The sequence below is a fragment of the Carex rostrata genome, chromosome 33, assembly GCF_964058835.1.
Source record: "Carex rostrata chromosome 33, lpCarRost1.2, whole genome shotgun sequence".
NCBI classification, from domain to species: Eukaryota; Viridiplantae; Streptophyta; class Magnoliopsida; order Poales; family Cyperaceae; genus Carex; species Carex rostrata.
This window is the reverse complement of record NC_135950.1, coordinates 395,789-464,770: the sequence shown is the minus strand read 5'-3', so window position 1 is coordinate 464,770 and position 68,982 is coordinate 395,789. Positions and strand designations below refer to the sequence as shown.

The window sequence follows — 68,982 nt, the reverse complement described above, 5'->3', positions numbered from 1 at the left end:
CAGCTGCTTGGTCAAAAGAAAGGAAGATAAATACACAAGTGAGTTGGAGAGGAAGGTGCTAACCCTTCAGACCGAGGCTACCACTCTCTCTGCTTAACTTACCCTTTTACAGGTGCCCCCTCATCACTCTATTTATTTCTGATGCATTCTAGTGGTAGAAATGCCTCCACCTTTAAATACGTCTCTTTCTTGATTGCTTGCATTTAGATTTTTTGATCTGGATAAAACGCTAGTTAGTTGGTACGATCATAGCACTGATACTGGTACAATTTGGGACCATTCTGGGTTTTGGCCCCTCTGTAAAACCCATGTTGAGATCTGAAATTATTGTGTTACACCATCTTTTTTTAGATCTAATTATACTTTTCTGTTGTAACAGTAACTCCTAGTAAAAAAAAGTTACTTTCAAGTTTCAATGTATTGCTTGGCTCATTAGCACCCCTAATTACAGGTTACTCGGGCTGATATTCGTCAGCAATTAGGTACATATTAGGAGGTACCAATAAGGTATATATTTCTTCTTTGTTTTTTCATTTGTGAATCAGCCATGAGGATTGGATTGGTTTTAGGATACTATAATTAACATGCTTATCTCTTGTAAAAGCTTGATGATGGTTACCAAATTTGTTGTGTGTAGCAGTACAATACTGGAGATGAAGCTGACAGACCAATTTTAAGAAAAAGTGGGGCATTTCATAAGTGATTGGAATGAAAATTTGAAAGTAATTGTAAATGGTACTTAATTTGTGGTGGGTATGACCCCATGAGGTACATTATATATGTACTTACTGATAGGGAGATAAGGAATGGGAGATTAATTTAGTTATTTGGAGTACAGTACAGTACAGTGTCTTTAATTACTTTGATAGATACATCATACATAGTTAGTTGTGTTTAATTTGTGGAGAATGGGTGACATTAGATTGGAATTTGAAGTTAATTAAATTTGGGATGTGGGAGGTTGAAGGAAGGCCTTGTTTTGCTATTAATTAGATAGATAGAGCTTTATTTATCATATGAGAAGGAAGGAAGGCCTTATTTTGGGCTTTGTTTGTTTGCTAAACAAGCCTTTGCTGATATCAAGTCAAGTAAAAGTAGGAGGAGAGAAGGAGAGAGCGAGAGAAAAGACGAAAAGAAACAAAAGGTTAAAGAAAAGGCAGTAACAGTAAACCAAGTAACACCAAATCCATGGTACATTAAGTGTTAATCAATCGCATTTGCTGTTGCTGCACAATACAACATGCATGCGAATTGCGAATTGTTAGTCTCTCAACATGATTGATTTGATGAGAGCCTGAGAGGAGGAATTGAAATTTGAAGCTCATTCTGCAGGTACTGCTACTGATTCACAATCAATCAGCAATCAGCAATCAGCAATCAGCAATCAGCAATCAGCAATCAGCAATCAGCAATCAGCTAGGTGAAGTCTCTCTTTCTCTTTCTCTGTCCCCCACCCCAACCCCTGGGAGTCGTTGAGTCCGGCAGTACCTACCATGTCCGTCGCACCTCGAATTTCGCTCCTTCATCGCACCATCACCCAATCCCATCCTCTCGCTCCTCCACCTTTCTACCACCACCTCAAATGCAAATGCATCTCTCACCACCACCTCCCCCTCACGTCAACCTCCACCTCCACCTCCACCTCCACCTCTCGCCATCTCCGTCTCGTCCCCGCAGCTCTCTCAATAGATATACAAAAATCCGATGCTTCACCTTCCCCGAGCTCCAGCTCCAGCTCTGGCGCATTTAAGGTGCTCGATGGAATGCCCCACCCCCTGGGAGCCACAGCCTGTGATGGCGGGGTCAACTTTGCCCTTTATTCCAGCAGTGCATCCGCTGTCTCTCTCTGTCTCTTCACTCTCGATGATCTCAAAGAGGTACCTACCTTAACCTTAACCTTAACCTTAACATATATACTTCACATTCTTTTCCGTTGGAATTTTGGGATGGATTGATGGATGGATGGATCACATTCTATGGGAATTTTGCATTGCAGAATAAGGCTACTGAGGTGATAGTGCTGGACCTGGAGAGTAACAAAACCGGTCATGTCTGGCATGTCCATCTCTCTCCCAAGAATAATTCTGAAGCTGATGCTGATGCTGATGCTAAGGTGAAGCTGAAGCTGGAGGAGATGGTGTATGGGTACAAGCTTGATGGCGACTTCTGTCCCCAGGAAGGCCGCTACTTTGATTCCTCAAACCTCCTACTTGATCCCTATGCTAAGGCTGTTGTCAGTCGTGACCACTATGGTGTTAAGCCTCCTGCTGGTAATTGCTGGCCCCTCATGGCTGGCATGCTTCCTTCACCTTCTCATGATGATGATGATGTCAGCTGCTTTTCCTATTTAACCCTTTTTTTATATTTATTATTCATTTTTCTTTTCTATCTCAGTATGATTGATATTTGTGTAACTGTTGCCGCACGGACAGTTTGATTGGGAAGGAGATATGCCATTGGGATTACCTCAAAGAGACCTCATCATATATGAGATGCACATCCGCGGTTACACCAAGCATGACTCCAGCAAAGTGCAACACCCTGGCACTTATGCAAGCGCTACACAAAAACTACACCACCTCAAGGTACCTACCGTACCGTCATCTTTTTACTACATATGTAATGTAAATCACAAGATGGTAACATCTTCTTTTGAGTTTTCAGGAACTGGGGATAAACTGCATAGAGCTGATGCCATGCCATGAGTTCAATGAGCTCGAGTACTTCGATTACAGTCCAGTCATGGGTCAGAATAAGTAAGTTATCAGTTATCAGTTATGCATCAGCATTACTCAATCACTTTAAGTTGCTAAGTAAGGTTTGTGTAATTAATTGTTGTCCGGCAGGATGAATTTCTGGGGATACTCAACAGTCAACTTCTTCTCACCGATGATGAGATATGCATCGGCAGGGCACAGTAGCTGCGGGCGGGACGCGATCAAGGAGTTCAAGACACTGGTAAGGGAGGCCCACAAGAACGGTATTGAGGTCATCATGGACGTCGTCTTCAACCACACTGCCGAGGGCAACGAGAATGGCCCCGTTTTCTCCTTCCGAGGCATTGATAACAGCACTTACTACATGCTTGCGCCTAAGGCAATCATGCTCCTCCTCTTTTGTCTTCTTTATTCCTTTTTACCTTATTTTTGTTCCACTTTTATCTCAATACTAGTTATAGTTATTTCTCCTGCTTGCAAATATATATTACATCATATGCATGGCCTTGGCTTCATTAAATATTATCATATCATTCTCAGGGAGAATTTTACAATTACTCGGGCTGCGGTAACACCTTTAACTGTAACCATCCTGTTGTTCGTCAGTTCATTCTTGATTGCTTGAGGTTTTCTTTCAATTACTTATTCTTCTTTTTCAATAAACTCCTTTTCCCCTAATAACAATTTTCTTGTATCTTTCTCATTGAAAATCAACCTAACAAGCAACTTGTACCAGATATTGGGTGACAGAGATGCATATTGACGGGTTTAGGTTTGATCTAGCATCAATCATGACCAGAGGCAGCAGGTGTTTTATATTAATTGTCTACTCTTGCTAAATTTGTCATATTTTGCTTAATTAATACAAATGTCGATCACTTAATTTGTTTATTTGAAAATTTGAAGCCTGTGGGATCCCAAGAACGTGTATGGATATGCTCTTGAAGGAGATATGATAACAACCGGCACCCCCCTTGCTAACCCGCCTCTCATTGACATGATTAGCAATGACCCCATTCTCAGTGGTGTTAAGGTGCTTGCAAACATCTCAGTTACATATTTTACAAATTAATTATCTCTCTCAATTTTTCCTGCTTACAGCCAATTTAACTAATAAATTAATTACTAGTAAAATGGTGCGCACCTGTGTATGTATGTAGTTAATTGCAGAGGCATGGGATGCAGGAGGGCTCTACCAAGTGGGACAGTTCCCACACTGGAATGTTTGGTCTGAATGGAATGGCCAGGTCAGCATCACACACTTTTTCTTTCTAATAATTTTTCAGTATTTTTTTGTCTTAGTAATGTGTTTTTGTGAAAGGAGGGGGATGGGTTGTGATTAATCAGTTTTAATGGCAGTATCGGGATACAGTGCGGCAGTTCATAAAAGGAACCAACGGCTTTTCAGGAGCTTTTGCGGAGTGTCTCTGCGGCAGTCCCAACTTGTACCAGGTATCTGTTTATCTATCTATCTATCTGTCGTGCTGCTACATTATACTCTGTGTGCATTCCTCAATTTTTTTTATTCACTTTGACAATGCCTTGTGTTGGATTATAATTCAGCTTAATTGATCTGATCTTTCCTTTGGTGTCTCAGGCGGGAGGGAGAAAACCGTGGCACAGTGTGAACTTTGTGTGTGCACATGACGGTTTTACCCTTGCAGATCTGGTGACATACAATAACAAGTACAATTTAGCAAATGGAGAAGATAACAGAGATGGAGAGAATCATAATCTCAGTTGGAACTGTGGCGAGGTCAAACAAATTACCTATAGCCATTTTATTTTTTTTGTTTTCCTATACCCAAGTAAAAAAGTTGCTTTGTGTAAAGCATGCAAAGTATCTTACTATTTAATATTGATATATGAAACATCATCATATCCCTATTTTGAAATGAAAAAGTAAAATAGAAATGAATCTAAAATATGTCCTGTTTTCATTTTTGGCTTTTAATAAAAAAGGAGGGTGAGTTTGCAAGTATGGGAGTGAGAAGATTGAGAAAGAGGCAAATGCGAAACTTCATCCTTTGTCTGATGGTCTCTCAGGTATGATCGTAGTTTGTTTTTTGTATTTTATTTCTTGTCACTTGCCAGTGCATGTACAATCTGACTGGATAGCTCATTTGAAGGAATTTGTGTAATAATAATTTTTCAGGGGGTTCCAATGATATACATGGGGGATGAGTATGGTCACACTAAAGGAGGCAACAACAATACCTACTGCCATGATAATAATGTATGCTATGCTATGCAACCACTCTCTCTCTCTCTCACACACAGTCTAATCATTTTCTATTTCTAATTTAAAATGGTTGCATGTAGTTAAATTACTTCAGGTGGGACAGGAAGGAGGAACAGACGAGTGATTTTTACCGGTTCTACCGCCTCCTGATAAAATTTCGCAGAGAATGGGAATGCCTAGGGTTGGATGATTTTCCAACGGCAGAACGACTGCAGTGGCATGGCCATCAACCTGCTAAACCCGACTGGTCCGACACCAGCCGCTTTGTTGCCTTCTCCATTCAGGTATCTCCCTCTCCCTCTCCCTCTCCCTCCTTACTCTTTCTTTACTCTTTAAATTTTGTTCATGCAAGCTGCAATCTTCTTAAATTATTTATTTTATTTATTTATTGCACAACCAACAGAATGATGAGGCAAAAGGAGAGATCTACGTGGCATTCAACACAAGCCACCTCCCAGTCACCGTCACTCTGCCAGATCGACCTGGGTACCAGTGGGACCCGCTTGTAGACACAAGTAAGCCACCACCTTATGACTTCTTGTCTGAAGACCTGCCAGATCGGGCCACTGCCGTCAGGCAGTATGAAAACTTTTTGGACTCTAATTTGTACCCCATGCTGAGTTACTCCTCTGTAATCCTGGTATTGCATCCCGAAGACGCTTAAAAAGAATATGTAACAGACTAATAATATGATATGAATTAGATATAAAAATGTTACAATTGAGGATGTATATGCTGTGCCTTTACTAACTAGCTCATCGTTTCATTTCTCTATGTTTCTCGTTATGTTTTGGTTTTTTTGAAAAAAGAAAAAGCTTTAGTTTTTTGTTTTTGTTTTTGTTTTTTTCTTTGATGGAAATTGACTTCAGTTTTTCGTGGATCTGAAATTCCCCTAAATTGGGCCTGGTTCGGCCCGATTTGAAGTGCCTGTGAAGCATCAACATGCAAAGAAAGGGTTGGATTGGACATTTTGGATTGGACTGAATTATATCTTGTTCTTTTTTAATAGAAAAGTGGTTGAGAGGCAGCTAATGGCTCCCTCATGTTTCAACTTTCACTGGTACTTTGTAATGCGCGGATCGTTTCGTACATTGGATTCATATCTCCGTCTTCAAAATTTAAATAATCGATCCAAACTGCTCAACATTATTATCATATGAAAATATACTTGGAGACCAAAATTTGTATTTTTTGAAACTTCTTTTACTATTTTTTTTGGTAGGAATTGAGAAAAACCCAATCGGGTGGTAATCAATTAATTTTAATTTAATGGAGTGCTACCTAAAAAAATTCAGGTAGAAAATCAGTACTTTCGGATGGTCTAGAATTTTTAGATCAAGTGATTTTCTAATTGTTTCAAAAAATAGTAAATAATTTTCAAAAAATATAAAATTTGATCTTCAAGTATATTTTCATATAATAATAATATTGAGCAGTTCGGATCGACTATTTGAACTTTGAAATGAAGATATAAACTCAAAACACGAAACGATCCTTGCATTGCAAATTACCATAGCCTCTAAATCATTACCATTTTCTATATTTTGTTAACTTCTTATTTTTTGCTTTTAAATATCTCTTGCAAAATCTTAACCATGTAATCCATTGTGTTGTCTTAATGTCAGTCTCATAGTGATAAATTATAGATTCAATAATAATTTGATTACATGTAATATTCATAATTCGAATAAAATACGAATATAATTCAAAAATAGTTTGTTTAGCTTTATTTTTCACTTAAATTTTCTCTAGTTAAATATTTTATATATTTAATTTATGTGTTTTATTATTTAATTTAAATGATTATGTTGGTTTTTTTTTATCAAACCACCTTAAAAGATTCATCAAAGCAAGGTTGAAGAGTTTGCTTCTTTGTGTGTTTGTTAACTTGTGCACCTCAAATTCTTCTATTTGTTGATGCCAATATTAATCCAGAAAAAGTTTTCTTTTTTAGATACTTTAATCATATTATTGTGCAGCCGTGCAGGTATTCCCAGACCAAAACCATTCTTATTTTAGAACTCGATTGTAATGAACTTTTTGTTGGGTTTCGGGGTAACCAAAACTCGTTTAGGCTTAAGCTGCGGAATGACCGTAGAACAAAAATTTCTAAGGCTAACTTAAGCTCAGGATTAAACGGGGTATGTCAGGAAACTTTCCAAGGCGGTCCACCTTCAGTATTCCTTTGGCATCAAAACCCAATTTAATCCTTTTACAGATCTACTCCATGATTGATTTCTAAAACTTTAATCTACTTACCAATTAAATAGATTAATATAACATATTTATACCTTGTTTCCAAATCACAGTTGGAATGCAGACAGAGCGAGTAGAGCTACATCACGGGAATGATTCTCCTCGGAGCACCAAACGTATGGTGCCTCTATTGGTTATCCACCAGGACTAACCGGAGAGCGGTTTATTTCTTTTGCCAGAAATACTATAAACCGCGGAATTCTGCAAAAACACTATTCACAGAGAAAAAGACGAAAACCCGTAAACACGAATTTTCGGTTACTCAGTTTCATCAATGAGCAAAACTGACATACCGCGAAATTCGGGAAAACACTATTCATCGATCTCGTAAATATACTTCACAACAATCCGCAAGATTATATGTCAACTACGTATAACTTTCTTTCCTCAACCGAAACACTATTTGGGAGAGAAACCGAGAAAGAGAGAAAATACCGATTCGTTTTGACACGAAACAATACGAGTGAATTAGTATTTTAATCCTTTCATGCACCCCTCTATTTATAGCCTCTAAAATGGTGTGAAAAGACCAAAATATCCCTATGACAAGGCATGCCACCCAGGGGGTGAGGTGTCATGTGGATAGGATTGATGACGTGTCATGCGGATAAGAACGAATCTGAAAAGACCCGAATGCCCTCGGTCCGAATACAAATAATATTCGTATAATTATTCTGAACAATTATATTTCTTGCGGTTATTATTTCGGTAATTTATACAACGTGTCCTGCACATTTATAAATTAACCGGTTAACTTTTATACAACGTGTCACACACGTTTATAAATTAACCAATGTTTTTGCTTGTTATTTTTACATAACATTTATAATTTAATTATAACACGTATAATTAATTATAACCATCTTACTATTGATCATAACCAATTTATAATCAATCACAATAAGATTCTCCGATTAACTCCTATATGGTGTGACCCAATAGGATCTGTGTTATGTTGGTAAATAGAGTTAAAACTGTTTTAACTTCTATAATCATGAGCGGTATCTGGCAGTATACATCATGACCATCCAATTACACAGATGATGCTGTACAGTACAATATCACGATCCAGTAAACAATTTACTTGTGTCTGTTCTTCTGTCTCATAGCTATCAGATTAGTTTCAAGGTAGATGTGTGTCATCCTTGCTAACTGAATCTTTTCTTGATCTTGAGCAGATTATCAAATATAATTACTCTTGTAATTATACCGCTAGCAGATAATCTTACTCTATCAAGGGGCCCAGTGATGCTATAGCTCGTATAAAATGCAAGGGACAAATAGTATTCTTGGTAAACTATCACTTCCTCAGCTAAGCTATACATATGGAAAAGCTACCGTTATGATTGCTTTTTACGGACAACGTTAGATAACAATCACACATACATATTTCTCAGTGGGAACGATAAATACCTCATAATGTAGAACCTGACACTGAATGAAAACATAAATGACACGAACACAATTCTATTTAATGTTTCATTCGGGGTCTGTCAAATACCATGTTCCTAGAACATGTATCTATGTGATTAAAATGACATCTCGTGTCAGGTGGTTTGTAAAACTTAACCATCTTTTAATCCACATACTAACCTTATCGCAGTAATTAGTGTTCCTGCTAATTACCTTGGTCAATGACTTTTTAAGAGTATATATTATCTATATTATGGAGTTTCACAATTTCAGTCATGAACTCGAAATGATCCATAAATTCAATAATACTCAAGGCAACAAAATGATATATAAATAAACATTTAATTCATGAACAAAGCTTTATGATAAATTATCGTATTATTGACTTCTAGATTATTACAAACTAACACTTTTACCATATTTTACAATGTTTTATAATGCTCCATAAGACTTCAATTCATATATAATATGGACATAATTCAGAAATAGTTTACTGAAAAGAAAATAATTCAATTATAATCTGGATAGTATACGAAAACCTTGTTACTATGATAGAAATGTGATATAATTTTTAATTTTCGCTTTATTTTCAGATCGCTATCTTGTCAGAGGTCCTCTCCTATAACAAGCAATTAAACCATACAAATTTCCTAACAAAAAAAAGGAAAAAAAAAAAAAAAAAAACTCGATTTACTCAAGGGAGAATATAGTTGGAAACGTAATTAATTATTCGGATTTGAATCGTCGTTGGTGAAGCAATCCACATATTATTCGATATACCAAATTATTCGCTAATTTTATGAATTATTTGCAAATTTTACAAATTATATTCAAATTATTTTCTAGATGAAAAACTTTTTAGTTTATATTTTTTTTGACTTTCTTGTGAAACTAAGATATCTAATTCAGACTCAAAGTTAACTATTTTTGAATTATATCCGAATAATTGCTAAATCACAAATTTTTTAGATCCGGACCGTTCGAGCAGCTAAAAATTTGAGTTTAGATCCGGACCGTTCGATCAAAATCCGAGATTTTGATCCAATCCGACCGAAGTAGAATGCACAGATTACGGTATGGATCCAAACTCCAAAATTTGAGGTACCAAATTAGCGGGGCCACATTTCCCGGCATCTTTAGTTCTTCTACGACTTGAATAAGAAGAAAAAAAGTAAAAACAATTCGGAGAAAGCGAACAGTTTTATAACCAATATCCTCAACGCAACTTGCGAAAAAAAAATTTAGTTTATAGATATCTACGCCTCATAGTTTGATCGGATCCACTACGGAATTATCTCGTAGGTAACTTCTCTTTCCCTTTTATCATTTTTTTCCTATTTCAGCTTCAATGTTTGCTTCATTTAAGTTTAGCTTTGATCAGACTGTTTCTCCAGTAAAATTGTTGTTTTAAAAAAATAATTAATCAATATAGTTTAATTATGGTTGATCACGTAAATTATGTACTTGTGAAATTATTCTTTATTTGTGATCCTTATGATAATATTCATTTCAGTACGACTGAGTTTAATACTTACCAATTTTGCCATCTCGAGCTGTACCAGAATTGAATTAACATCTAGTTGCTGTCTAAATTCGCTTTCATATAGAAAATTAGAAAATTGTTCAGCTCTCAAATTGTGATTCTGTGTTCTGTTTGATTTTGGTCATGGTTTTGTTTCCAGTTACTAACGTTAATTCCTAACAGTGAAACTTAAATATGAGAAAGTATGCTTACTACATTTATTTATAGATTTGAAATTATTTTGTGATCTAATAACTGCAACTTCTTTTATTCCGTAATTGTTAGCTAACTGTTTATCCCTTGCTTCCTCTTTCAGAATTGAGATTTTCTGGTGTGAAGGATTCAGTGATGTCTTTCATGCACTGTAAGTTTGAAAATTTTCTTTCAGTTAATACAGTATTGGATTAAAAATAAAATAAAAAAAATACTGAAATAAAGTACTGCTAACAGACACTATAAGTATTTTGTCAAAATTTATTGTTCTGATAACTGGTACATTATCACAAGTTCACTAGTGAAGCTAGCAGTAGGATAAAGTTTTCACTCATGTTTTCCGTATATTAACTCATCTGTACCAGTACTGAGTTGACTCTTAATATGTTAAAAACCTGAAAATGAAAGGATTTTTTTGCAAATTGCCCCATATATTTCATCTTAAACTCTGAGGTGCCAAAACAAATTGATCGAATTAATGTGAAAAGTTAGTTAGTTGTAGTTATATCTTGTTCAGCTTGACCTTAACCATACTGTTTAGCTGTTTCTTTGCCAATGTCTAAAAATGATTAGTGTTGAACTGCATCTATGAAATATTTGGGGCTTTAACTGCAAATTGCCTAAAAAAGAATCTAACTATTAGTCTTAATCACAAAGAATACAGATCGAATGCATGATCTACATACAAGTAAAAATCATGTCAATTGTTCTTAGCAAAAGAAGTTTGAACTTAAGTAAAATTTACCGTAGGTTACTACAATTGATATTGTATTTTTGTTACAAATAGGAAAAAATAATTTCGATGGATGGTGTACATGGAAAGGTTGAGGTTTTCCCGGAGCACTTCCAGTCATTTATAGATTCTTCCGATAACTCCATTTCTGATGGAAACTCAAGAACAGATACTAAATTTAGGTTATAAATCCTTTTTAATATTTCTTTTACTGGCAAAAAATGTATTTGGAAATAGTCAATGGTGCCATCATGTACCCATTATTTTTTAGGTTTTTACTGGCACAAACATAACAGCAAATAGACAATAGCACCATCATGTCTCATTTACTATGTACCAGTACTATTAGGGAATATACCAGTAGAGAATATTCAGTACAATTTGTTGAACGGAAGTCCAAGAATAATGAACGTGATATATTTGAAAATCTATCACCATTACCATACTAATAAATTTAAATGACATGTGTAATTTGTGTATATTGCAGACATAGCAACACAGTATCTTTAAGGAGTGTAATGGGGGCGGCATCTATTTTTAATCTTCTTAACTTGTCTCGATTTCGGTGGCCTAATAGTTCTGATGAAGACGACAAGGTTATTATTAGCAATTTTTTAAATTCAAATCAAAATGTATTTGTCATCCTTCATAAACATTTTTTTAAATCTCCACTTGACATCCAACATATTTGGGGGAAATTTGCAAAGAGTTCTGAGCATTTAGGATATTCAAATGCATAATGGGTCATATTTTGATGTGGGTTCTATGATTTATGTGAATAGTATTTAAGTGATTTGGTTAGGTCAGTGTAAAAGGATTGGGACTATTCATTCAGTCACTTTTTTCTTGACACGACATTGGTTTTTCAAGAAATGCCGGGTGTTATGTGCAAATGGTATAAAAATCCTGGATGTTGTTGTAAAATATTATTTAATAAGGTTAATCGAACAGAAGACTCTAGTGCTGAAAATCAGTTTATCTGAGATTCAGCTCTTCAGCTCTCTCTCTCTGTTTTTTTTTTTACTTTAAGTTTCCATACTTGCACCCAGGGGCAAAACTAGAAAATTTAGATTGGGAGGGGGGGGGGGGGGGCTAAAACATAAAGTACATAATATGTGTATATAAAAATGTGTTGTCACTGGGATTCGAACTCAAGTCTCCATAACCATTAGACTACAAGCACACATTTGATATTTTATGAGGGGACCAAACTTTATAAAAAAATTAAAAAGACGAAATTTTAATTAAATTTCTATACACGTAATGAAATTTTTTAAAATAATGGGGGTAGCTAAGCACGCCCTACACTGCCTTAATATTCGCCTCTGCCTGCACCATATCTCAGTGAGCATATTTTGAGCACCCATTACTTTGGAGGTGGGACCCAAGGCATTGTACTTGAACCGTAAGTAGTTTACCTTTTTCAAGTAGAGGTGGAAACACTTTGATCTGAAATTGCAGATGCTGAAGAGAGAGAAACTCATCTTAAAGCTCAGTAAGATTGACCGAATTTATATTTGTTATCTTTGATTTTACTTTGGTTATTTGCTTATACTATGCTTTCCTATTCAGTTTAAGAGAGTACATTAGCTTTTTAGGTAAATATTTTTCTGTTTTTATATTGCAATTTCACCTTTTCGATGGATATTTATATTTTATTGTATTTTTGTTTTAGCTTTTTTTATACTGGCATATCTAATATTTCTAAAACCGGAAATCAGAATCTAATTTCTTTTTTCTTGTGATTTGAAAATGACTTTTCCACATTTTTTAACATTGATGAATCAGGCTGACATGATGTTATCAGGGGCCCGCTAATTACAACTGCAGTCTCTTTTATGCAAATACAGCAGCAATCGTTTATCCGGCTACCTCTACATTAGAACTGTATAAAATCTCTTCTTGAAAAATAGTACTTCTATTTTCTTTTATTTTTCTTTGTTTATTGCTGCACAGTTTTAACTTGAAGCTAAACTGAGGCTGATTTAGGTTAAAACGAGAACAGTTGAAGTTACATGGAAAATTCATGGTTAATTGAACCAAGTCTGTTAAATTCAGGTTATGAGTGAGGCTATGGTACTATGCATAGCGCATATTGGTCCGTATAATGGATCAATATCTTCGTTTTCACAGTCCAAATAATCAATCCGATCCGTTCAACATGATCTCCATTTGAAAATGTACTAACAGACTAAATTTTATATATTTTTAGATAGGTAGAAAATCACTACTTTTGAATGGTCTAGAATATTTAGATCAAGTGATATTCTACCTATTTAAAAAAAGAAGAAGTAAAAGAATTCTACAAAATATTAAATTTGATCAACTGTTTGAACTTTGAAAAGACCAATCTGCGCTATGCCTAGTACTGTAGCCTCACTCTTCAGGTTATAGTTACTAGGTAAACCAGTAAATTCTGTCAAGTTGGAGCAATCAGTGTCATGCTTTTATTGCCTTTGATATTGATCCATCTTTCCCTTTTATCCTAATATAATTAGCTTTGTATAAAATTTAATGTTTAATTAATATTAAATATAGTGATGGACACAGTTACTGGGAGAACCCCCAATCTTAGAAGATTCAGATATTGACAGTTTTCTCCCTTGATTTGTTGTTCTTCAAGGCTCGTGTCTCTACTATTTTCTTAAATCCACTGGTGACTAGTCTTTGCCTTTGTAATTTGAAATTATTTTCTTTAATATTTTTGCACGGTTTTCCAAGGAGGAGACCAAATGGTGATTAAATGTGACACTTCTGATTTAGATTTAAGCCCACAAGACACAACAATTCTATCTGATGTGACATAAATTGGGACCCGGCCAAATTTCAAGCAAGAAGATGGCCAGACTAGATACGCCTTCTACATCCTCACTAGTCATGGCTTGCGGTTTGAGTGTTGTAGTTTATCTGAAATTCAGGTACAATTGTTGGTCTAAAATACCATGTGCCCCTGCAAAATTATATTACCTTTATGACTTTATTTATTGTTTCATTATATTCTCGTCATTTCGATAACATTCCAGAAAGCCTATATACATCAAGAAATTGCAAATAATAAAAAACATGTCCTCTTGTTGGTTTGTTAGTGGTAATTGTGAGATCAAGAATTATTAATTAAGAACCAGCCATAATTAAAAATGTTTATCATTGGTGTTTACTGTTGCTTCCGAAAACTTTTTTTTATAAATTAATGAACAGATCTTTAGCGTAGCTTAGTTGTTATTCTTATAAAAAATAGTTTGCATCATTTTGCTATTAAATTTGTTTAAAACTTTTCACTGATGATGTCGAGGGGTTCTTTTACAAATATCAGAATAAGTATAGACTCTCTTTGCAATTCTATTAATTTTGCAAATATTTTGTTCTATATTAGGTGGAATTATGGATGAGGGCATTCAGAAAAGATTGCAACTTAGATGGCGAGACAGCTATTAAGTCTGAGTCATAGCAAAGGATTTGTAGATAAACTTTGCAACTTTGTAAAAATCAAATAATGATTTGTATTAAAGGGCTTTATAAGGGACTTTATGGTGTGGGATTTAACTCTTTCTTGCACATAGTTAATAGCATAGTTACAAAGAATATTTGACTTTATGCATGGGATGTAATTTTTGTAATAGTGTACGTATTAGATCTAACCTTGTGAATTTACCAGTGATATTTTATAAATTTAGATCCATTAAGTATATTCAATACAGTGTATTATTCATGAAAGTGTGATATTGATGGTGCTCAATACAGTGAATCACTTACGTACTAAGTAGCTAAATTGTTAGCTTCCCTTCCTACCGAACTAATTAATTCAAGAAGAACAAATTGTAATGGAAATATTGCGCTAGGAATTTCTTTACCCAAAATCTATGGCAGCAAGTTGCTACCAGACTAACTTAGTACATTAATTCTGGAATTTACATACACCATAAATAACAAATGTAACAAGTAGCTACACAACCTAACAAAACACCAACTCTCCTACCAACTCATTGATCAAACATCCCAAAACCCCGCTCGCCAAACATACTGCTACTTCCTGTTGCTCCTCCTCGAAGCATCTAAATCGGACGATTTCGCCACAATTGTCCCGTTGCTCCTCCCAGCAGTTGCTTTGACTTTCAATCCACTTGTTTGCAGCATCTACCAATTTTGTTGCAAAGGAATCATTTCGAGTCTTACAATTTAGACCTTCTTCATTAACATCATCATCATCGTCTGATGCTGGATTTCCACTAGATTCTTCATCAACATCCGAAAATTGGTTGTTAAGGTTCACAGGTACCAGCTCAGCTAGACTCTCGAACCGCCGGATCTTCTGTAGTAGTGCTTGCCTTTCTCCTGATGCAAAAAAAAAGAAAAAAAAAAAGAAAAAAAAGAGAAGTTAGATAAATTTTGAGATTAGTTTGTAATTTCATAATGCAAATAATATGTCAAAATATTAATATTATTACAATTAGAGAAGAGACAAAGATGTACTGTAGGAACAGTAGAAATACAAAATAGGTTGAACTGTGCATGGAGAGGAAGAAAACAACGTAAGAAAAATTGTTTGGTTGAAGAAATATTAGGTCACATGTGAAGGGCATTAATTAAGAGAAAAAAACAAAAAGAGGTGCTGGGTGGGTACCACTTTGATTATGTATGTATTACAGTATTAGAGTAAATGACAAATAATCATGTACTCTAGCTATAATTAGACCCAATCAATCATGTATCCGAATCCATTCAATTTAAAGTTACTTTACTAAATAAAAAATATATAATGACGCTCCATTATCAAATAATGATACTTAACAGATTATAATTATATTTTTAAAAAATTTTGGTAGCTTAGATAGATGGCAGTGCGCATGCACGTACAGTGGTACAGACATGATATAAGAACAATAAAGGCAGATCCATTAAGTGGAAATGGCAGCGATTTGTGTGCTTAATGGGCTAACAAAGTAAGAAGCCTGACACAACAACAGAGAAAAGAAAAGAAAAAGGTGAGAGAGCTCGGTTCTAACTGCCCAATAGAGAAGCAATTCCCACAGTAAGTATTCGAAAATATAGATAAGGGTAAGATTTTTTTTTTTTATTTAGATTATCGGATACAAGTACGAGTAACATTTTTTTTCGTTATTTTACCATTATTGTATAAGATAATTTTTAAAAATAAAATTATAAATACAGATATATATTTGTATGAAGATGAAACATGGTACAACAAGGTTTTGTATTTGATTAAATTTTCATAATACAAATTAGTTGTATTAATCATTATTCTTTTTCTTTTTTTTCTTGTTTCGAAAAATATTTTATCGAAAGCACAAATCGTATGTCAGTGGTATTTTTTTATCCGTTTGCCCGACCCGTACCTTATTAAAAAAGACGGTAATGGTAAATATTTTTTCATTATCATAACGGGTACGGGTTTGAAAATGCCTTCACCCGACCCTCAATGGTACTTTTTTATCCTTTGCCCAACCCGTACTGTATTAAAAAAGACGGTAATGGTAAAGATTTTTTTTGTTATCATAATGGGTAAGGGTATGAAAATGCTTTCACCCGACCCGTACCCGTATCGTACCCATTGACACCCCTAGGAACAGAGAAAGAGAGGACACTTTGCGTCTCGGAAAAGTCACAATGGCAGTTGTTACAACTGTTGTGTTCACTGTATTATTAGAATTGCACACCAGCTACAGCTATGCTTAAATTTGATGTGTATCTAAACAACTGTACTAGGTTCATTTTCAACTTTCAAATTAAAAAGGTGGAGAGACAATTCAAGGAGAGAGAAAAATGACGTACTCTCTATGCTGGCAAGGTTTTCTTGGAAGGAAGAAGAATCAGAGATACCCTCCTCTGCAGTTTCTTCTTCTTCTTCTTCGTATGGAAAATCCATTACAGATATTGGACTGAGTTGATCTTTCTCTTCCTCCTCCGTGTTAACAACCTGTATGTATGTTGTGCAAACACATTAACATCATTTCATTTTTTTTTCCAAACTATGCATGTATAACAGTAACTGTAAATGGCTGCATATTCTCTAACCTTTTTGTGGGTCCCGCTATGGCTGGCATTGGTGATATCGGGTATGAACTCTGAGCTACCATTGGATGAGGGCAGGAAATCAGACCCGGTAAAATCAGATTTGGACCAACTGGTGGAGCTACTGCTGCTAGGCAAAGGAGAAGTGGTGACATCTTCAACCTCATCAGTATTAGTATTAGTTCCTCTTTTCTTCCAAAAGCTACCATTTCTGGAACTGAAACTGGAACGACACCTTTTACTCTTATTGATGGAACTGGGGGAGCAAGACAAGAGAAGGAAATCCAATTTCAGTTTCATCAACGAAGAGAGCTTCAAGAGGGCATTTTTGGATCGGGTTCGGATCAACGAACAGTGCTCGACCTGAAGGAGGTGCCGCATTGAGTCGGAATTGGAGTCTAGCTCGAGGTAATCCTTGAGCATTAGCGGTTTATTGTGTGACATCGTTCCTTAATGAATTGCTTGGTGAGAGAGGGAGAGAGAGAGAGAGAGAGTTGGAAGGTTGGGATGGAGGGAATTGCGGGGTTTTGTAGGGGGTTAGAGAGGAGAGACAAAAGGAGGAAGAAGAGAGGTAGCTTCCAATTTAATTTAGACAAAATAAAGAATGCATCTTTTGTTAATGTGTTGGGGACTTGGGGTACAGCATGGAGTTTAAAATATATTTAGGTTGTAGAGGTGGGATGCTCGCTCGAATTTGTATATGTTTATTGGAGTTGGGTATTATATAAATAAAAGAAGAAGGGTAATAAGCCAAGAGAAAGTGGTGGTCCCTCAATCCGTTTTTGTCAGCGGTCGCCACGTAGCCTATAATTTGTTTTGTTTTGTTTTGTTTTGTTTTGGTCTGGTCAGAGAGGGGAAATAGAAAAGTTTTGGGGGGTTATTGCTGGTAACGATAAGTGAAGACAGCAATGGAGAAGGGAATAGTGGAGATACTGGTAAACGAAGGAGAGGCTGTCAGAAGGAAATGTGAATTTTACCAAAACCCCCTGTAATTTCTAGGTTTACTCGGTAGATGAAAGGAGCCAGAGGCAAATTATGTACTTTCAAAAAAAAAAAATTCGAAATTTAAAAATAATTAGCAATATGCTTTCTTCTAATTTTCTTTAGGTCTAATGCACTTGTCACCATTAATAATTTGTTATATCTGATGCAACTTGTAAATTGACGGAAAATCCATTGCAACCATAAATCTCACTCATTCATTTTCGTTGAATTTAATAACCTGACGTAACTTTTTTTTATATAAACGCCATGTTTTATCATGTCCGTTGCTAACTAAAGAGTTCTAAAAAAAAATAAAAAAATATTTGTTTAGGGGCACGCTTATCACGAGTTTGTTCATGAGTAATAAAGAGTCAGCATAAAGAAACAAAAATTTTGGGTGATCCTCCTGGTGATATTTTCCATTTTATATGCATAAAGTATTGTGCTATATATATTCATTAACATGGGATTTATCTGTTACGGATTGGATACATATAAATTAGTGTTATTCTTGCTATTTTTGAAGTTACATTCAAAATTTCAAACACATCCTCAATGAAATGAGAGAGCATAACTGCTGCAGAATAGAACGCTCCATTTTTCAGAACACCACATGATGGGACATCGTCACAACGGATTGTATGGGTAAAGTAACAGGGAGATTTTCCTTTTTAATTTGTCTGGTGTGTACCTACGCGAACAAAATCAAGTGGTGGTGGTCGGTGATCTTAGTAGGTATGTGGATGCAGAGACGGAACTAGATTTTACAGTGTATAAGAGTTAATTTTACAGTTATTTTACTCTTAAGTCGTATAAATAATAATGTATAAATTAGAGTAAAATAACGTAAGATCCGGAATAATTCAGGAGTGAGTCTATGGTACTATGCATATTACAATTTGGCACCGTGCTACGGCTCTATGTTTGAGTTTTCAAATCCTAACGGTTGATCCGAACCGTTCATCTTGTTCTCCATATTAATGTGTTTGGAGACCAAATTTTACATTTTTTGAAATTTTTTTACTATTTTTTTAAATTTAATGAACATCACTGTTTTTAGATGGTCCAGAATTTTCAGATCAAGTGATTTTCTAAATATCTAAAAAAATAGTAAATTTTTTTTTAAAAATGTAAATTTTGGTCTCCAAAGACATATTAATATAAAGAACAAGATGAACGGTTCGGATTGACCGTTAGGATTTGAAAACTCAAATATAGAGCCGTAGCATGGTGCCAAATCGTAATATGCATAGTACCATAGCCTCACTCATAATTCAGTCAAAAATAAAATACACTCAAATATTTAATATTGAGTGAGTCTATGGTACTATGCATATCACGGGTTGTTACCGTGTTACGGCTCTATATTCGAGTTTTCAAATCCTAACGGTCGATCCGAACCGTTCATCTTGTTCTCCATATTAATATGTGTTTGGAGACCAAATTTTACATTTTTTGAAATTTTTTTACTATTTTTTTAGATATTTAGAAAATCACTTGATCTGAAAATTCTGGACCATCCAAAAACAGTGATTTTCAATAAATCTAAAAAAATAGTAAAAAAATTTCAAAAAATGTAAAATTTGGTCTCCAAACACATATTAATATGGAGAACAAGATGAACGGTTCGGATCAACCGTTAGGATTTGAAAACTCCAATATAGAGCCGTAGCACGGTAACAAATTGTAATATGCATAGTACCATAGACTCACTGTTACGTTACGAAATTTTTACAATTAAATTCAAAAGAATTAAAAGCAAAAATCAAGTTAATTGTGCTAACAAAATTGAAGTTAAAACCTTAATTTAGGTTCCTCTAATTAAGTAAGTTAAGTGTGAATCGAAACCGCATCGAAATTTCGAGAATTTGAGACTTTACAGGCTCACTGCGTCCGCACTGGTGGTGACTGCGGATGACTGACCCGCACTGACTTCTGTTTTTCTTAAAATTGCCTTTGAAATTTCTGTGAGTACGGGTGAGGCCACCCGCACTGCGGGTGGGTGCGGCCGCACTCATGAAATTTCTGTGTTGAACTGAAATTCCTGAAATTGGCTAAGTACTGAGTGCGGGTGAGGCCACCCGCATTACGCTCGGACTTTTTCTGAAATTCTGTCGAAAATTTTCTAAGTTCTGACTGCGGGTGAAGTGACCCGCACTGCGGGTGAAGCCACCCGCACTGCGGGTGATTTCTGTGTTAAAATTCATTCTGAAAACTGACTAAGTGCTGAGTGCGGGTGAAATGACCCGCACTGCGGGTGATTTCTGTGTTAAATTTTATCTCTGAAAAATGACTAAGTGCCGAGTGCGGGTGAAGCGGGAGTGCGGGTGAAGCCACCCGCACTACGGATGAGTGCGTCCGCACTCAGGGTAATTTTAACCCTAAAACTCAAATCCAACTTCTCTCTCTCTCCCACTTCATTCTTTTCCTCATTTTCAAGTGATTTTTGGCCAAGAGAGAAGAAAAAGAGCGTGTGAGATTCCGTTCCTTTCAAACCCTCGATTGTTGCGAGAAATCGACTTTGGAACCGAGTAAGCTCCCGTGAATCTCTCCCAACTCCCTGATTCGGTATTCTTTTCTCTCCTTTCCTCTTTCTAAACCTCGAATTTTCTCGATTTCTCAGATTCTCGTTTTAAACTCGAGATTTGTGTTCGAATTGCTCGAGGATTAGTTCCTCTACACTCCTTGCTTGTTTATTTATCAATCTTTTTCCTGATTTCTTTCGATTTATTGATTTTGGATTTCTAGGGTTTCGTGCCAAAATTGAAATTTGGTATAATCGTGAATTGATTTGCTTAACCCAACCAATTAGACTTGTAATCGGTAGGGTTGCCTCCTGATCTTGAATTTCTAGAACATTTAACGACTGGTTTGAGATTTGACCAAATTAGGGTTTAACCAAATGGTAAATCGAACTGTTACGAGAACCAAAATAGAGAACTGGTACCTAAATTGTTACCAAATGGAGAGTTTGTATGGTCCAGAGGACCTAGATGAGATTATGTGCAGTTTTAAAGGATTTTGGTAAGAAATAATGAACCGAACGAATTGACACCAAAAGCATAGAAATTGATTAAAGAAGGTATAAGCCCTAGAAGTAACTCGAGTAAACCTCTCGATCGTGAACCAATGTTAAACCTAGTATATGTGTAATATAGGTGTAGGCTCGGTCGACCAAGACGTTGCGAGGCATTTCGAGACGCCTGAACCATAATTTAAGCGGTACGCTCATCGTATTCAGGTACGGGATTCTTGGACTTGTTTGATACTTTATTTTCAGGAATTAAACTGTTATTCGTTTTTCATGTTGAATATCATTGATTGCATCATTGAATTGTGTAAAGCATTTGCATAGCCCAATCAAATTAAACTCGAATTGATGTGACTTGAATGATTTGCATGCTGGTATGGTTGTAGGTTGTGTCGATCTATTATGATTTGATTTGATTGAAAGTCACCACGATTTGATATGTATGTGAATGGATTTACGAAGTTAAGCACTTGGATCCAATGAATTTGCAAAGTTGGGCAGTATGCTGGTTTTGATTCCCAGGATCCTAAATGGCCTTAGGTGAACGACCCTCAATGTTTCCCAATACCGGTTGGGACGATGGAGGGTGATTATGTTATGAGGTGTGAATTGGAATCGTGGGTGACTAGTGTGTAACGTCTATGGCTCAGTGGCATTCTCCTACGTGTTAATGCATTTGGACGGTCAATTGAATATTGCGAATATTGGAAACGATTCTAAAGAGGATTTTCTTTATGTGACTTGAACCAGACCATAATAATTGTTAGGGAGAATTTCATATATATCCCTCAAAAGTTTGAATATTACGTATTTATCCCTCCAAAATCAACAATTACATATTTATCTTTGAAAATTATACAAACTCACATATTTACCCACTCTAACTATATAACATATCAAATATCTCCAAAAATAATTACATAATATTTTTTTAACTTTAAAATTTATTTTACACTATTAATTAATTATATGTTGACCATTACACCCTTCGGTTTCTTTAGTCCGCATGAGTTCTTTTCTCTGTAAGGCGCCAAACGTCTCTCGCCTCTCTCTCCAAACGTGCCAAACATAGATTTCTCCCTGTCTTCCCTAGTCGCCTCCACTCTCACAAATTTTTGCTGCCCATCGCTGCTTTAATTTTCCATTTTCGTTTGGAGAGAGAGGCGGGAGGTTTGGCGCCTTAAATAGAAGAAAACTTAGACGGACTAAAGAGACAAAAACGAAGAGCGTAATAGTATGTATTATTAATTAATACTGTAAAATATTTTTTACGTTTAAAAAATATTATTTAATTATTTTTGGAGATATTTGATATGTTATAGAGTTAGATTGGACAAATATGTGAGTTTGTATAATTTTTAAGGATAAATATGTAATTATTGATTTTGGAGGGATAAATATGTAATATTGAAACTTTTGAGGGATATACATGAAATTGCCCCTAATTGTTAAGCCAAGCGATTACAGATGGGTGTCAGATAAAGGGTCCAGCTCGGTTGGCCATCTGTAGGTGTCAGTAACCCTACAGATCTGGGTTTGATAAAGGGTCCAGCTCGAAAGAACATCTGTAATTGCTACAAGCCCTAATGAATTGAGTTAAGCCAAAATATCTGTTGTGTTTGAAATTCATTTTGGAAATTCCGTAAACTGTGATTCATCTGATTAATTGTTGTCGAGCATTGGCATTCTGTTATTTATGAATATATATCTGTTTGAACTGTTTTGGTTTGGGTTTCATTGTTGAATATAGAGTTTGATTGCAAGTCCAATAATCTAAACTGTGGCAAATTTCGCACTGAGAATTTATTCTCACCCCCACCCTTTGGGTTACTTTACAGGTAATGGTGCGACTGATTCCGGAGAGGCACGAGAGTAGTAGGCCTTAGTAGCTTATCACTTGATAACCTTAGATATATTTTGTTGTATGGATTTAGGGTAGGCCTCATGGTTGGTATCCGGATGTGATACTTTTGTTGTATTAATTACTGTCCAGACTCTGGGGATGGCAACCCGCCATCTCCAATGTCTGGCGACGAGGAGGATGAGGACTTATTAGATTTGTAGCTCTTAGTTTTATGCCTATTATGTTGTTTTTGTGTTTTCTTATGATATTGTCTGCTTTTGTTTTGAACAGTTGTACAGACTTGCCTTTTTTTATTTTGGTACCAATTTTAGGTACTAGGTCAGATTTGCATTAATTTCTGATTTCAAATGAAATCGGTGGTAAATACCACTATTTTTCAAAAAAAAAATTACTGTCCAGACTGTGTACTCTGATTTTATATTAGAAACTTGCTTTGTATTACTTGTTGTTGTGTTTGAATTGTGAGTAGCCTTGTGAGCATACACGGCGTTGTATGCTTACGGCGGGGGACTGTTGCAACCCGTGGCCGCGGGGTGTGACACTCACTCTTTAATATTTGTGTTAATACAAATCGAATGGTTTGGATTCATTCTTTATTACGATACAAATTCCCCATGCATCCCACCTTAAATATCATCATTAATGAATTAATGAATTGTTGAACATGTGCGTAAAATATTGCCACCAACCTAGCTACCATTCATGAATCATCACAAATTCACAGCTGTTTCATTTAATTTCTCCTCCTGCTCGTGTGCAATTTATTAGTCAACGACACTTAATTTTACTAAACCAAATTTATTAAGATTCGGCCTGCGTGGCATGTCATAGGCTGTCTCCCCGTTTGGCTCTTGCTCGCTCGCTAATTCCTACTTCCACAAATAACCAATCGCTTACAGATGCCTTCAATGAGGTACTCGTTGATTTTAACCACTTTTATGTTATATGGGAATCTCTTGTATCAAATTTTGACTAAAGAACAATGGTCATGAATCTTCAGACTAATCACATATAGTCATCTAGATGCATGATACATAAAATTTAATGGTTCTTGTTGCTGGAAGTGATTTAATAATTTCTGAACGCGTTCTGATTTGATCTGTGTTTCTGTTTTGTTGCATTTATTGTTTGGAGGCAACATGATGTGCAAATGATATTGTTGCTTCCCTACAAATCTTCTTCTTCAGCTTCCACGTTGCTTCGTATTGCCACATACTTGAAGAACAAATATTAATATCAAATTGAAGAACAAATATATTTTTCTTTTTGGTTGGTGATCCAATTGATTCTGATCCGATTTGGTTTTGAAGGCCCGTGATTATAGCTCAGGTTAGAGCAAATACTGACAATTGAGGTCCCATAAGAGGCATCCATAATTTAAGGCCCAATAAGATCCGGATATTATCTCAATAATAATCAATATGAAAAACGGTTCCGGATTCGGATCATCCGGTTCATAAGTTGTAAACGGAGCGGATATTCAGGTAGAAACGAGTATCTCAAGCTATGATTGTACTTTGTATTGAGAGTTATGATACTTAAGGCAGAAGAATTTCAAAAGAAAAAAAAAATTATAAGAAAAATATTAAAGGAAATTCATATGTGACTGAAATCAAATCAAAATATATTTTCAAATCAATAAGCATCATACATTTAGTTTCTTGACTCTAAACAAGAAATAAAGGTCCTTGAGATGTAGGATTATAGCCTCCACCTCCTTGTTGATGCTAATGATGGTTAATGTCATGCAACGCCTTGGTGGTTGATGTGTGCGTGACTTGGAATGTCATGCATCAAGATGAGATTCCAAAATAGAAGCTCTCCACGGTATCTAATAATAAATTAATTAAAAATTAAATATTTCTCTTGCTAGAGAGTACTAATTTGGTTGATCCTTAATCTCTATCCTCTAATAGAACTAGATCTTAATTCTATAGTTTGTGGGTTCTCAACACACGAGAGATTAAAACGGGAGAAAAAAAAAGTATTTCGGCAGAGTTTCAATTCTCTAAAACAAAAGATAATAATTATAGGCAGTAGGGACTTACTTAAATAGCCAATATGTAATTTACAAGTAGTTCCCCACGTCCCATAAGTTTTTTCGGCGATTTTCACTCAATCAAAATTAGCATTCCTAAAATTAATTTCTCCGTAGCTGTTTCGGTCTCCGTTTTGACCAGGAACTGTCTGTTTTGGTCTTGGCCTAACATACTGTTTTTCTATGCAACTATTTCATCTTCAGTTTCAGCACTTCCAGGAACTGCTTGGAACCTCGAGGAACTGAGTCTGTTTCGGCCAGGAACTATTTCTATTTCGGCATTCACATAATATGTTGTTTACTTTGGTTTTGACCGGAACTAAGCCTGAAACTGCCCAGAACTGACTCTGTTTTGGCCAGAAACTGTGGTAAAAATTCAAAACCCTTTGCTACCCTAGAAAAACTCATTTTTTGCAGTCCGCAAAGAGTTTTCCCGTTTGATTTTTTTGGATTTTTGGATTGCATTAAACTATTTAATTAAATCCAAAATAACATATAATTCTCTCCGTAATTATTTATCTCATTTTTAGGCAGAGAAACTAATTTATTAGGCATGTTACACATGTCAAATAAATCAAGGAACATTTCTAATTAATTACTTATTGGTGTGACCATATAAAATTTATACCATTTGATAATGGAATCTGAAACTCTTTTGGATTCCATAAACTGTTAGTGTAATAATCTAGAAGTCAATAATACGATAATTTATCATAAAGCTTTGTTCATGAATTGGATGATTAATATCATTTTGTTGCCTTGAGTATTATTGAATTTATGGATCATTTCGAGTTCATGACTGAAATTGTGAAACTCCATAATATAGATAATATATACTCTTAAAAGGTCACTGACCAAGGTAATTAGCAGGAACACTAATTACCGCGATAAGATTAGTATGTGGATTAAAAGATGGTTAAGTTTTACAAACCACCTGACACGAGATGTCATTTTAATCACATAGATACATGTTTTAGAAACATGGTATTTGACAGACCCCGAATGAAACATTAAATAGAATTGTGTTCGTGTCATTTATGTTTTCATTCAGTGTCACGTTCTACAGTATGAGGTATTTATCGTTCCCATTGAGAAATATGTATGTGTGATTGTTATCCACCGCTGTCCGTAAAAAGCAGTCATAACGGTAGCTTTTCCATATGTATAGCTTAGCTGAGGAAGTGATAGTTTACCAAGAATATTATTTGTCCCTCGTATCTCTATACGAGCTATAGCATCACTGGGCCCCTTGATAGAGTAAGATTATCTGCTAGCAGTATAATTACAAGAGTAATTATATTTGATAATCTGCTCAAGATCAAGAAAAGATTCAGTTAGCAAGGATGACACACATCTACCTTGAAACTGATCTGATAGCTATGAGACAGAAGAACAGACACAAGTAAATTGTTTACTGGATCGTGATATTCTACAGTACAGCATCATCTGTGTAATTGGATGGTCATGATGTGTTGCCAGATGCCACCCATGATTATAGAAGTTAAAATAGTTTTAACTCTATTTACCAACATAACACAGATCCTATTGGGTCACACCATATAGGAGTTAATCGGAGAATCTTATTGTGATTGATTATAAATTGGTTATGATCAATAGTAAGATGGTTATAATTAATTATACGTGTTATAATTAAATTATAAATGTTATGTAAAAATAACAAGCAAAAATATTGGTTAATTTATAAACGTGTGTGACACGTTGTATAAAAGTTAACCGGTTAATTTATAAATGTGCAGGACACGTTGTATAAATTACCGAAACAACAAACCGCAAGAAAAATATATATATAATTGTTTAGAATAATTATACGAATATTATTTGTGTTCGGGCCGAGGGCATTCGGGTCTTTTCAGATTCGTCCTTATCCGCATGACATGTCATTGATCTTATCCAGATGACATGTCATCAATCCTATCCACAAGGGAAAAATGGTCATTTCACACCTATGCCACCTTGCATGTGTAGAAACATGGAGAAGAGTGTGGAAGGGTGTGGAAGGGGTATTTTGGTCATTTCACATATAAAAGGATGAGGTGTCAATGGCATACCTTGTAAATAGGCCGAACTTGGAGGGCATTTTGGTCTTTTGCAACCGACCCTAAACACTATAAATAGGGGTGGAGGGGTAGAGAGAAATTAGCTAATTCATTCGTACCGGTTTCGTGTCGAAACAGATCGGTATTTTCTCTCTTTCTCGGTTTCTCTCCCAAATAGTGTTTCGGTTGAGAAAAGAAAGTTATACGTACTTGACGTATAATCTTGCGGGTTGTTGTGGAGTATATTTACGGGATCGATGAATAGTGTTTTACCGAATTTAGCGGTATGTCAGTTTTGCATATTGATGAAACTGAGCAACCGAAAATTCGTGTTTACGGGTTTTCGTCTTTTCCCCGTGAATAGTGTTTTTACAGAATTCCGCGGTTTACGGTATTTCTGGCAGAAGAAATAAACCGCTCTCCGGTTAGTCCTGGTGGATAACCGATAGAGGTATCATACGTGTGATACTCCGAGTCAATTCCTTCCCTGATGATGCTCTACTCGCTCGGTCTGCATTCCAACTGTGATTTGGAAACAAGGTATAAATATGTTATATTAATCTATTTAATTGGTAAGTAGATTAAAGTTTTAGAAATCAATCATGGAGTAGATCTGTAAAAGGATTAAATTGGGTTTTGATGCCAAAGGAATACTGAAGGTGGACCGCCTTGGAAAGTTTCCTGACATACCCCGTTTAATCCTGAGCTTAAGTTGGCCGTAGAAATTTTTGTTCTACGGTCATTCCGCAACTTAAGCCTAAACTGGTTTTTGGTTAGCACCCCGAAACTCCAACATAAACTACAAACAACACCTAAGTATCATACTGTATCACAATACAGATGATAAGTATCATACCCAAATAATACAGATGACAAGTATCATACCCAAATAATACAGATGATAAGTATCATATTGTATCACAATAGCTGAGCAACAAATGCCTCGTGTCAATTTCATGTATCATGATATCATGAATAGATTCAAGGTAGGAACATGTCATCCTTGCAAATCTACTTGTTTCTTGTTTCCAAAATAATTCAATAATTATGATTAACTCCTTAATTATATGTGCACATACTTGTATTATTTCATCAAGGGGTCTAGTGATATTATCACATTTACATGATGGACATTGATATTCTTGATAATTACTATCTCTTCACTTGAGAGATACATACCGAAATAAAATATGTATGATCGTCAATTACGGACAGCGTTGGATAATACCCACGAATATGCATTCTCATGTGAGAAAAACAATTATCTCATATCTTATAATTTCAGACACAAATAAAACATTAATGACACAAACACAATCAATATTAAATATTTTATTTTATTCACGTCCAATTTCCTGATCTCCATTAGGTATCTATTTGATTAGATTGACAACTCATTGTCATATAATTTGCAGAACATAATCATCATCTAATCCAAATATTAATCTTTAATTAATAATTAATGTTCCATATTAATTATCAAAACTAGGGACACTTTAAAGTATTTATTAACTCCTTTATAGAGTTTTATAATTCTAAGACATGAATCTAAATAATTTATAAGTAATAAAATACTCAAGCAACAAGATGATAAATAAATCATCCAATTACATAAACAAAATTTAGAAAACAATCATTCTATAATTACCTTCTAGAGCACAATACTAAGACTTTGGTTCCTTCAATTTCATTTTGCATGTCATTAGAAGTGAAACGTAAACTTAGTATAGATTTTACCCTGAGTCATTATATATTTTTTATTTTAAAAATTCGGTGTAATGAAAAAAGTTATGTACTAATATTTGTCGTTGTAGTCATTCAATATGATCTTCAATATTATCTAAAAATAAAATATTCTGAATCAGAAATTTCAACTCAATTTTTAATATTTCATACTATCTTTTTTATTATTTTAAAATACTACAAATAATAAATTCGAGTCCTCTTTTTTTATGTGACCCGATTCTCTTCAAAGAGCCAAAGGTAATTTACAACGATTTTTTGAAATTTTTCCCTACATGACACACCCTTCTGATCTTAATATGATGAACCAAGAACAATTATCTTCTGCTTGTCAATGTTGTTACATCTTAAAAATATACTTTTTAGCATGGAATATTTTTTCTTACGAAGAAGTATAAAACAATAATTTTTCCAAGCATGGAAAAAAAATCATAATTAATGGATTAAAAGAAATATTCCTCCTAATTTGTTATTTATTATGTTTAATAAAGTAAACACATTTGTGGCATAGTTTTAGTTAGAGGATTTGAAGTCATTTAAGAAAAATGTGCAAATATTCAATACTTGAGATGCATTACTCTTCCATTTCTCTATTTCTGTTTGTAATCAAGTTTTGTTTATTATTTTTCAATTTATGTGATGAACTTGAATAATTATTTTATTAATAGTTTGCATTCCTTTTTTTTAATTTATTTTTATATCAAAAGTCGATAGATTCGCTGCGAAGTAAATGTTGCCAGTGCAACCTTACATCGTTTGCAAAAAAAAATATAATCAGAATAAAATAACTAAATTACAATGTTTATAGACAAGTGTTTTGGTTTCTAAAGGGTTTTGAAATAATATTGAACAAATTTGAGAGTCAGTGCGAGGGCGAGAGCCAGTGTAAGGGAGAGAGATGCGAGTTCTGATCGGCGATTGAAATCGCAAGGGAGAGAGAAAGAAAAACTTCTTGTTGATGATTTAATAGAAAAAAAAAACATACAAAATTGAATTACTGACAATTAAACAGAGATAGAAAGAACTAAAACATACAGACGAAAATAAATTGTTCCAACAAACAAGACATTAATTAAACTACTAATAATAAATGTCTAAATTAAAGTCATAAACATAAATGTTAATTATCACTACAAATTAAAATTGGAACAACATAAAAATAAAACACATCAATGTTGATTTCTATTTGAAGAAGATCTTTTTGCCGCTTCTCTTGAAGAAGATGTTGTTGCTTCTCTTGCTACTTCATCTACATTATAAGTAAAACATATATAAATAAATGATTAAAACAATAAATAAATGAAATTAGTTATGTAAATAATTAAATTATACATTACCTGTTGCATTTTTGTGTCGTCTTCTTCCTTTTCTAATCAATCTTTGCTCTGGGACTATTGTCGGACCATCGTATGTAGGCCAGTCACATTGGTTGCCTATTGGCTCGAAGCAGACATCCCATGTTCGTGCCAAAATTTTCATACTGTATAATGGGTTAATGAACAAATTCTTGTCAAATTTTATTTCTCGGCAAACTGCCATGAAATGAGAACATGGTATACCAGTTAATTGAGGTTTCTGACATTCACATTCACATTCACATCTGTTGTTATTTTTTATAAGAACCTTGTACTTGAAATCTCTACTGGTATACTCGAGTCTTGACTGATCACGCCTTGCAGGAACCTTTTCACCCCTTACTATGACCTCATACTCATCATGTGTCATACTGTAAGGAATCACAATCATGTTTAGAGATTTGTTGTTACGCTTTTGCAACAACAAACTTACAGTGTTGGACCACATTTGACTGTGCTCAAGTGCCACTTGAGCTTTTTTTTCGTCGTTCACGAAACCAGGAAGTCATCTTGTAGAATGTGCCCTGCACGATAGCTGTAATCGGCAATCGCCGAGTTAGTTTGAACACATTGTTCAGTGACTCGGACCCATTGGTTGTCATTATTTCCCATCGATGCCCTCCATCCATTGCTTGATAAAGCTTCTCTAGACATGGAAGCTCGTCTTCATCATTTGAGTTCCTCTTACCCACCTTGTTAAGGTAATCAAGTGCTTCTGGACAACTAATTTCAAAGTCTTGGATCATCTCCTGCAACCTCCTAGGTTTCTTTTTGTTTACCCCAATTTTGAATTTATCGCTAACCTCTTTCCTCCGCCCCACATGCTTGAAGAGGTTATCGACAACATGTTGAGAACACAAGCGATGCACACATATATTGGTAGATTCATCCCATCCGAGATGTGGATCCTGAAAAACAGATTTAATTTTCAAATGTCTATCTGATATGACACACATAAATCTGTTATTTCCAATGACTTCCAATTGCAACCATCTCATAAAAAACCCCCAGTTTTCAACACTTTCTTTCTCTACGATTCCAAAAGCCAATGGAAGCAATCGGTTTTCAGCATCGTACCCACATGCCATAAGTAACCTACCTTTGTACCGTCCCGACATGAAACATGCATCAATACTAATCACTGGTCTGAGGAATGGTATTGCTGCAATACATGGCCCGTATGCCCATGCCGCTGCCTTGAAATGCCTATTTGGTGAATTTTCAATTGGAAACGAGGTCACACAATACTTGCTTCCTGGATTGGTTCTCTTTATGGCTTCAAAGAGCGGAATAAGCAAGTTGTAAGAATTTTCCCAACTACCAAGCAAGTTTGCAATAGCAAGCTCGCGACCTCGCCATAACTTGTTGTATTTGGGAGTGACCTTTCTGTATGTTGACTTAACGACATCTCGGATGTGATTTATAGTTGCACACATATTTTTTCTCATAGTGTTATCAATAGCACGAGCAACCAACTCTGCTGTAAGCTGATAGTGACCATGAGGGGTCGCTTTGCATGTATGAGGGATCGCTTGCTTCTTGATAATCCATGATCCAGAAAGATTGTGAGGATTAGCAATTACACTGAATTTGCAAAAGTCATCCGTACACACCACATTAAAACGAGTAGCTCCGTTGTATTTAACCTTACACTTATAATTGTGTTCTAAATGAAACTTATTGATGGCTGCCCTTAGAGCTGCTTTTGACTCATACACTGTGCCTACTGCTAATGGTTTATCGAATGTTCGACTCATATTGTCCCGAACAGTGATCGGGTACTGACTCACCCGAGACCTTAATTGTGATTGTGATTGGCTGGTCGGTCGAACCTCCTCGTCAGAACCCTCTATCTCATCCGAGAGCATCTCATCCCCGCTCTCCAAACTATTATCATCGATTGCATCCACCGGTACATGTGAATAATCAGGTACCGGTTTACGAACCCGAATGAAACTAGGTCGAGTTCTAGGTTCAGGGATTCGATTAGAGCTGGGTATGTGGATCTGACTGTTTAGATCCAATTGAGAATTAAAACCATTATGGTTAGATTCCAATTCTACATATAAGTCAAGAACCGGTAATCTTTGTTGGAAAGATGTCACAATATCTAAAATCATTTTCCAAGACTCTTGGTCTGTTACTGGGATTAATTGATAGTCCCGTTGACCATCTTGCCTGAGATTGAACCGGGCTTGAATTTTCAGACTGGCTTGACTAACAGTACACCCAACCCGTTTATAAATCTCATTCTCGAGATAGTCAAATGCATGATTCACAGTTACCGGAAATGAAAATTTAGGACGGATACTGTAAAAAGCACCATCAGAATTATACTGAATTTCTCCGCCAACAAACAACTTCACACAAATCATTTTTTATTTGAGTTGCTATGAATAACAAGCTACAATTTCAAAATAATAACTCTATAAGCATTTACAACCGAAATTACAAATATTAAATAATTTAAATAAAAAAACTTACCGAAGACAGAAGAGCCGTGGTTCTCTCCTCTGGAACTGCAGTTGCAGCACAAATTGTGAGTGTGGGAAAACAAGAGTGTGCAACCTATATTTATAGACCTGAGCGCTGAAATCCCAAAACCGGAAAAAATTTTATCGGTTACTCCCAAAACCGGAAAAAATTTTACCGGTAAGCCATTTCGCATGCGGCGGAAATGGAGGCCTCCAGCCAGCCTTCGACCACGGTGGCCTCTACGCACGGTTCACTTCCTACCTCACTCCGTTTTCGGATTCACATTTCTCCGACCAACGCCTCGCCAAAAAATTTCTCTCTTTTCTCTGCTAAGCTCTGAATCTCCTCCCCGCTCTCCTCCGCCAAATAGATCTAATTGAGGAGCGAGATAATGAACTCCTGGACATCTACGCGCTTGTACTCGATTGCTTCGGTTTCCAAAGAAGCCGGCTTTGTGCGGTGCTTGGTAATAAATGGGAAGTACGAAAAAGCTGAGGCTGAGGCGGTCGTGCTTCTACAAGACCTAGTATCTGTTCTTGCTCCAGCTAGAAAGGTTCCCAGATCGAAGAAAGGAAAGGGCACGGGTGCTGAACCTTATTTGGGGATTTTGGCTCTTGTTGAGCAAGTGCAGCCTTGGATTCTGTAAAGTAGTCTATCCCCACAAATTACTGCTCTTTATCATTTTGCAAGTAGCAAAAGAACATTCTGGTCTACTGTTATTAACTGAGATGATTGAACTGAGAAAACAATAGTTTTGCTTTCTTTTCTTTTTTGGTATTCATAGAAGGTCAATTAGGTAAAAAAAAAAAGGGGGAATTTCACGTATACCCCTCAAAAACTTCAAAATTACGTATTTTCCCCACTAAAGTTTGAAATTACGTATTTCCTCTCTAAACTTCAAAAACTCACAAATTTACCAATTTTATTGTATTTTATATTAAAATTCATTCTAAAATCTTAAAATACCCATTTTACCCTTTATTAAAAGCATATAAAGCCCATCAAACTCAAATTTAAATCTAAAGGGTTCCTCTACCGTTTAATCCGTGTGCATCGCATTAAGATCTATACACAGTGCTTCGATTTCGTGTTGATCTAGCATGCACGGATCTTAAAGCAATATTGATTGGTGCGCATTGCATTAAGATCTGTGCACGTCACATCAATATACGTGCGTGTTCGCATCAAGATTTGTGCTGATCTTGCGCACACATATTTAAATGCAGTTTCATATTTACCCCTTTGGACCTTGTAGTTATTGGTTATATTGCTTAACTTCATAGATAGTAATTAGCTGCTTTGATCTATCAGAAAGCACAGATGTAACAACCTATGCCAATTTTCTACCTGCTTTGCCATACTGTGCATTATGTATTTCATAAAATTTATTTCAGTCATTCCTTTTCTTACTAGAAAATTGTATCTCATGCAGGTCATTGGATCATGAGGCTGCTAAATGGAATCATGTAATGGTTGTGAAACCATTGTACAGATGTGCAGCTTTTCTCACCAGGGAATGTAGGTCATTTGATCATGACCTTTTCAGTAGTTTTTGCTTAACCATGTTAAGGGAGTGTGCAATGTGCTCTTTTAATCAGTTGACAATTGTAAGTATATAAGACAAGTTTTGCCATGGCCATTTTCCATAAAACATTTGAATCCAGCATGCTGTTATCATACCAGACAGCTCCTGATGATACTAGAGATACCAGCCCAAGTAGAACCTGTACCTACTTGTAATGTGACTTCAACTTTCAGGATCTTAATGTTCTCTTATAGCATTTTGGTGTTCCTGACAACAGACTGGGAAAATCTGGTCCAGTACCTTTACACCATTATCAACTGGTATATTTTGAAAATCGGTATGTCCTTCTATTGTTTATGTGTACTTCTGAAATTATTCAGTCGGTATGTTATTCTATTTTATGTGAAATTTTGAAATAAAGAGAAATATTATGAAGGGTAGGAGCAAACATGATATGAACCATTCTTTCTAGAATATGCAGTCACAGCGATTTGTTTTCTTTAAAGAGGTTGAAAACTTTTTTTTTCTTTTTGGTTATCTTTAGCAATTTTGTATATATTATTTGCTTTTATATAACATATTATTAACTTATTTGGTTTCTTAAACAGCAAGAACATTTGAAGCTCAAGGTGCAAAGTCTAATGTGCATGAGATACACAGCCTATACTGGAAGTGCATCTTTTTTTTGTTTTCTACATCTCCTGGAGCTGCTAACTCATCAAAGTTCATCATGTTCGTCAACTTGTGGAATTGATAGCAGATGAGCAATGGAAGGCTCTCTCTGTTAACCGTGCACTGATTTTGTATAAAATGAGCCTCCGGACCTTGCAATTGCACATCCATGCCAAATCCTATGTCGGTTGCCCATTACACCGGTACAAATTGTGAGCAAGCCAATGATACAAGGTCCATGCCAAAAAAGAAATTCCAAGAACATAATAATAAGAACCCTATTTCTACTGATTTCTTAGCAACGGACCAATTTTCTTATTCCCAAATTGTCCCTTCGCTTTGTAAGCTTCCAGTTATGAGTTGTAACTGACAATTTCCAACTGAAAACGACTTGAGACCTCTTGATATCCAACATTGTTCTTACCAGAACCATTAGGCCATCAGTCTGTTATTGCTTATACTCTTTATGTTAAAGAACAGCCTTTCTGATGAATACAGGTTCAATCTAGGAATCTGAATTCTTACTTCATTAATTCCTGGTTGCTTTGATTATACTTATTGGTGATTTGTTTTGTTACTGGTTCATTTTTGTTATGCACAGGGATCTGTGCTGTACCTCTGCAAATTTCCAGATGAGAGATATACTGACTTGGTTGTTGAGGGTCTTTATATTTTCTCAAGAGTTTCCCTTGCTTCTGCAAAAGGCCCAATTAACTTGCCTTTTTAATTTATTGCTCTGCCAACTTTTAATCATATTTTCTGCACTAAATATTTTGAGATTGGTCCATTGCAGGGGAGCAGGCTCCTTGCATCTACCTTGATACATCCAACTCTGGATCGCTCTATTCCTTTGCCTTTACATCTTGACAAATCTCTAGCGCTCAACCTTTGGGCTTCTTACTTTCATCAAGCCTGTATCAGCACTTCCTTGGACACCCTTTACCAGAGTGCATTGAACAAAATTCAATGTTAGATTCTCATTGTTTCTTTGCTTCTTTAGATTGTTTCTTTTCCAAACAGTGCTGTACCAATAACTATCTATTGTCATTGATAGGTCATGGCTGGAGCCAGTGGCGGAGCCACCTATATCCAGGGGTAGGCAGTCGCCTACCCCTGGATTTTGAAATACGGTATCAAGTCTGTTTATAGTTGGTTTGGATTTGAGTTTTGTCTATTCTTGATTGAGTCAAAGCTCTCGATTAGTGAAATTGGCCAAGTCGTTACAATTTTGGTAGTCGTTCATCTATCTATTTTGAAATATTCCGACAAGAAGAAGGTTAATAAGAATGATATGATAGTGAGACTACAATAAATTTGTTATTTTTTGTGAAAGGAATAGACTAAAATGTTTTATAAAGTAATACACTGAAATTTAATGTAATGCAATAAATTATTTTTATTATGTTTAACTATTCAAAATGAGTTGAATTTTAATAGAAGAGTCTTGTGAACTATGCTTCAAAGTAAACTTTCAAAAAAATCGAGTTTTCGATCTAATTCGGTGGATTTCTACCGATTTTCTCGATTTTAATTAATAGTTAATTACTGATTCCGCTTCCAATGAAAATTATTTAATAATATTTTATAATTTAATAATTTAAATAAAATAAAATAATAATAATTAATATAATAATAATTTATTTTGCCTACCCCTGATGAAAATCCTGGCTACGCCACTGGCTGGAGCCATAGATGAGGCCTACAGCAATAACTCCAAGTTTTTAAGGTACTTCAAAACTTGAAAAATCTGAATGACACTCGTGCTACTTTCTCCCAAGTCCTATGATAATTGATAATAGTTGGTAGTTTCTATCTTTCAATTTGGACATGAATGAAGTACACCCGACCCGATAAGGACCTAATTAGCATGAATGTCCATCGTTGTCAATTTAAGGAGGCACAATTATGCTTGCTCTGATAGATAGGAATTATGTATTTTATACATGCATGTGCTGCATGTCAGAAGATGACATTTTCACAAGTACTAATATGTCAATCGTGATACAATAAATCAATAGTCCCTGTAACAAATGGGATCTGAAACCAATGAGATAATGGGATGCTTAGTGAACTAATATCCTCTTATTTCTATTCTGTTTTAATTTTGGATTTTGATCCCCTCCCTTTCAGGTTTGCATTTGAAAATATCAGCCAGCCTGAAGAGCATAGTCATAGTGCTCTGAGGATGTTTGATGAAATGGTTGTAAAATGAGTTGCTCCGGATATCTATACCTACAATGGTCTCATTCTTGGATTTTGTGTACTTGGTGATTATTAACAAGGGTTTTGAAATATATGACAAATTAGTTGGTTGTGGGCTTCAAGCTGATGAGTTCACATATAATACCTTAGTAATTGTCTAACCTAAACTCATAGCATTGATATCTAACAATCATTAACATCAATAAAAAAAAAAACCTTAAAACAACAATAACTATAAGAAGCAACAGAACCAAAGTACCTAGATACAACTTGGAAGCATTGAGACATAGGCAACCGCCTTCCAGCAACAGTCCTGGACAGGTTAGACTATAAGAATCAGGGGAGAGTGCGGGTTTGGATGCCCCACAGGACCAGATTTTGTTCCAGAGATGCCCCTAATGTTGTTGGGTTCTTGGTGAGAACAGGTACTACTACTATTTTATAATTTTACAATAGTACAGCTTTACCAAATTAATAGGTTGTTCCATAGTTACACCCTTTGGTCCAGTTAACCTTTTTTCTGATTTACGCAGTATGTCTTTTTCTGCCAATCTTTGATTTGTTATATCTATTATAACTTTCTTTCAATTTTCTCAATATTTTTTAGAGAATATTAACATTAGCATGGCTTGTTTTCCAATAAAGCTGCTTTATTAAATGCACAGTACCTGATCAGGAGATACCAGTATGAACCTTTACTGTAGATTTGGAAAAACCTTTTATTTTATTTTCCAGCACAAAATTTAAGGGAGACCCTTAGGCTGCCGGCTCTTTGAACAAGGTATACTCCAAGAACCTTGATAAGACAAAATCTTTTATTTTTATATATTTTTAATTTGTATAAATTACTGTAAAATTGTTAACTTGCAAATTATATCTATGTATTTGATTTATGAACTTTTCTATAGGCAAGTGAACAGCTTAAGGAATAGTTTGAAGTTGTTGATGCATTGGAGCAGGCTGTCAATGGAGAATATGCCTTTTTTTCTCTTTTTAATTATTTCTTTTGACACCATTGCATTAGTCAATTTCACCCTGAATGTTGTGACTGTCAGAATGCATAAGCTGTGTAAATTTGCACGTACCATTCTGTTTCAAGTGTCCGAAATAATTATAACTAGAATAGGGTTCAAATGCCTCATTGTCTTTCATGCCTCAATCGTGCCTCACATTCTTATCCTTGTTTTCAAGTCCAAACAGTTGATCCGGACCACTTAACATGATCTTTATATTAAAATGTGCTTAGAGACCAAATTTTATAATTTTTGGAAATTTTTTACTATTTTTTAGATAGGTACAAAATCACAGCTTTTCAGAATTTCTGGACAGTCCAAAAACAGTGAATTTGTACCTATCTAAAAAAATAGTAAAAAAAGTTTCCAAAAAATATAAAATTTGGTCCTCAAGCACATTTTAATATGAAGATTATGTTGAGCATTTCGGATTGACTGTTTGGACTTAGAAAAAGGAGATGAGGATGTGAATATGTGATACATGATTGAGGCATGAAAGATACGAGGCATTTGAATCAGGGGCGGAACTAGAAAATCTTAATGTGTGTGTGTGTGTGTGGGGGGGGGGGGGGGGGGGGGGGGCGCTAAAAAAATAAAATACAAAAATTGTGGTTAGTGGAAATCGTACCCAAGCTCTTCCTAACACTACATAAGCTCTTACCACTAGACTAAAGTTAATATTTGATCATTTATGAAGGGAGCTGGACTATATATATAAAATGTTCTAAAAAAATAAAATTTAATTAAATCTTAGTATATATAACTAATATTTTAAAATCATAGAGTTAGCGACCTTTTGATAGGCTTAAGATCCACCACTGATTTGAATCCTATGATCAGCAGTCTTTTATATATACAATCGTTTAAAGCAAATTCGTTCTATTAATATTTGGTACAGTAATCCTTTATGTGGACCAAATACTACAAGCTAATAATAAAAACCACCATCTCTCACCTCTAATAGTTCCCAAACCTGGTCCTTCAAAAATAGAGACACAAAAACTTAAAATCATCTTAAGTAACCTAGTATAAGAATATATGGCAAAAAATACTTTAGTTAGATAAGGTAACACAGATTGATAAAAAAAAAAATACAGAATATGAAGTGGTGGCATTTACTTTAGTACCATTTTCGGTCAGAATTTCAGTTTCACCAGTTGCGATATGCAGCTTCTACTCTAATCTCAATTTAAAGTCGTGTCACTGACTACTCGTATCCACTCATGGAACTAGACGTGTGGTGTGGGTTATCCTTGTAAGTCTCTAACAACTACTAAAAAAGAGATGACCGCAAACTCTCCTTGCTGAAATTTCTGTATTCTATACTGTAAACATTAATATACTAGTTAATAAAGCAGTGTCACAACACCAGTCTGTTTTCACTAAATAAAATTACTTTCTTCTGTGCAGATTCAACAAATATGAGATGAAAAATGAAACTGAATGATGTGACCCCTCGAGTCAAACTGCTGATTTGGAAGGTAGTACATAGGGGATATCTTACACCGAAGGATTCTGGCAATTGATGCATCATGTGCATTTCGTGGTTTCCATGCTGAAACGGTACAACATCTTTTCTTCTACTGCCCCCATTCAAGAGCAATTTGGTTTCTATCTCCATTGGCAATTAAATCAGATTCCTTGGTTGCTGCTGAACTCCCCTTACAGACCTTATTAGAACCCCGGGCCAACATCACACTAGAAAAATCATGCCAACTTTATCGTTCATCTGGAAATCATGTTGTGCGAAAAATATATGGAGGCACGAAGCCTGACCCAGGCCACAGTACTGTGCTTGAGATGAATTCTACTGAAATATATCCAAACTGGCATTTTCATCAAGGGAAGGCACATATCACCGCAGTCATTTGCCGTTCAATTGGTTTCTCCTCGACAAACTGAACTATCCTTGCAGCCACCTGAATTAAATTTTTACTGCTGGGTGGATGGTTCTTTCTCCTATCCAGACAAGGGAGGACTTGGATAATTAAAAAGGGTTCAACATTACTACAATTTAGTTTCAGCCTCCAGTTGGGCATTTTCTGCATGCCATATGGAGGCCTTGGCAGTGCTGGCACTGCTCACTGGTATCACAACAGTCATGCATTCAAAATAATACCTCGTGTGTTTTTCACACGAATTCAAGGCAGTTATTAAACTCTCTGACATCAACAAGGTTTCCAATTAGTGAGGATTGGAGGGCCTACACGGAAATAATGAATATTTGGGCACTTCTGGCACTCAATCCCAATTTCAGATGTGTCTATAAACCTAGTGACCTGAACGTCAAGGCGGACGATTTGGCAAAGGCTGCATGAATACATGGTTTTTTTTTTTTGTAAGGTAAATAGACAGTCTGATTTTCCATTTAAAGAGCCTGTCCAATTTCCCAATTTTGGCTCGATTTCCAATTTTGCCCCTTGGATACTGGTTTCATTGGATCATTGGTACTGTTTTCTTCTAGCCACTGATACTATTTTGATTCACATCTCCAGTACGACTACTGGATTTTGTTATTTGCCGTCACTGGTATGGGTACTAGTTTTTGCTCTCACTGGTACTACCACTACATACAAATTCTACTTCAAAAACTATACAAACTTGTTCAGGACCTGATTCAGATATATATTGGTCCATTTGGAGAAATTGAAGCCTTAATTAAAAAGACTGAAACCTGTATCATCAATACATAAAGAGTTCAGAAAATCTGAAACTTATAGTGGAATAGGCCCGATATCCATCGATCCGCTTTAAAATCCGTATACTCCGTTAAAATATGTGCATGTTTGCGTTAATTTTCATGGACACAGATCTTGAAGCGGATTAGATAGTTCTAGAGCCCTGAACTATGATATAAAAAAAAAGACAAACCAAATCACTATGAAATCTAAAAAATTCTATTTTTGACACGACTACAATTACAATTTTATGACAGAAATGAGGTGTCCGTAATTTGAAATTGCAGAATACAACTTTTATTTTTTTTTCAAGTGACTTTGTTTTGATTGGCCAAAAAGTTTTGGGGGTCCACAATTTTGCTTGGCCAAAAAGTTTCAAGTGGCTTTGGTAAAAAAAATTGTCCGTAATTTTAAATTATGGACACTATCTTTATTTGTAATTTAAAACTACAGCCATATCAAAAATAAAATTTTCACAAATTTTATTTTACAAGTTGGTATTTGCACCCTGGCAGAAATAAGGCATCTCGATTCTTCTATTTCGGTCCGATCGACGTGTCCTGACCGTCTCTACCCGATTGCCCCAAAGAAACGGCAACATCTACTAGAAATAAAAACTCTTATCTTACAAGTTTTATACTAAAAAAACTAGTTAATTTCTGATAGTTAAATGGTTAAAAGATCTTACAACTTTTTTACACTTTCGTCTTTCGATTTTTTTTTTATTGCACCTGACATTGTAAAATGATAGATAGATGGAGATGCGGGAGAGAGAGATGAAAGAAAAAATTCTCTAAAAAAAGAAAGTTCATTTTATGTTAAAGAAAATAGCTTAAGTTTACACGCATTACACTATAATTATTTTAAAGATAATTGGAACGTACACTGAAAAAAAAAATTGATTATTGACTAGTCATCAATAAAATTTAGGACTAAAATTATATTAATGGTAATTTATTAGCAACAACATTCCAAATGTAAAAAGATTAACATCCTTGATCAAGTTATGGTTTCCATGCCGTCACACCAAAAAGTACCCTTCCCTTCCAACCCTGCAGAAGCCAATTATCATCTTCTTCAATAAAATATCGCTTATCATAAACATTTCTCACCAGATTAGTGCATTCTTTCACTATGTCAGGATCCACTGGTAATTGTTCAAAGCCGGCTCGTATGATCCTGCGATGCCACTGCTTCAGGGTCTCTGGTCTCTCTATCCAGTCCGACCCCTCACATGCTACAATATTGATAATATCAGGTACAAGAAACATATTTTCTAGCAGCTGCCTATGTTTATTTCCACGTGAAATTGTTGTGTCTAGTAGATCAAATAACGCAGAGTAAGTTGACAAGACCTGCCTAAAGCGGGTGAGGAAGTAGGGGCTGTATGATGTGCACAACTCTCCTAGGATGAAAATTTGGGGTTTGATATGCCAAATGAGTTTGAGAACTTGATTTCTTGAACTATCAAGATCAAAGGATTCATCTTTTACTTTTTTGAAACTAACCATGCTATTAACAATAAGCACTTCATCATCTTTAATATTTAGATCCTCAATACGAATGGATTCCCACTGTGAAGCAATTCCTTTGTACTCTAAAGGTACGCTAAAACTTGTAGCATACTCTTCAAACCTTCGCCCCATATCTTCTACCCGTTTAGCTGGGCGAAACCCCGGCTCAGGAAATTTTATACCAGTAATTCGAAGTTGCGGAGGCCCGCCTTCCCTTTTAGAAAGAGCTTGGATCAGAGATGGCCACTGAAAGCCAAATCCAATACCTAGATCAATTACATGCAGTTTTTTGGCATTCTTTGCTGCATTAAGTATATTGTGGTTAGAAAAACGAGAAAACACCCTTGCAAATGGAGTTGCTTTAAGGAACAAATGGTAGGCCTTAAGATTAAGAAAGCCAATTCCAGGGGTGCTAACTTGTTTAACAAGTCCATAATAATGCTCACTCCCGGCACCAGCCAAGCGAGCTTCCAGTGCATCAGCAAGGACAGATGCAAGCCTTTGAATTCCATTTCCATTAGGAGAGGATTGCATTCTTATCTTGTTTAGTAGATCCTGAGCTTTATGCTGATCATATATTGATACTGCCTCAGAACAATGGATAAGTAGTGTGCAAAGATCGGTATGATCCCCTTGGAATTGGATTTCTGCAATACAGCTTGAGCTTGCTTCACGTTGCAAGATTTCTTGTAGATTCCAAATTTCTTTTTTCATGTGGTCCTCTCCATGGTCAAGCAATACTTCATAAACATCATTTGTAATGGGCTCTTCAGAGTATATCATCGACATTTTGCGGTTTGGCCCCTCTAAAGCATCCAAGTCCTTCCTTTTAATCATGGGCCTCGACATCGCCCTGACATTTTCTTTTTCAACCAAATTGAAACCTACTGAGTTTTCATCTTTCACCTCAGAAGTATCTACAGAAATCATCTTCTCATTAATATCAGTAGCCAAAAAGTTGATACTTGGAAGGAACTTCAATCCTTCTTCAATTCCTTTATGGAATTCCATGACTGGTATTCTCTCTACCAATGTGTCATGCATGGAGATCTTGTTGAATTGAAACTAACTTGAGCTTTTGAAAGGCAAAAGGTGGAGCTAATGTCTGCTTCTAATTGGCAAGGAACTACCAGCTGTTTATTTGGAGAAAGTGGGTACTTTTGCCCAAGGATTTCATAGAAGGGCTTCTCGATTTCCCGGAGAGCAGCCTCATCTTTACGAGCAGTAATGCTCAATTCATCTATTTCTTCTTCCAATAAATACCTGCTTATGAAATCCAGTGCTAGGTCCATCAGAAAGGCTTGCTCCCTGTGTTCAACACACGATTGTTATTTGGTTGTTTTGAGGGAAATTTGTGTAAAATGTGTGGAATTGTGATGTCTCATCAAGTGCGGTTTTTTTCCTGGCCAAAGTTGTCACACCTGAAGGTTGAGTGGTTTGTTTGATAAAATTGACCTGGAAGTTTCAGTGCAGATACAATTTTTGGATTAATTGGTGAAGAAAAAGTTTGCAGTGCATAACTAGAGAAGATTCCATGTATAATTAAATACATGCAAGTTCAAATGAATAATTGTCTGCATATCATGCAACAATATTCAGCTGAAACTATCCTCCTTTTAGTTCCTATTAGCAACAAATTAAGGCATAACCAAACTTTATGATAACAGATCAATATCCTCTCTTTTAAGAATATGACAGATCAATTTCTACTACAACCATATTTAATTTATACTGATACATTTTTGGTACAGCAATTATGAAGCCCTTTATTAGTATCTTATTTTCTTAAATATGATGGTTTCTCTAATTGCCCACCTGCACACACCGGCTCTTCACTTACATGAGAATCAAGATTAAGTAAAATGACAAAGAGGTTAATAGAAAGCCTTAATAATTAGGCAATCAATTCAGGTAATTTGTTTGATAAATATCTACATATATAGTTGTCGTCCATATGATTGTAATTAGACTTATGAGGCCGGTATAGATATATACAATACACAAAAAGACTTGGTGCCACAAAATCGTCACTAAATACAGGGAATTAGATGAGGCACAATTGCCAATTATTATTTTGATTACAAGCATACTTTGTGTTTTCTTCTCAATTACCTGAAGAGAAGATTTTAACTACATATTTTCAGCCAGGTGGAACTGCACCTCTGGCTAAAGAATTATTAGAAAATACTAAAAAAGGTGAACAAACCTAAAAACATAAAAAAGAGTGTTAAAAAAAAAAGCTTGAGGTAATAGAAACATCTTACCTGATCAAGGAAGTCCTGGTAGTTAGGATGAAGAGTGGAGAAAGCTAATTGATAACTCATTTCGGTATGAGTGGTAGGCATTAGTAAGGATTCTGAGTTGGGACCAGGAGCCGGGGCCCGGGGGACATATTATTGGGTTTGATTCTTTGGGGGAGCGGGGGCGTTCCGATGCCCATTGGACCAAGTATGGTCCGATGGGTAGTATTGATCGTTCGATTTTATTTAGATTTGCGTGGAGTAGTATTGCTAGATGATACCGTTTAATTGAAACGAAGTTTAATTTCTCTCCGTCTCCGTCAGTGCATCAGCTGATCCTCTCCTCTCCCGCTCACTTCTCTCTACTCCCTCTCTATCTCTCTCACCTTTGGGCTCCTCTCAATAACTTGATGCGACCGAAGAGGGGAGGCATCGCAAGACCCACAGCTCTGAGAGGCGACCCACGCCATGACCTGCTTCTCTCCCCGACTCCAATTGAGACAAAACTAGAGAGGAAGAAGAGAGGACTAGAAGGGTAATCCAAAATTATGTGAATGCCAATCCAACGGATATCTATATTTTTCTTTCCACCTCACCTAGAATAGATTGAAAGCAGAAGAGAAACAAAAAGGACAAATAATACAGCTTACAAAGAAGAGTGATTCTCTTAAAAATTAAGTCGTTGCTGAGCTCCTTCACTAATCCATCCCTCCAACCAAAATGGCTTTATATTCTACCTTTCTAACTAAGCCCTAACTTTTTACCTCGATAGTTGTCCCAAATTACCATAGCTGGCACAGACATCATCACTGTTTATAGCATCACCTATTTCCCATTTCAAAAGACCAATTATTCTCATTTGGGGTCAGGCTCTTCACACCTTATTTGTAAAGTTTTCAATTCCAAGCTCATTTCTGGTTTTGGGCAAATGGATTATCTCTATGGCGTTGGTAAGATCAATGAAGATTTAATTGTCACAAAATCAGTTGGCACTGATCAAAGGCCAACCTGCATATGGCTTGTTCTCTGTGAGTGAAGTTCAACTGTTTGATTCATGGTCAATTTAGTCATAAATGTTTTGACTAATGTACAAGCTCAGAGCTCATGTACCGATTTTGTACATAATGACTTCAGTTCTATAATCATGTCATCTGACAACCTCTTAAAGAAATCTTTTGTCACAGCCTCAATCTAATTCCCAAGCGCACTCTTCAGCATGCTTTGTGTGATTTCTGTTCTCATGGTCTGGTCAAGTCCTGTCTTTTTGTCTCAGTTGCAGAGCTCTAGGCTTGGACTGCAGTCTTTGTTTCCTCCTTTGTTTCACTCTTATGTTTGTCATAAGTAAAATCTGAATCCATTAGAAATTTAAAGAGTTGAAGCACTATATACCTATTCGAAATACATATGTACCAGTCTTTAGCTTTTTTTATCATTACCAGTCCAAAGTTTAAACATATGTACCAAATTGCATATGTAATTACTTAATAAAAAAAAAAAAGATGTGAAGTCGGTGTTAAGGGCCAACTATCAATTTAATATAAATTGATAATGTATGATTATGGTGCTAAATCAAATGCTAATCACACTCTATTATAAGTCTGGTCCTTTGTTAGTTTTAAGCAAATATTAGATATAAAATAAGCAAATATTAGATATATCAAAGCATATAAGTAGAACATCTAGTGCGAAGGACAAGAATCAATTTCATTGACTTCTTTTACATACATTGATGCAAACACACACACACAAAATTGCAAGGCAATTGTCAATCTGAGTTCTAGCATCCAAGCACACTAGTTCAGAGGGAAAGATACAAGTAGAAACTTGCCTGTATATGACTCCAATATTAAGAGTCACCAATTGAATCTTTTTAACCTGCAATAAAATAAACACAAAACATATGAAATTCATACAAGCCCATAACAATCAGCCTCAAATTCGACAAAGGATAATCATAATATGTGGTTTAGATTTAGGTCACTTCAAATAAAATTTGAAACAGGTGGTACTTTGTAGTTCGTAACCAATTTTACCCAAAAATGAAAAGAAAAAAGAAAATCCGATGTACGTGGTTTAATTTCAAGGTAGTTACTTACTGAGGTGCGAGAGAGAGAGATTGAACCTGAAAGTAGTGAGAGAGAAAGCAGACTGACTATCGCTCATTGCTCAATGCCTCGATGCTTTTGGTGCGACGCTACGGTCTGATCAATCGGAGTCGGGGAGAGAAGCAGGTCATGGCGTGGGTTGCGCTGTGGGTCTTGGGGTGCCTCCCCTCTTTGGTCGCACTAAGGGGCACGAAGGTGAGAGAGAGGGAGTTGAGAGAGGAGAGGAAAGGAGAGATTATTTTCTATCTTTTTTTTGTCCCATCCCGCTGACGGAGACGGAGAGAAATTAAACTTCGTTTTAACTAAACGGCATCATCTAGCGATATTACTCCACGCAAATCTAAACAAAATCGAACGATCAACACTAACCATCGGACCAGACTTGGTCCGATGGGCATCGGAACCCCCCCGCTTCCGATTCTTTGGTGGCGGAGGTAGCAAAATTTGACTTTTTAGTAGTTTCATTCAGTGTTTTAAAATGCGGTTTTGTTCATGCATGCGGAAGGCCACTGCATACCGCATATGCGGTATGCGGACGCATATGCGGATTTTCATGCGGATCAATTTTAAAATAAAAATTCACGTATATATATATGGCTAGGGGTGTTCAAACGGTCGGTTCGGTTTAAACCGAACTAAAATAATCAAACCGAACTTAAAACCGAAGTTTGAAAATCCAACCGAACCGACCGAACTAAAATAGCAAACCGAATTAAAACCGAACCATTTAAACCGATTTAAACTTCGGTTTGTTCGGTTGAACCGAACTTTCTCAAAAATCAAAACTCAATACATCTATAATACTCAATTTAAACTTTGGTTTTGATTAATGAACCAATTTAAACTTCGGTTTTGATTAATGAACCAAAATAATACTAGAAGTCTTGACCCTATCAATAAAATCGGTCGGTTCGGTTTAATCGGTTTTGAGAAATCAAAACCGAACCGAACCATTTAAACCGAACTAAGTCACAAAATCAACCGAACCGAACCAATTCAACCGAACAACCGAACCATTTAAACCGAATCTTACCGGTTCGGTTCAAAACCAAATAAACCGAACCATTTGAACACCCCTATATATGGCAAAGGCTTCTATGGACATAAGGATCTATTTGTAAAATGAACATATTTTTATTTTCAAAATTCAAACAGTCGATCCGAACCGTTCATCTTATTCTCCATATTAATATGTGCTTGGAGACCAAATTTTACATTTTTCTGATTTTTTTTACTATTTATTAAGATGGGTACAAAAAATATCAAATTTAGACCATTGAATCCGCATGGAAAACCGCATTGCCGCATTTTTAATCCGCATGGCCGCATGAAAAATTCCGCATGACCGCATATTCGGACCGCATATGCGGCCGCATGATCAAAACCGCATGGAAAATCGCATGGGCATTCTGAACACGGCTGCCGACCGCATATGCGGCCCATGCGGCCACATTTTAAAACACTGGTTTCATTCACACAGAACCATCGGATTACTCCGTAAGTGTCTATTTTTTTTTATTTGAATGGTTCGGTGGATCCATGAAGAAACTACTCCGTAAGTGTCTCTTTTTTCTTTTCTTTGATATTCTGTCTACTCCTGACTCTGAGTTAGTCTAATTCTTAAACTGATTCCTTTTAAGCCTTGGTTAATTTTGAGTATTTCATTTTTTTTTTTGATCTGCGATGCTCTATATATTTTGTAAATAGAATGAAAAAAATTAAGATAACAAGAAAAGTCTGATAGTAGGACCTATCATTACAATTCTAAAAAAATTGGCCGGCTAAATTTTTTGGATTTTTTTATTATTCAATACATATATTTTTATTACATGTTTATCTAAGTTTTGACTTTAATTTGCTAATTTGCTAAGAACAGTCTTACTTTAAACTGTGTCAAACAAATTTTTAATTAACTTAGAAAAAATATTTCAATACTATATCAATAAATTTTATAATTATAATATATTTTTAATATATATATAGTTATAGGGACTGAATTGTAATTGTTTATCCGATAAGTTAATGGGTTTAAATTCAATTAGCTATTTAAATCTGATTAGTAACAGAATTTCTGAATCCACCCCTGCACCGAACGCCTTATAATTTTGAAAACCTGGTTTTAACCAGAATTGCACAAACTTTGCGCAAAACAGTACTCCTCTATATTGTCAATTGAAGAGGGACAATTGCACAAACTTTGCGCTAAACAGTACTCCTATATATTGTCTATTGAAGAGGGAGAATTGCTCAAACTCTGCACAAATTTTGGAAGACCAGCGGTGAGTGAGCACTAATTAAACACAATTGTATGCATTAATTACCTCGGACAATTGTGTAATTCATTTATCAATCAAGAGTGGTTTCAGTCCGTTACGCATCACAACAAATTTTAGTACAGACAGTCTACCTACAATTTCTTCTCTTAAATAGCCAACAGCAATTCAAAACCCCATTGTATATGTACATTCATATTGTTTTAAGAGTGAAACTATGATACTTTGCAATGCGTGGATCGTTCTGTGCATTGAATTAATATCTTTATTTTTAAATTCTAAATAGTGAATCCGAACCGCTCAACATCATTATCATATGAAAATATACTTGGAGAACAAATTTTATATATTTTTTGAAATTTGTTTATTAATTTTTGAAACAATTAGAAAATCACTTGATCTAAAAATTCTAAACCATCCGAAAGTAGTGATTTTCTACCTACCAAAAAAAATATAAAATTTGGTATCCAAGTATATTTTCATTATTTCATATGATAATAATATTAAGCAGTTCAGATCGACTATTTAGACTTTCAAAATGAAAATATAAATTCAAGTCACGAAACGATCTGCGCATTGTAAACTACATTCATATTGTTCTAATGAATCCTTAGACCGGTCAACTAACAGCAATATACATCGAGAACAATGATAGGTACTACATGTATAAGTACTACATATTAATAGTTTATTCGCTGTTTGTCACAAATTACTTACTTTTTTCAAAAAATAATAATTTGGAAGTTAAAAAATATTAGAATCGAAAAGATCGAATAAATAAATAAAATATAGTGTTGTTTAATTTTATGCCAAGACCAAAAAATATTTTTGTTAAGAATTATAATGATTTAGTAGACAAAAAAAAAATTAATTGCGGATGCAATCATGTAAAAATTCCAAAAAGTAATTTTTAACACTTAAGGACTAGGACTGTACTAAAAGTTTGTAGTTCGTGATTTAATCTAAGTTCGATTCGGAAAAAAGTTTGTAATTAATTTGATTTAAAATTAGTTCGTTTTGAAACAAATCAAATTAGTTCGGTTCGATTCGAATCTTATACAAACTCAAACTCAAACTGATATAGTTTGTTCGAAATTTGTTCATGAACTCAAACTCAAACTGGATATAGTTTGTGGTGAGTAGATCGGACTGTAGGAGTGCGGCGGTGAGTGTCGAAGCACCGCAGTGAGTAGATTCGGCCATCGGAGCGCCGTGATGAGTAGATCGGACCGTCGAGTGCGGCGGCAAGTGTCAAAGCTTGGTCGTGAGTAGATCGGACTGTCGGAGTGTGACGATTATCAGCCAAAAACGAATCCAATCATAGAGAGAGTTAGAGAATGATGTATTAGGGTGTTTAGGAGTGTAAATAATTAGGATTAGATGGTGAGAGTAGTTTAGATAAATTAATGAGAATAAAAAGTTTAGATTTAAAAATTAGAATCATTTGACTAGTTGTAAATACGTTTTTTTATCAATGAAATTGTTAGTTGGCATTTAAAGCCACTAACTTTAAAAAAAAATCTCAAATTGCAACCAATGGTTTCAACCATTAATTTTTAATAATACAGGAACCAAACTTATATCAGAGCTCTGTTATAAAATAAATTTATATTATGGATGTTCATTTGAAACTCTTCACTAATTGCATCAAAATTTCTCCTTAATAAAGTATGTTCCAACTTCTCACATTTATCAATGGAATTAAATTAGATGGTTTGTTATTTACATTTTCTATTTATATATAGGATTGTATAAATAGGATTGTAAGCTTGTATTATGTACACACGCAAAAAGCATATGAACAAAGATAACCATTGTTATACACTCTCAATATCTTTACTTTTCTTTATCTTTATTTTACAACACGTTATTAGCACGAATTGCTCGGAAGAAACAAAGTTATTTTGTAAGTAATTTGTATGATAGATTATTATATCTTTCATTATTTCAATTTCATTTGAATTTTTTATTATTTTGTTTTAGTTTATAAAAATCATTACCATAAGTGAATAATGGAATAATAACCAGAAGTTATTATCAAAATAAAAAGTTTCTCAAGAATCCGAAGTTCGTATTACCCGAATAAAATAATAACTTGAAGTTATTATTAGAATTGTTTAGAACCTGAAGTTCTATTATAAATTTTAATATAAAATTAATATAAAATTAATATAATAACTAGCAGTTTTTCTAGGTCACTGGATGAATAATAACTAGTGTGAATTCGTGAAAGTCAAAAGGAAAAATGAAACAGCGTGAAGAAAACTAATGCATAAACTACCGATGGTTGCCAAAAAAATCTGTAGTTCGTAATTTGATTGACTTCAATTTGATTAAAAAAAAATCACAATTAATTCGTTTGAGTGCAGCTTGTTCTGAAACAAAGAGTACTTATGACGTAGAAGAGGGTCACAATTAGACTGGGAGACAAAGAGTACTGTACTTTGGGATGATCATGAATTAGAGCATTACTAATTGTTAGGTTGGTAGTTGGTACAGAGCAGTACCGAATCAAAGATGTTTTGAGTGGTTAATTTCGATCATGACCGAGCAAATAAAAACCACAATTTTAGAAAACAGGATCATTAACTGCCAAATGCATGTTTAATGTACAATTAATATAGTTAGAGGTGTCCGTAAATTGATTATTGAGTAGTGCCAACAATGACGGAACTGCATAGGAGAGTAAGGTCGATAAACCAGCAATGCCCAAGGTGTAGGGGAGAATGAGTTCCTGACGCATCTGGTGTTTTTCTATCATGTATCACGAGTGACATGGTTTGCATCGCAACTCTCAATGCGGGTGGGAGATCTACCATTAGATTTCACAGAGGCACTTCTAAACATAACAGAAAACATGGAGGCTAATCAGGTAACAGAGGTTTGCAATTTAATCTGGGGCATCTGGAAGGCTAGAAATAAACTAGTTTTTGATGGAAAGTATACGATACCTGGGGTAAGATACAGTTGGGGGTATATGAAAACACAACAGCCCTAGATGCGTTGCATGCAGAGGCGCTAGCGCTATTGAACATTCTCACAATTTGGGAAACACAGTGGGGGAGAGAGGAAGGGACAAGAGCACATATATTCACAGACAGCCAATGCCTAGTAAAGGCAATAAATGACGGGCAGGAACAAGGCATACCGTTGTGGGGGGCTGCCGAGACGGTTATCAAATGTGCACGAAGGGTAAGAAGCATGGAGGGCAGAGTGGTAGTGTCACATGTTAGGAGGGAAGCATTGAAGGGACCTCATACACTGGCAAATTACGCAAGGAGAACCGGGCAAAGAAGACAATCATGTGCACGGAGTACTGACTCAACAATGGGAGATTGGATGCAGGAGTTCCAACAATTAGATCCTGCATTTTTCCTAATGGATACTGGACCAACAGAATAGGCAACAGCAAGAATATGGGCACCGGTCACAAATAATTTAATTCTTCTTCTTTTAGATTAAGATTTTTAAATTACTGTTTTCTTTAATGTTCTCTGTTTAAAACTTTGGTAAGATAGATTGCTGTAATCTTTTGATTTCTAGGTAGCAAGTTTACTTCTGCTGTCAGGACTTTGTGTAATTTTTCTATTGATTAATACAAGCATAACCTACGGGTTTTTCATCAAAAAAAAAAAAAAAAAATCATACAAAGTAATCTTTTCAATATGCTTTCTTCTTTTCTTCTTTCATACCAATATGTTTTTTTAAAGGCCCATGGGCTGACTTTAGTTTTAAACAGTGAGAGATTTACATCTTAATTGAAGGAACACGAGAGAGAGATATTTTCATACTTATATTCATATAAAATTAATTTTATATTATTTCTATTCTCGTTAAATATTAGTTTAATTAATGAGTTACTATCAATTAATTAAGAGTAAAAAACAAAAGTTTAGAAATGGTCATAGTCATAAATAGTGAATTAGTTCTGAGCTAAAATATAACTATAAATACTAAATTTTATGTAGCTAGGTTCTATATTGATTCTATTATATATAAGAGATAATTAAACTGTTATTTGCTAATTAGAAAGATGAACAACCAATTAATCTTTTTCTTATCAATATATCTTTCTTAATGTCCACATTAAGCGTGATCGTTAATGAAATGTGGATTATTAAAGATGTAGAAAGGTGCTTTTGTTCAAATCAATCCTGGAAAAAAAAATAATAAGTTTGTCTTAATAAGAAAATGTTACCGATCATTCCGAGTCAATAAAAGAGTTTAAATTAATTTTGGAACATTGCATTTGATTTTTTTTTTTGTATTTTCAAAAATAAATGTTGGAATAATTAAACATTTTCTTGTTACTTATTTTTTTAAGTAATTATATTGTCTTCCTAGCTCCCGTCCCCTAAGTGTCTCCCTATCTAGTCAACGACTCCTGTAGCAACAATAACTAGAAGCGTCCAGTACACTCTATTCTTCACCTTCGCGATTCTCTTCCCTGATCCAGCCTCCCTTATCTCTCGTGATTTTTCCTCCCGTCACTCTCTCAATCAACGTTCCAAGCCACCCACCTAGTTCTCTCCCTTCTCTCTCTCTCTCTCTCTCTCTCTCTCTCTCTTTCTTTCAGCGTTTCAGAGTCATTGCCTCTCTTCTCTCGCATCAGCACGCCACCGCACCACCGCCTGTCCTCTCTCTCGCTCCAAGACCTCTCCTATCGTTAGCCCGCTTGACCCCCCCCCCCCCCCCCCCCCCCTCCTCTCTCTCTATGCCTGAATCAGCTTCGGACTTCCCAGATCCGATCTACCTAGAGAGCGTGGTGCACCATTGAGATCCGACGAGGAGAGAGTGGTGCACCGTCGAGATCCGACGGGGAGAGCGTGGTGCACCATTGGAGGGGGTCCATGCTAGCCCAGCGAAGGTTGTCAGAGTGCAACAATCAATACTTCATTAGTTAGAATGAATACTTCATTAATTAGATATGCATACTTCATGTTGTTAGATATGAATACTTCATATTTACATTAATTAGTTGTAAATACTTCATTAGTCAGATATAAATACTTCATTAGTTAGATATGAACACAATATATTTACTATAAAAAAAGATTTTTTAAGTGAATTGCATATGTGTCACAGAAGAGGTGTCTGATTTTGAATTGTATAAATTATTTCGTACATGTATGAATACTTTGTAATCTTCAGTATGAATATTGTTAGTGTCAGATGTGAATACTTTATGTATTACTAGGCTGTTGGGAATACTTCCTAGTCCCCAATCTGGGCAGGTGTGAATATTGTTAGTGTCAGATGTGAATATTTGTTAGTGTCAGGTGTAAATACTTCATTAGTTAGATATGAATACTTCATTAGTTAGATATGAATACTTCATTAGTTAGATATGAATACTTCATGTTGTCAACATATGAATACTTCATGTTGTTAACATATGAATACTTAATTATTTAGATATTAGTACTTCATTAGTTATATATGAATACTTCATTGTATAGATTCGCTGTAGTGGTATCCAATCTTGACAAATGTCGCTTTCAGACAGTTGCAATCCCCAATCCAGGCTGTCAGAGGTCGTCAGCGGTCCCCTTGGTCGTTACTGGTCCCCAAGATTAATAGTCACCTCTAGTTTGTGTTTACATATGACGAATATTATAGATAATAAGTATGAATACTATAAATTTGTAGGTATGAATACTATATATTTTGACGATGAATAAAATCGCGTTAACCCTACTCATTGGTAGTAGTTACCACGTGCGCGTCAGTTAGTGGTCCCCCATTGTACTTTTTTTTATCTTTTAGCACGGAGGGTTGAATGAGAATATTGTTAGTCATTCCCATTTTTTTTTTACCATCTCATATCGTAGCTGACATCATTACTATGAAGAAATCATCAGTCCATAACAAATTATTCATAGCTTAACATTTAAGTCAAAGAAATAAATAGTAATTCGTATTAATATGAACATTAAGGATTCATTTGATAAATCACATAATAATGTTAGGATAATATTATTTGAATTATACCTTTCAATATCTTTCCAATACCTTTCAAGGAAAATCCACAATTAAATCAAAAATTAACGAGTTATGCATTTTTGAAAAAAAAAAATCAACTTTCTGAAAAATCTAAAATTGTTCGTGAAATTTCACGATATAAAACTGTGGCTTAAATCAAAATGAGTAAAACTTGATAACAAAAAGAATTGAGAAATCGAATAAAAATGAACATAACATGATAATAAAATTATTCAATAAATCTCGAAAAGAGAGTATTATTCAAAACAGATATAGAAGAAGAGTACCATGTGCGCACTATTAAGAAAGAGAGAGAGTATTGTTTGATAAAATGTTTGTTTAAATATTAGAATATTAAACTTTATTAAATTATGAGGGACTGAAAACTATCAAAATGTCCTTTTTTTTATTTAACTTGTGATTTTGTATACTGCACAGATCTCCACGTAGACCTCAAGCACCTCATTGAAATATTTTATGTAAAAATAATTTCAAATTGTGTTTTTACTGTTAGAGGATAATTCAATCTCACATATTTAAAAATATTGTCCTTCTCCTATTTTTCTCCTTTTCATTGCACAAGTTCGTATTTGCACCCTGGCAGCTAAAATAGGGCATCTCGTCTCTACCCAATTGCCCCAAAGAAACGGCAACATCTATTAGAAATGGATGTATCCAGTTCTTTTCCCCGGAGATGATCAGTCATGCCCAACGGCTGAAACGAACTACCCATTCACATGGTCCCACATGGCAATACAAAATGTACTAATATACCCCTGAAGTGCACACAAACCAACAATTTTGTTATCCATATTAGACCAAAAAGAGAAGGGTAAGAATGTAAAATCCCCACGACAGTATCCGATCCTCCCACACTCGCACTGCACCACGAATGGAATAAACTCTCGACCGAGGAAAGCATCGCCTATCGCCTCATCATTCCGAATTTTCACAACCAAACACTAGATTGAAATAAATAAATAAGCACAACCCAAATTAGAGAAGAAAGAGATGGCGTCTCAGCTGGTTAGGTCTGGCTCGAAGGCGGCTCGTGCCTTGCTCTCAGCCTCTCGCAACTCTCCTCTGTTATCTGGTGAGTATATGGGACAATCGTTTTTTTTTTGTTATTGATGCATCTAAACCCCTGATTTTGATCAATTTGATGCTATTTGTGAGTTCATATTCATCCTTCTTATAAATAAGGAGAAGGGTAGCTTGTGTCAGGTCTGTTTTTGAGATGAGGCATACTTTTTCTAATAAATGGTTTTAAATAACGATTTGACTCTAATTAGATTTCAATCTGGTGGCGTTTTGTGGAGAAAATTAAGATTTCTTCTAGTATTTGATTTTATAGTTTTTAATAAATAAGTTTGTTTCGTGGCACATTTTCAGCCTATCATCTAATGGTTATTGGTATTTTTCTTAATTAGGTCCCAATTGTTTTGAATATTCGTAAACGAGTTAATTCATTCATTTCTTATAATACCACAGTTTCACAAATTAAGTTATTGAAAGATTTTATATGACTATAGAGAAAGAACAGATCCATGTTTGCCTGATCTTATATACAGATTTGAAAATAAATCTGGAAAAACCCTTATTGCAAAAGTCAAAATTTCTGTTATTAATATATAATTTTCTGGATCTGTTTTTTGGTCGAACATGCAATTAATTACATGATCAGTGTAGGTGTACAGCTTTTGATATGTTTATATTAAAAAAAATACTTATCTTCTTATTTTGAGATACTTGTACATTTAATAGAAAAATAAGGGTCACGTTCTGGCACATTTTGATTTGTTTAAACAGTAGATAGTGCCATGTGTTAATAAAACAATCGGTCAATTATTGGCTATCAATGCATTAGTAAAGGTTGATATGATTTGCGCTTATTTAATTAGATCGGCACTAAATACTTTTCCTTTACAAGATTACTGATTTTATATTGTTATTGTGATTTCTAAAGTTTTGAAGAATAGGAGTGTTCACAATTTAGTATCATAAGCAAAATACTAACCAGAGGAAAGGAAGTGTGAAAAATGTGGCTATGAAAGACTTAACAAGAGCCCATTACAAATAGCCCAAAACAGAGCCCAACTAGATAAGGTTTCAACTAAACCCAAACCAGTTAAAGTGCCAACCAGGTTCAGTTATGTTAAACCTACAAGGAAAATGATGCAATTCATATGCAACTTTAGACCTATTGAAGTGTCAACATGTGTTTAGTTCTGTCAGCTATTAGTAATTATGTTCTAAGGCTAAAAAGGAAATGCTTCTATTCCGAATGCTAGCTTCTTTCTCATGGGTGGGCCAGTGTGTATTTGTGTGGTTTGTAAAAAATAAATAATCAACTAATTTACTGGAATTTTTTTTTTTTTAATTATTATGTAAAAGGCAAGGGAGTTGCAGTAGCAGCATTAGCTAATGCTGGAAGAAAGCTAAGCACAGCTGCTTCCTTCTACGAAAAAGCCGGTGGCAATAACACCTCACAGAGCAAATGGTTCTCGGCTGCTCTTGCCATCCCGGCAGCTGGTACGTGCTCAGAACTTGCTATCCTTAGTCTTATATAAGGGTCTTTGAGGATTTTATTATATAATACTTGTCTCCTTGTACCACTTCATCTTTGTTGTTACATGCTCAATTGTACCTTTGTTCCATTCTGTCTTTTGTTAGCTTTGTGTTAAATTCATGTTGCCAAACTTAAAAGTGTTTTTATGCTCCTCTCTGGGAAAATTTATTGAACTAAAACTAAAATTTTAAGGTACTTTTACAATTGTTTTTCGTTTTCTATTACTTATAATTTAATTTGGAATTCAGGATACATGCTTATGGACAAGGAGGCTCATGCTGCAGAGGTACTATTCTTTTGTTTATATCTTGCATAGTTCACAATAGATCACTCATTTGTTTTTTTTATTATGCATATATGAATCTAATAGTTACTAACTGATTATTACTTAATCAGATGGAACGCACCTTTATTGCGATTAAGCCTGATGGAGTGCAGAGGGGACTGGTATGACATCTGCCTTTATTGTGTCAGACTTTTCCGTTAGAAGTGCAAATTTCATAAGAATGAAAGTCATACATATTTAATATATATATATATATATATATTTTTATATCACAGATTGCAGAGATAGTGTCCCGTTTTGAGAGGAAGGGATACAAACTGGTAGCAATAAAACTAGTGGTACCATCAAAAGAGTTTGCCCAGAAGCACTACCACGACCTTAAAGAGAGACCTTTCTTTAGTGGTCTCTGCGACTTCCTCAGCTCCGGGCCCGTTCTTGCCATGGTAACTTAAGTTCCATCCTCACATAAATATGTGTACCACCCAATATTGGTTCGGTTTCTGATATTACAAATTTACCCCTTATTAATACTTAAGCCTTAATTAAGCATACTATTGCCTTTGTGCTCGTGCCATCTGGCCTATAGTCTACCGCTCCAACAGCTTATTGTTTACCTTTTTATTTTTCTTTTCATAGGTATGGGAAGGAGAGGGGGTAATAAAGTATGGTAGAAAGCTAATTGGAGCGACCAACCCACAAGCATCCGAACCTGGCACCATCAGAGGCGATCTTGCTGTTGTCGTTGGAAGGTAACTAAGTCAAATTTTAACTAGCTAATTCGAATGCCAATTTTGTTTTTTAAGCTTGAGTGCTCGACTTATCCTGATTTTCCCAATTGAGCTTCAAAGTATACTCAATTTAACCCATTTTTTCATATTTGACAGTAAAAGCCAGCATTTTGGGAAACTCAATTTAATTTGATTGTTGTTATTTTTATTAAATATTGACAATTTTGCCCCTGGTTCTAGTAACGTCCAAAGCAGTAACTATGATTTTGCAAAACTTAAATATTTAGTTTGATATTACATGGACTTATTATCAGCAGATTTGATTTAGTTAATATAAAAACTTGTACATTTTCTTTTTCACTTTTACCTGCTCTATAAGCACATATGTACAAAATATTGGCGGTCACTTCAAAATAAGATAAAATACTAGGGGAAATATGCAAAATAACTCTTGGAAATTCTTGGCGTTAAATCCATGTTTACTGCATTCCTCAAGTATGTTAATTTTTTTCTTTTCCTTTTCTTTTCTGTTTAGAAATATAATTCATGGAAGTGATGGTCCTGAGACAGCTAAAGATGAGATAGCACTTTGGTTCAAGCCTGATGAACTGGTTTCTTACACCAGCAATGCCGAGAAATGGATTTATGGAGTCAACTAACCGACAACCCGTCAAGCTCTACTATCCATTTAATTTTATTCTTTTTCTTTATATCAGGGCTTAATCTTCATTACTGCTATAATTTAGCATATAGAAAAAAGCGTGAAGGCGCCGGATACAATCAAATAAGTATGTCACTCTCTAATGAGATGGTTTTCGAGCTTTTATTTGAGTTGTTTTATTTGTAATAAAAGTTCTTGAGAAGATGATCAAACTATATTTATATTTGGAATATTTATCCTCAAAAATAAAACAAAAGGATTGAAAATGTCTGGTAGACCAAAAATTTATAAAAAAAATTCATTAGCTGAGGTTATAATTTTCAGATTTGAGATATTTATTTGTAGTTCCAATTCAAATTTGAAGCGTGTTTTCAGTATCTTTGTTACTAATTGTTATTTTTTTTTTTGAAGTAATCCAATTGATTTTCATTTTATGTAAACTGATGCGATGCAGGTGTAGTTATTTTCAAAGGTGTTTTGAAGCGTGCATTTAAGATTTCAAAAAAAAAAACAAAAATTCTAGTCTAGGGGGTATATAATCCCTCTACTTCTTTTGGTTAGTGGTTATTCCATTGAAAAATTTCTGCTAAGAAAAAGTTGTAGTTTTCATGCTGTTGATGCTAAATTTTAATAAACACTACCAGAGAGAAATAAAGTTTAAAATATCAATATATGCTCTGTTATTGAAGCTGAATATTTATTCCTCAAATTCATATTCTCACATCCTTCAAGATTAATGAAAAAATAAGATAATGTCATTCGTTTATAAAGTTATAGTTTTGAAATTTAAATGGACGATTTTTGTGAATACTAAAAGATAGCTGGATAATCTGATATCCAACCTTTACTAAAAAGAATAAAAAATAAATTTGCAAGTTTTGTGTTGTTAGAATGTTCTTGTCAAGTGTTGCATAATTTTTATTCGTTAAGAAAATCAATTGATATCGTTCATTCATTTATATTAAATTTGAGGCAAATAATGGGCGGAGCTTAACCCTTTTTTTTCTGTAATTTGCTATTAATTTGTGAAGTCCGGATTAGTGTACCTTTTTTTTTTATTGGCAAGCATAAACTAAAAGAAAAAACAAATCCAAATATATCACAACATTGGATTTTCATTAGCTATTAATGCCAATTGACAAGCAATATCAAAATGCCATAATTCATTTAGTTGTACATGGAAGAATGACTATCACATTTAATAGTTTTTATCTCCACATCTATATAATAAATTTTAAATCATTAATTTAAAGTATAAAAAAACAGTAAGGATAAAAAATAAAATTATATGAATCCTCATCAATAAACACAGTAGAAGCTCTACTATCCGAAATTTGTATTTATACCATATTAAAAAAAAAATCATGTATTGTGGGAATTTCAAAAAATATCAGGGCCTCCAATCTAATATGCAGCCTCATTCTTGTGGTAACAGATTGGCTTGGCAGCCTCAAAAAACCAAAAAAGCACTGTAGTATTAAATATATTTATGTTTTTGAGAGACGGACCGTAGATTGGTTTGGAGACCTTAGTATTTTTTGAATTTCTCAAAATTTAAAGTGTTTTGGTTTAATTTTTTTTAATATGATATAAATAAAAAATTTCGTCTCTACTACTATCAATTTAATTTTATTCATTTCTTTATATCAGGTCTTCATCTTAATCACGTAGAAGCAGCATGAAGGCGCGGGATACTGTTAAATAAGTATATGACTCTGTAATAAGGTGACTTTCAAACTTTAGATTGAGTTTCTTTATTGTAATAAAAGTTTTTGAGTAGATGATCAAACTATATTGGAGTTCATGTAGCACTAATTTTGAAATCTGTTGAATTTGTTTCAAATGACGAATTCAAACCGTTCAAATCGACCTCCATCGTTAGTTGTGTATTTATATGTAAAATTTGTAATTTTTAAAATTTAATTAGTACCAAGTCAAGCAGTCAAATATGGAAATTTTAAGTTAATTTTAATACATTCATTTTCATCATATTTTAACCGGTTGACTCGGTACTAAAATAATAAGAAAAATAATAAACTTCATAAGTAAACACGTCGCTCTTAAAGTAATTCAGTGGTTTGAATTTGTCATTTAAATGCTATTTAATAAATTTTGAAGTTGATGTTATTTTAGTCGGACTCACTATATTGATATTTTATATCCCTTTTTTTGAACAGATTATAATTAACTATAAATCAAAATTTTCGATAAATTAATAACATTGTTTAATAAATAATTTAAGATGAAATTTGAACCTAAACAAATTAATCCTAGATTAAAAACAAAAGTTCAAATGACCTGAAACTGAGTTCAAATGGAATTTCAATTTTGCATTTATAAAGAAAATGAGATACCCGGCCACACGAACGGCCACTCGAATCCTACCTCATCCTTCTCTCACTCTATCTCTCTTACCAACGGACCCCATTCTTTATTAATTTATTTCCCTCTTTAACTTCCAATCGGGCCCCACACCCGACCCACTCCCCTTTTTTTCTTCCTGAAGGAAAATATTTGTCTCCCTTCAGTCAGATTCTGCGAATTCGTATCCTCTGCATTAACTCAAAAAAGAATCTTTTGAGTTTATGCATCTGGACCGTCCAATTTTCTTTAATATTAGCGCTGACTAGATCAGCACTAATATTAAAGGGACCCTGAATTATAGGCTGCTACCGGATTGGCTCCGATTAAAATCATACGGTCAAGATGCATCAACTGAAAATATACTCTTTTGAGTTAATGCAGACGATGCGCCAGTTCTCTGCACGAATTCGCATCCTCTGAGATATCTCATATTTTGCGTGACTTTTTGGAAAATCTGAACCGTTCAAATGCCTTCCACACGACTCTCGAAGCTCAAATAATGGCTTCCTGCTCTACTCCCGAATAGGCACCGGACACATCAGTCACGCAAAAGTTGAGATATCTCAGAGGATACGAACTCTCGCGCCACTGCGCCACACGTCCCGTCGCCATAACTCTCGCACCGAAGTCGGGACATTGGAATTTAAAAAATGAACAAATAAATCATATCAGATTTATGGATTATTCAAATAATATGAAAAGTTTGCTTTATTCTAACATATTATATAAAAAAATATAAAATATATTCTTTACAATAAATAAAGAATTTTGCTATTATTTCCGTTCTTGTTTCTTCATGATAAATTGATAATCAATTGAAATTTTATGACAGATAAATTTATAACATTTTTCAGAAGTGTTTCAAAAAATAATTAGTGGATTTGATTTAGTTAATAAAAACTTTATCCATTTTTTTTTTCATTTTTCACTTGGGTCTGATGGTCTGATTTTGTTTGCTAACACAAGCCCAATAGCTGCTCTGGAACTTTTGGGGAAATTTGCGAAAGAACTCTTGAAAATTACGATGAATTAAGAACATTATTTAATAAATAATATAAGCTGAAAAGTTCATATTTTTCGCCTAAACAAATTAGCCACAGATTTTTTTTTTTTTTAAAAGGTCAAAAGACCTGAAACTTTTGAGTTCAAATGGAATTTGAAATTTGCATTTATAAAGAAAATGAGATACCCGGCACACGAATCCCACCTCACCCCGAAATTTTTATTAATATAAAAAAAACAAATTTCGAATTCTACACTCTGTTTAACAACAAACCGCAATTTTATTTCACGGTTTTGAGCCAACTTTTCACAAATTAAATCTATGATTTAGCCTCTCCAAAACTACAAAATAAATCCACAGTTTCAGAAAACCGGAATTTTTTTTTTTTTGCAGTTTTAGATTTTAAGCTAAAACAAATTCCTAGCTAAAACCACAATTTCAATTTATCTGACAATTTTATCAAAACCAATTATTATTTTTTCAAAAATAGGGCCACAATATTTTCTGTATTTATCTAGAAGTGACTTTTGAACCGGGATCAATAAAATATTTTTATTTTTTTTCAATTGTACACAATTAAATATTTTAATGTTTCTTATAACCGCAAAAAATTCGGCTTGAAAATATCCAAGTTATTTTTTAGTCTTTTTATAAAATCAAATTATATAATATTTCTTCTATTTTCAAAAAAATATATAAAATATTTGTAATATTTCAATAAAAAAATTATAATATTTTTTGTTTAATTAAAAAAAAGAAAAAAAAATCTATTGAGGTTCCAACTGCAATTTTAATTTTCGGTTTTATTTTTTTTTTAAATCTTCACAGAAACTGCGAAGTCGTAAGGGGGAATCGACCTCTCAACCTTTGCGTACAACAACTCTAGGACTTTTTCTTAGCCAATTGTGCTACCTCCCATTTCTCAAAATAAACAGTTGTTATTTTGAAAGTGCAGATATTATGTGGTATTGAAAGGACTAAAACCGTAAATTCAAACTGCGGTTTAAATATTTTTCAAAAAAATCTCAAACAGAGCTTTTTAATACTAATAAAAATTTCGGTACGTGAGTACGTGACCCTTCACCCTTCTCTCTCTGTCTCTCTGTCAACGGACTCCACTATATTAATTTCTTTCCTTCTCTTTAACTTCCAATCGGGCCCCACACCAAACCATTCCTCTTCTTTCCTTCCTGGAGAAGGAATCGATTTCTCTCCCTTCATTCAATTCTGCCCCCTCCCTCTCTCTCCCAAAATTTTTATTAATAAAAAATTAATTAATTAAATATCGATAATAGATAACGAATCTGAGTTTTTTCGAGATATAAGAAAAACATGATAGTTTAAATTTAAAAATTAAAAATTTTAAAAACATGATAGTCTGACCAATACGCATTATGCATAAAATCATAGCCTCACTCAAATAATATTTTCATTCTTTCGTGAAAGAATAGTAATTCGCCTGTAATTACAATTTTGTTATTAGAATGACACTAAAACTACATAAATTGTTAGACGAGTCCATAGTTACTGATAGCTCAAGCATCAAATTAATGAATAAACACTTGTAAAATTTTGAATTCAAACTTCAAAAGACTCGCGTTTAAACGGCATTTTGTGAATTGGCTAAGAAAAAAAATCTTTTAATATGTTTCAGACAAAATGTTGACAGAATGAAGTTTCAGTGCAATAAATGAAACATATTAGGCAGTACAAAAGCAAATGAATTGAGCAGAAAAGCCAAATTCCCAATCGATACATTTTTTCTTAAAAGATGCCAAACATTGACCATTTTTTTTTATCAACCTTAAACATGTGGGATATTTTATTGTTAAAGAAAATAACCAAATTAAGAATAATTGTCTTATTAAAATAGCCAAATCCTTAGAGCATCTACATCCCTAAAACTCAACATGATTTCTAAATAACTGTTAACTATTTTTTAGAAATTATGGTCTTTAAAGTTTCTAACTCTCACATTCCTGAAACTCATTTTAGAGTTTCTTATTAAGCCACGTCAGCAACAAATTAAAAAGGAGAAACAATTTGAGCCAATCATTTGGCCAACATAGAGTTTATAAACAGTTTCTTAATAAGAAACTTTCCTGCATAGTTTCTAAATAAGAATCTCTCTCACATCCCTGAAACTGGATTAGAAACTACCACGTCAGATTAGAAACTCTAATAGTTTCAGGGATGTAGATGCTCTTAGGAATAACCTCTTATTCTAATAAGACAAGGTTTGGATTCCCTATTCTAGCTATTATAATCTAACCAAACACCGAATAGGCTATTCCGAATAGCCTGACCCCAAGAATAGCCTATTCTCATCCCAACCAAACATACCAAAAAAAGATCAAAGATGGAACTAATCTAGAATCTATAATACAAGAAGGGTTTAAAGATAATAAACACTAAATAGAGGTTATCAAGCTTAAGGTTAAGAGCCTGCTGAGAGTGCACCGGCCGCAAACAAAAGATTTCTTCTGGAGAACTGACATTGTCATTGTCGAGGACATCACATTAAAGTTAATATAAGAAAATAGTTGAATTCCGAAAATGTAATTATATTTAAATTTGAATTACTTACTCGCAGATTATAAACAGGAGTTGATTTGGTAGGGAGAGCCTTTAGCAGCCTTAGTCTGCTTGTAGGCCCAGATTTGCTGCATTATAAAAATGATTTACAAGTGACTTGAATACATAAATTGAAACAGAATTGCAGCTTAGCCACAAAGAAGTACCAAACCAAGTGAAAGATATACCTCTCGTCTGTTTTAAGGGCTTTCATACTGGAAGTGACATCCCATAATTTTACCATACAATCAGCTGATCCCGAAGCAAGCAATGTCCCTTCACAACTGAGACCAGAAAAAATAATATCAGAACTTAGTAGCTTTTGACATTATATATATACCAATTGAGAAACCCTACCAGAATAATAGTCTGATTGATACAGGTACTCTCCATTCCCTTTAATACCAGTTCATTTTCTTTTATTATTTAGCAAGTTATTGAGGCTATTAAGAACAAACAGACACAACAACATCAAGACAAAACAATGTAATCAGTTGTTAATATGCTATAGTGGTATCCACAATTTAGGCACTATTTTTCATACCCCTTCAAAACAAATGATATTTTAGACATTTAAGGCATTTAAAGCACTATTATTCATTAGCTGTTAATTTAATCATTTCCCATAAAATAAATAAGTCTTCGTGTATATATAAACGTCTTCATAAAAACAAATAGTATTTTTTTTTTGGTGCCTAAGAGGAGTCATAATTAAAGTATGTGTTTGTCAAAAATGAAAATTCAGGGGTATGCATACCTCCACAAGAGAGGTATCATAGCCTTCCAAAAATACACAGTACATATCTAATCTACCATATGAACCCCCTCACCTCCTCATTTCGAAAAAAGAATCTGGGAAGGTTAGAGATGATATGTTTTTCCAGGAACGAAGAGTATACCTGAAAGCAAGTGTCCAGACACAGGAATTATGGCCCATGATGGGCGATACGGATCGACCAGTGGACAGGTCCCACATAATGATCGTACCATCCTCATCCCCAGAAGCCATGAAACGACCATCAGGTGAAATGGCCAATGAGAGCACCATGCTCCTATGGCCTATGAAGAGTCGTGCACATTCCCCTGACTGCACGTCCCATAACCGGACTGTTTTGTCACTTGAACCAGTCACGATGTAGTTACAGTTTGGATGCCATTGAACACACTGAAAAAATTAAAAAAAAATGAACCATTCCCCTAACTGCACGTCCCCTAGATAAGAGGAAAATACACTTGATGGTTTATTGTAAAGGAAAGTGCAAAGTAATGTAAGGTGCAATCTTTGACCACAACTTCATAAAGGATAATACTCCAGTCCTTTGCATAGGTCAGCACAAGGAAAGGGATCTATATAAGGACCAGAAAATAAAAGGACTCCAATGGTCCGGACTTATACAAAGTACAGTATTGGAGAGATTTACTGAAAACATGAGTATTCTTTCTTACATCTACATCAGAAAGATGGCCGGCCATGACACGAAGAGGCTGTATTCTCTCTATTGACCAAACTCTGGCTGTTCTGTCATGAGATGCAGTTGCAAAATAGTGGCCCACTGGGCTAAACTGAAAAAGATAGAAATATGTATTGGTACTCCGACAGTTTCGGCATGCATTGGTAGCTTAAATATTTTTTCCAAAAAGTGAAAAATTTAACGAAAAAAGGATGAAGCGGTTACAAGGTGAACTTTAAACAACCATGACGGGTCAGCATCATGCTTCATGGCTACCCAAGCTAATGCAAGTCAAATTAGCAACTAAGAATAACTGCATAATTATGCAAGATATGAGGGATTAATGGATTACTTGAGCATCCCACACAGGAAAGTTGTGACCCTTGTAACAAACTAAATTTGCATTCAACCTCGTGCTCCATAATCTAACTGTATTGTATAAATAAAAAAAAATTAATATGCAACAGATTGACCAATCCTATTAAAAATAAGACATAACAAATACTGGATGTTCATGAAAACTTGGACCCAACAATAAGTCATCAAACTGTTATGTGCAGTAAAAAAATGTTCATATGTATGTCATCAAAGAAGTTCTACATTTGTATGGGAATATGTTGGTCTATTTTTTTATTTTGGAATAATTATTCTTTTCATTAGTCTATTTTTTTTTATATGAAACTGTCATTTTGTATGAGATTTTTATTTTCCTTATAATATGTCCCCGTTGCAATGCACGGACACGGTACTAGTATACTGTTATGATTGATATTAGCTACTATGTAAGAAAAAGCCCCTTAACGCATATATGCAACTAAAATTAACTGAATTACTTGTATTGTCCGAAGATGATGATAAAAGAAAATCTGCAAATGGGCTGAAAGAGACAGAGTAAACAGGCCCAGAATGCCCCTGTAAAAGGGAATACGGTCTCTTAGCCTCATCAGAAGCCAGTGAATGCATCCCTTGCATTGACCCGTTTTCTCCTTGCGAATTAGCTGGAAATAATTAGGTGTAAAAGCAAAATATAAAATCCTTCACCCTTAATTACCAGAGATAAAAGAAAATATATTAAGTTCATTAATTTGGCTTTTACATATCACTTCAAGCTCTAGTACCATTGACAAGGCTTAACTGAGAGGTAACATTTATTTCCAACCAAAACCGGTTAACACTACAAGCATGATAATGCTAGTAAAAACATGTGCAATAACAAAGTTATCATCACAGTGTGCTTTTAACTTTGCTGCATTGCTATTAGTGTCTACAGGCCTTTTTTCCAACTTGAAATGATATTATATATATTCATATAAGCTGTTATTCAAAACAACAATATATTTTAACAAGCCAAAGTTAGCAGAAACTAACATGCTCTGCCAGGTTGACCGATCTTTGCCATGTCCCAGGCCTGAAAAATAACAAAAGACTTCAAAAAGAAGTGCAAAATAATTAAAAAAAAATGTGTGCGGGCCTCACAAAAACCTTGACAGAAGAGTCAGAGAATCCACCAGCAACCAATGATCCATCATGTGAAATGGCAGAACAGTTTAATCTAAAAAAATGTTATCGTACTAATTAGTTATTTGTCACATAGATTACAACATAGAAAACACCAAAACTTCTAAAATTATATAATTTCTCAGTACCCATTACGTGTATGAAGAAAAGTGTAGAAGCTGACAGATGGCAGTGCTAGGCTATTCAACTGTGCTCTATTTCTTAGATCCTCAAATTTAGACAACTCCACTTCAGGAGGCCTGAAATTAATCCAAAGAAAAAAATCACATCATATCATTTCTTTACTGAAGTAAATGAGAGTAAGAGTGGTTGAATTGATCTCATTTAGTAGAAGGTTCTGGTTATTAGTACCCTGGACAGAAGATAAGGGACTCTTCACATCTCTTCCCTAAAAGAGAATAAGGCGGTTTCATGTATACATATTTAAGTGATCAAAGCAGCATGCCACATGGCCATTTAAAACTTGAAAGGTTATGGATATATCCCCACTAGACATGCACTATATATATAGGCAAAAAGACTACAATGTTCTCAGACTATTTTAGGCTCCTTTACCCTCACAAAGCCCTTCACTGTTTAGAGCCTTATTTCTAACATAACATGTTTAGGTTTCAAATTTCCTATGCAAAGTTAAGCTGACTTTTAAGAAGCAGCAACTAGAGCAGTGAACATACAGCTGAGGTCCGGTAAGCTCAGATTTGACACGTGGTGCCACAGATCCCATGCTAGTCTCTGATCGTGTTGTCTTTCCTGTCGCACCAACTGCCTTATCTTTCTTCTTTTTATTGCTGAATGATGTTCCTTGCTTATTTCCATCTGTCTTTTTCTGATAGCCAAATAATCAACATAAATCAAGATGTTAGAAAGAAAATAAAAAAAGAAGGGCACATTTGCCACACTCTTAACACTTATTATCTACGAATGCAGTGTTTTCTATTCCTAGGTGGCTCC

General features: G+C 34.8%; 6 protein-coding genes, 2 long non-coding RNA genes and 1 pseudogene across 20 annotated transcripts in view; 5 read left to right on the top strand and 4 right to left on the bottom strand.

The window, feature by feature from the left end:
• Window positions 1–1,120: 1,120 nt before the first annotated feature.
• Window positions 1,121–5,690, top strand: ISA1 (isoamylase 1). The gene is made up of 15 exons (XM_078297127.1): window positions 1,121–1,877; window positions 1,997–2,329; window positions 2,433–2,585; window positions 2,665–2,756; window positions 2,847–3,096; window positions 3,258–3,343; window positions 3,454–3,525; window positions 3,624–3,750; window positions 3,878–3,964; window positions 4,077–4,169; window positions 4,315–4,473; window positions 4,680–4,763; window positions 4,873–4,953; window positions 5,040–5,243; window positions 5,363–5,690. The coding sequence occupies exons 1-15, from the start codon at window positions 1,494–1,496 to the stop codon at window positions 5,621–5,623; spliced, it is 2,466 nt and encodes an 821-aa protein (XP_078153253.1). The 5' UTR covers window positions 1,121–1,493; the 3' UTR covers window positions 5,624–5,690.
• A 4,069-nt stretch (window positions 5,691–9,759) lies between these two features.
• LOC144548460 (uncharacterized) lies at window positions 9,760–14,789 on the top strand. 8 transcript variants are annotated; one of them, XR_013509365.1, is made up of 8 exons: window positions 9,764–9,930; window positions 10,467–10,514; window positions 11,151–11,278; window positions 11,584–12,591; window positions 12,885–12,983; window positions 13,647–13,752; window positions 13,860–14,014; window positions 14,470–14,789. It is a non-coding gene; the product is annotated as an uncharacterized LOC144548460 (long non-coding RNA). The 8 variants fall into 8 exon arrangements; XR_013509363.1 differs by having other exon boundaries at window positions 13,635–13,752; XR_013509364.1 differs by having other exon boundaries at window positions 9,770–9,930; window positions 11,584–11,692; window positions 12,442–12,983; window positions 13,635–13,752.
• A 135-nt stretch (window positions 14,790–14,924) lies between these two features.
• On the bottom strand, window positions 14,925–17,469 carry LOC144548457 (uncharacterized). The gene is made up of 3 exons (XM_078297128.1): window positions 17,130–17,469; window positions 16,887–17,031; window positions 14,925–15,428 (listed from the first exon to the last, which is right to left on the bottom strand). The coding sequence occupies exons 1-3, from the start codon at window positions 17,424–17,426 to the stop codon at window positions 15,049–15,051; spliced, it is 822 nt and encodes a 273-aa protein (XP_078153254.1). The 5' UTR covers window positions 17,427–17,469; the 3' UTR covers window positions 14,925–15,048.
• A 12,395-nt stretch (window positions 17,470–29,864) lies between these two features.
• LOC144548756 (uncharacterized) lies at window positions 29,865–32,820 on the bottom strand. 2 transcript variants are annotated; one of them, XR_013509457.1, is made up of 3 exons: window positions 32,683–32,820; window positions 30,181–30,323; window positions 29,865–30,092 (listed from the first exon to the last, which is right to left on the bottom strand). XR_013509457.1 is itself a non-coding variant. In XM_078297472.1 (3 exons), the coding sequence occupies exon 2, from the start codon at window positions 32,571–32,573 to the stop codon at window positions 30,657–30,659; it is 1,917 nt and encodes a 638-aa protein (XP_078153598.1). In that variant the 5' UTR covers window positions 32,574–32,602; window positions 32,683–32,817; the 3' UTR covers window positions 29,865–30,092; window positions 30,181–30,656. The 2 variants fall into 2 exon arrangements, 1 of the variants encoding a protein (XP_078153598.1); XM_078297472.1 differs by having other exon boundaries at window positions 30,181–32,602; window positions 32,683–32,817.
• Window positions 32,821–33,064: 244 nt separating this feature from the next.
• Window positions 33,065–38,627, top strand: LOC144548757 (uncharacterized). Of its 3 annotated transcripts, none has more exons than XM_078297475.1 (5): window positions 33,065–33,315; window positions 34,106–34,191; window positions 34,807–35,838; window positions 35,925–36,596; window positions 37,001–38,627. In XM_078297475.1, the coding sequence occupies exons 1-3, from the start codon at window positions 33,065–33,067 to the stop codon at window positions 34,950–34,952; spliced, it is 483 nt and encodes a 160-aa protein (XP_078153601.1). In that variant the 3' UTR covers window positions 34,953–35,838; window positions 35,925–36,596; window positions 37,001–38,627. The 3 variants fall into 3 exon arrangements, 2 of the variants coding, with proteins under 2 accessions (XP_078153601.1, XP_078153600.1); XM_078297474.1 differs by having other exon boundaries at window positions 34,106–34,280; XR_013509458.1 differs by having other exon boundaries at window positions 33,177–33,315; window positions 34,106–34,706.
• A 58-nt stretch (window positions 38,628–38,685) lies between these two features.
• Window positions 38,686–40,637, top strand: LOC144548621 (uncharacterized). The gene is made up of 2 exons (XR_013509403.1): window positions 38,686–39,412; window positions 39,496–40,637. It is a non-coding gene; the product is annotated as an uncharacterized LOC144548621 (long non-coding RNA).
• A 944-nt stretch (window positions 40,638–41,581) lies between these two features.
• LOC144548711 (scarecrow-like protein 14 pseudogene) lies at window positions 41,582–44,563 on the bottom strand (annotated as a pseudogene). The gene is made up of 2 exons (XR_013509430.1): window positions 44,542–44,563; window positions 41,582–43,732 (listed from the first exon to the last, which is right to left on the bottom strand). The product of XR_013509430.1 is annotated as a scarecrow-like protein 14 pseudogene (transcript).
• An 11,189-nt stretch (window positions 44,564–55,752) lies between these two features.
• LOC144548459 (nucleoside diphosphate kinase 3-like) lies at window positions 55,753–59,377 on the top strand. Its single transcript, XM_078297131.1, has 7 exons — window positions 55,753–55,970; window positions 57,272–57,409; window positions 57,695–57,732; window positions 57,843–57,893; window positions 58,008–58,175; window positions 58,369–58,481; window positions 58,996–59,377. Exons 1-7 carry the CDS (start codon window positions 55,889–55,891, stop codon window positions 59,117–59,119), a joined length of 714 nt encoding a protein of 237 aa, XP_078153257.1. The 5' UTR covers window positions 55,753–55,888; the 3' UTR covers window positions 59,120–59,377.
• Window positions 59,378–64,832: 5,455 nt separating this feature from the next.
• The window catches only part of LOC144548468 (transcription initiation factor TFIID subunit 5-like), a 7,012-nt gene continuing 2,862 nt past the window's right edge, over window positions 64,833–68,982 (bottom strand). For both annotated transcript variants that reach the window (XM_078297140.1, XM_078297141.1), the window contains exons 9-19: window positions 68,706–68,857; window positions 68,160–68,270; window positions 67,996–68,065; window positions 67,882–67,921; window positions 67,347–67,511; window positions 66,866–66,942; window positions 66,509–66,625; window positions 65,962–66,227; window positions 65,251–65,346; window positions 65,076–65,151; window positions 64,833–64,979 (exon numbers count right to left, since the gene is read on the bottom strand). In XM_078297140.1, coding sequence (XP_078153266.1) covers window positions 64,926–64,979; window positions 65,076–65,151; window positions 65,251–65,346; window positions 65,962–66,227; window positions 66,509–66,625; window positions 66,866–66,942; window positions 67,347–67,511; window positions 67,882–67,921; window positions 67,996–68,065; window positions 68,160–68,270; window positions 68,706–68,857 — 1,224 coding nt within the window. In that variant the 3' untranslated portion in view covers window positions 64,833–64,925. The remainder of the gene's footprint in view (window positions 64,980–65,075; window positions 65,152–65,250; window positions 65,347–65,961; window positions 66,228–66,508; window positions 66,626–66,865; window positions 66,943–67,346; window positions 67,512–67,881; window positions 67,922–67,995; window positions 68,066–68,159; window positions 68,271–68,705; window positions 68,858–68,982) is intronic.

Coding starts and splice junctions, on each gene's coding strand:
- LOC144548459 (XM_078297131.1), top strand. CDS start 55,889: ATGGCGTCTCAGCTGGTTAGGTCTGGCTCGAAGGCGGCTCGTGCCTTG. Junction 57,733..57,842: donor AGGAGGCTCATGCTGCAGAG/GTACTATTCTTT, acceptor TTACTTAATCAG/ATGGAACGCACCTTTATTGC. Junction 57,894..58,007: donor ATGGAGTGCAGAGGGGACTG/GTATGACATCTG, acceptor TTTATATCACAG/ATTGCAGAGATAGTGTCCCG.
- LOC144548457 (XM_078297128.1), bottom strand. CDS start 17,426: ATGAAACTGAAATTGGATTTCCTTCTCTTGTCTTGCTCCCCCAGTTCC. Junction 17,032..17,129: donor ATAGCGGGACCCACAAAAAG/GTTAGAGAATAT, acceptor ACATACATACAG/GTTGTTAACACGGAGGAGGA. Junction 15,429..16,886: donor AAACCTTGCCAGCATAGAGA/GTACGTCATTTT, acceptor TTTTTGCATCAG/GAGAAAGGCAAGCACTACTA.
- ISA1 (XM_078297127.1), top strand. CDS start 1,494: ATGTCCGTCGCACCTCGAATTTCGCTCCTTCATCGCACCATCACCCAA. Junction 2,330..2,432: donor CTTCTCATGATGATGATGAT/GTCAGCTGCTTT, acceptor CCGCACGGACAG/TTTGATTGGGAAGGAGATAT. Junction 3,751..3,877: donor CCATTCTCAGTGGTGTTAAG/GTGCTTGCAAAC, acceptor GTATGTATGTAG/TTAATTGCAGAGGCATGGGA.
- LOC144548756 (XM_078297472.1), bottom strand. CDS start 32,573: ATGATTTGTGTGAAGTTGTTTGTTGGCGGAGAAATTCAGTATAATTCT.
- LOC144548757 (XM_078297474.1), top strand. CDS start 33,065: ATGAACTCCTGGACATCTACGCGCTTGTACTCGATTGCTTCGGTTTCC. Junction 33,316..34,105: donor CAAGTGCAGCCTTGGATTCT/GTAAAGTAGTCT, acceptor TATCTCATGCAG/GTCATTGGATCATGAGGCTG. Junction 34,281..34,806: donor CTTTTAATCAGTTGACAATT/GTAAGTATATAA, acceptor TTTCTTAAACAG/CAAGAACATTTGAAGCTCAA.